The sequence below is a fragment of the Scyliorhinus torazame genome, chromosome 16, assembly GCF_047496885.1.
Source record: "Scyliorhinus torazame isolate Kashiwa2021f chromosome 16, sScyTor2.1, whole genome shotgun sequence".
In the NCBI taxonomy this organism is placed as follows: Eukaryota; Metazoa; Chordata; class Chondrichthyes; order Carcharhiniformes; family Scyliorhinidae; genus Scyliorhinus; species Scyliorhinus torazame.
The window spans coordinates 145,136,851-145,208,939 of record NC_092722.1 but is presented as its reverse complement, the minus strand read 5'-3'; the positions used below and the strand labels follow the sequence as shown (position 1 = coordinate 145,208,939).

The 72,089-nt window shown below is 47.6% G+C and overlaps 1 long non-coding RNA gene across 1 annotated transcript; it reads left to right on the top strand.

Moving 5' to 3' along the window:
- Window positions 1–32,239: 32,239 nt before the first annotated feature.
- Window positions 32,240–58,714, top strand: LOC140392430 (uncharacterized). Its single transcript, XR_011935348.1, has 3 exons — window positions 32,240–32,612; window positions 55,448–55,511; window positions 56,918–58,714. It is a non-coding gene; the product is annotated as an uncharacterized lncRNA (long non-coding RNA).
- Window positions 58,715–72,089: the final 13,375 nt, after the last annotated feature.

Here is a 72,089-nt window from a genome sequence, read left to right as displayed (position 1 = left end):
GGCTTACCACCACCTTTTCATGTGCAATTAGTGATGGCAATAAATTTTGCTCTTGCCAGTGATGCTCACATCCCATGAATGAATATTTAAAAAATTGTCCACTTTATTCGCAACAATATGACAGAACCAGATCATTTTGATTTTATCCGTTGGTTGTGGGAGCACTTAACACTGTATTTGACATACTATTTCTGCTCTTTAACAGACTTGTAGTGAGGCAATCAAAAAAACTGCAAGGGGTAATCAAGATAACTCCAGGAGATGATGGTTACCAATGATCTATGACCAGCTGAACTTATCTAACCTACACAATCTCAATAAATAATCTGCTTAAGCCAGCATTGTAAGGAAGAGATATGGGGCAGGATTTTCTGTTTAGGAGATATGGCGTGTTTCTGAGACTATGTGTTGATGCCACGCAGGATCCATGGACTTTCACGACAGCAAAACTGGCACCAAACATCGATTAATTCAGCAACTATGGAGGGGCTAGTACCGGTACCACGTGGAACACAATCAATTCCAATGAAAACGGTGAAGGATTCGCCAGGTCCGTGATCGACACTCAAGAAGCTGACAAGCTGCAGCCGCAAATGCACACTTCACTCCCCTCACACACCATCCCAGCCAACAAGATGGCACTGGTTGTGCTGGAGCACCCCCATACAGCTGATGGGTCGGCTGGGGCCAGGGAGCACCTAGGGGGGGGTGTCCTGGGGGGGCCACCTATACGACCCTTGGTCCTAAGTTTACCGTGGGCAGTCAGCGGCGTGCGCAGCTGCATGGCTGCCTTGCCAGCGGCGGCAATGGTATTCCCTGCCCATCCACCCCAACCCCACAGCCCGCCTCCTGGTCACCCCCCCCACTACTACCCTTGGCCCTGGCAGAAGCCCCCAGCCAGCGGCACAACTGTCAACAAACTATGTCAACAAATAACTCACTGGATGTTGGACACCTTCAGTACGCCCTCTCTCTCCCTCAGCAGCCACGATGTCGGTTTCACGAGTGAACCACGCCGTCGGGAACTTGGCCCATCGGAGGCGGAGCATCGCGGAGGCCCCAGAGAATACCGGGTTGGGTCCGCTAATGGCATGCAAACGGAATTCACTGTATGTGCGTTCTGGACCGCATTGACGCTCCTGTCGAAGTGACGGAGAATCGCGATTTGACGTCAAATCGGTGCCCACTGCGATTTTGGCGTTGGAACCTATTCCCCGCCCAATCGCATTCCGCGATTTCGGCGTCACTAACGGAGAATCCCTCCCTATGTTCTCTTGCCACACCTGAAACGCACCTGATTTGCGCTCATGCTGGGAGCACAAATCAGGACGTGAGCTTCGATCCTGCATCAAGGACCTGCAGGCTGCCTCCACCTCTGATGTGCATCCTCAGGACACACCTTGATGTAGCACCAGGCCACAGAAGATCAAGATTAAGATGCAGGAATGAGGGCAGCAGGGTGGCATTGCTGCCCACGGCACTGAGGACTAGGGTTCGAATCCCAGCCCTGGGTCACTGTTCGTGTGGAATTTGCACATTCCCCCCATGTCTACGTGGGTTTCGCCCCCACAAACCCAAAGATGTGCAGGGTAAGTGGATTGGCCACACTAAATTGCCCCTTAATTGGAAAAAACAATTGGGTACTCTAAATTTTAAATAAAAGATGCAGGAATGGGAGGATGACTGTGATATGCCACAGGTTCCCACTCGAGCTCTTGAATGGCCCGCTGGCGTAAAGGTTTAGGGGCTGCAGTAACCTTCATGGCCACCGGGACTGAGTGTCCTCCCCCTCCATGGGTTGCCATGTCCGCGAGGACATGGCACAGGTGCCGCACTGTCTCCCTGTTGAGACGCAGTTTTCTGCGGCATATGGTGTCTGTCATCTCAATGAATGACAAATGACCCCTGTACCCCAGGGATGATCGTTGGTCTCCCCTTTGTGTTGCTCCTCAGCCTGATAGGCGGCTGGTCTTCAGGGTTTGCAGTGGTCACCTGCACATGGGGTACCGCCTCCGGCCTGCGTTGTTGCTGGTGTCTGCCCGCCTTGGCTGCCACAAGCAACGCATGGGCAGCCTCCAAGGGATCAACTCCAGCAAAGATTGTTACATCTGGAAGGAATTGGAGAAGGAAACAGACCGACAATCAGTTAGGGCTTCCATCCCAGGACTCGCAAATCCCCGAAGCTTCCCCCATAATTACCATGACTGTCCCGCCTTCTCTCACGGTGCCATCCAGTGCTGGCAAACCTTGACCTGCACACGCATCTTTGGCCATATCAGGAGCTCCCAGACCCCACGCCCATGGCCCCTGCTGGGAACATTAGGGAGATGTGCTCAGCTGCCCTCCGCTCATTCACATACACCTAACATTTGTCTGTGAGAGAATCCTCAATGGTGAAGCCCTGCTCTTTACCGTTTAATTGTTGGCTGTTGCCTCTATAGTGCTAGAGTTCAGGCACGCTGTTCAGGCATCAAGGATTGCTGAACATGCAGTGCGCTAATCATCCTCTGAGACATGGCACCTGTGCCTTCGAGGAGGCACTTGAGAGTTGAGGATCGTGAAGTGCTCTCACAACTAACAAGGCTAATTCCTCATTTGAAATAGACTTTGCTGTGAAGCGAGAGGCTGCTCACAGTCAAATGCGGTGAAATTGACCTTCATGAGTTAAGCTGCAGCATGGCTCTGTCCTGGGAGAGTTTGGTAGGACAGACAAGCTGAGGTGTGGCTGCTCCTGGTATGGATCTCCACAATATTTAAAGATGGCTTGAAGGCCTCACCACCCCACCCACCCCGCAACCCAACCCCCAACCTGGACCCCACAAGTCCCAGAGCAATCCCAACCCCCTCTGAAGATCTGCACAACCTCTGAGCACAGGAGCAGCAGCTCCGGTGCCCTTGAATCGCATGCCAGTAAGTGAAAAGGGCTACTCACCTCCTCACTTTCCATCAGTAGCCATTGCGCCAGCTTCACAGTTTTGAAAAGGAGCACTAAATGACGCCCGCATGACTTCCTGTTGGGCAATCCGGTGACTCCCAGGAATCCGCTGCATTCGACTTCGATCTCATTATTGAGATTAAAACCAATGCAAATTAAGCTGAATGATAATCTTGCCATTTTTAGGTGATTTCCGTAATTCACAATCGGGAGCGGGCCAGGTGAATCGCAAAATTATTCGCACCTGACCCGAACCTTGATTTTGCCCTCTCCAGCTATTCAGTCGGTGCGCCCGAATCTGCGCTGGGCGCAACGCGGTGGCAGAATGGCGCCCTGGATCTTTTTCCAGAACTTCAGAATCCGCTGCCATAAGTGGTGATTAATGGAGACGGTAGTTCACGTGGAATAATACTTATATAACAAAATATAAGCTCTAATTTGTGCGCTTGGTTATCTCCAGCCATACTTTGGAGAACGATGAAAAAGAACAAAATACTGAGGATGCTGAATCTGAAATTAAAACTGAAATTCAGGAAACATTCAGCTGGTCAGGTAACATCAGTCAACCGAGTAACCAAATTTACATTTCAGTTCATGCCCTGAAGCAGTGACCCCGATATTTATGGGGAGATGGGAATGTGCGGGTGAGGCCTAACAAAGTTGACAAGCCTGACAAAAAATGCTTTGTAGCTCCTTCTGTCACCCACCAGTTGACAGGACGGACTGATGGCCGGTAGGCGGGAAGGAATACTGGCGACAGGAAGTCACAGCTAAGACCCTTGAGGGTTATGCCCATAAACCAGGATGGGGAGGGCCCCATAAATTGGAGCGGGTAAAGGCCTGCAAGATCACCAAACGGGGCTGGGCAGAGGGTGGCATTTGGGACTGGCCGAGAAGCTTGCAATCGGGGCTGGCTGATGTGTGTGCATGGTGAGTTAGGGTTATTTTGCCCCTATTTCAAATTTTTAAACCCCACCCCTCCCAACCTTCATGGATAAAGGTTAATATTTTCATTGATGCTGCCTGAGTGCAACAGTCTTTCCAACATTTTCTGTATTTATTACTTTGAAGAAGCCTATTTGTTTTCACCATAACTCTCTTGTGTTAACTGTAAACCTCCAGCAACTGATCAATGAATATCCCAAGACCCTTTTCAGTTCTGTTACCAATGTTCTGAAGGGTGAAGCAGGTGTTATAAAGCCATCACAATAGAAAATCAATGTAAGGCCATTATTAGGATTCTCTCGAAGAAGGCATTGGGATTGAAGAAATGTGTGATGGTGAGAAATGAGATTGAGCATGAATGAACATAATCTACAATATATGGATGATGTCATATATATTATATATGTGCCCATTGATGACAATCAATAAAAATTACTGGTATCAATTGACTTTGGTTTATTTCAGTGCATTTTACCCAAATTAATAAATTATGGCTGGCACAGCATAGTAACAACACCACGTGGTCTGCAGCAGTTCAAGAAGGCAGTTCATCACCACCTTTTCAGAGATGGGCAATAAATGCTTGTCTAGCCTGTAATAGTGGTTAGCACTGTGGCTTCACAGCGCCAGGTTCCCAGGTTCGATTCCCGGCTTGGGTCACTGTGCGGAGTCTGCACGTTCTGCCCGTGTCTGCGTGGGTTTCCTCCGGGTACTCTGGTTTCCTCCCACAAGTCCCGAAAGACGTGCTATTAGGTAATTTGGAGATTCTGAATTCTCCCTCCGTGTACCCGAACAGGCGCCGGAATGTGGCGACCAGGGGCTTTTCACAGTAACTTCATTGCAGTGTTAATGTAAGCCTACTTGTGACAATAAAGATTATTATTATTATTATTATAATGCTCTCATCACACAAATGAATATTGAAAAAAATATAGCCTCTACAAGTGGATTCCTCCACAAGTGGAAAACAACTTCCCAACTCTGTCAAATATTTCAATTGTTCTAAAGTCTTTACAGCCTTCTCATTTCTGGAGGAGAGATGGCCAACCTACTTAGTTTTTCCTGATTATATAAACTTTGATTTCTGGTATTATCCTTGTAAATCTTTATTGTACTTCAAATCATTTCCCTTCACCACTTGTGCACCATTTTGCACAAAATGCATCAGGGCATTTTGCCAAGGACGCTTTGGCAGCATCTCCCAAACCCCTGACTTCTTCTTTGAGGGCAGTAGATGCATGGGAATGCCATTACCTCCAAGTTTCCTTCCAAATCACACGTCATTCTGATTTATACATATTCCTTAACCGTTCCATCATCATCACTGGGTCAAAGGCCTGAGACTCCCTACTAGCACTGTGTAAGTACATGCACCTCACAGACTACAGCTCACCACCTCCTCCTCAAAGATAATCAGAGATGGGCAATAAATGCTGACTTTGGCAGTGATGCCCACATCCATGAATGAGTTAGAAGTGAAGTGCCAACAATGAGAACTACCTGTCTGTTACTGTGCTTTGAGCTACATATTCTGCTGGAAATGTATGCCATTCATCTGTCCCCACTTTCTAAAGTTTCCTTGAAACTCACCTATATAATCTCATCTTCCATCTCCCTTCACTCTTCTCTCAAGTCCTATTCCGTTCCCACCCCTTTGTGTATATTCCTGGGATAGTTTACTACATTACAGATGCTATATAAATGTATATTGTTGTTATGTTGTGTCAGCCATAATTTGTTCTATCAATTTGGATAAAATGCACTGTAATAAAATAAAGTCAATTGATACCAGTAACTTTTATTGATTGTCATCAATGAATGTTAATGGTGGTGGATGGGGTACCAATCAAGTGGACTGTTTTGTCCTGAATGGTGTGAAGCTCCTTGTTGTGATTGGGGCTGCACCTATCCAGGAAAGTATTGAGAAATCTATCACACTCTTGACTTCTGCCTTGTAGGCGGGAGAATGTCTTGGGGCAGTTGGAAGGTGAGTGACCCACCACAGGATACCCAATTTCTGACCTTTTGTAACTATAACTATAACATTCATGTGGTTGGTCGAGTTAAGTTCTGGTCAATGATAATCCACCGAGATATTGATAGCAAGGGGCTCAACAATGTTGCTGGTATTAAATGTGATGGTTAGACTTGCCTGCAGCTATACCTCATCAAATGGCTGGAGAACCTCTGATAGCTAGTGTCCTCCACAAATGACCTCAGGGCTGTTGTGTAGTTGCCAGTTTTATGTATATCATTAATGCTTGAATGATCTCAGAGCAATGCAGAGATGACATCAGTTCTTAATCTAAAAATTTTATTTACAGATATCTCAATAAGTACAGGAATTTCTACATGCACAATCCCAGCTCTTTCCGGAAATTTCTGTATAGTGTCAGTTACTTAATGCTCAAGCTCCGCCCACAAGCTTAAGCAACCAAGTAGAGTCAGCATATATCAAAGATAACTATCTTAATGAAACATAGATCAATCAAATCATTGAACACTAGACAGACCAGCAAGCCTTTCCTCTGTTGTGAGTAACACAGAGGAATACATTACTAAGGAGGCACACAGTTTTGGACTACACTGCACAGTTCTAGTTTTTGTTTTAATGGAAGGATATATACTTGTGGGAGGAAACCGGAGCACCCGGAGGAAACTCACGCAGACACTGACTCCGCAAGGACAGTGACCCAAGCCGGGAATCAAACCCAGGTCCCTGGCGCTGTGAAGCAACGGTGCTAACCACTGTGCTACCATGCCGCCCAGATTACATAGTCACTAATAAATCCTGTTGCGAATTCAGGACAAACTTATTTTTCCAGAGTGTAATAGTGAATGCAAATAGCAGAAATGCATTTAAGGGGAAGCTAGTCAAGAACATGATGGAGAAAATATTAAAAGTGTATGCTGGTAAGGTGAGATAAAGAGTTTGGGAGGAAGCTTCTGAGGAGTAGGCATGGTCTAATAAGGCTAAATAGATTGTTTCTGTGCTCCAATGACTTAATACAAGTCAACAATGAGCCATCTACATAGGCGTGATACAAGAGCATTAGCATGGAACTTGGGGATGGAGTGGAGGGTTGAGGGGTGTGGTCTTGCTGAACCTATTTCCTGGAGTTCACTATTGAAATGACAGTGAAGGAATTCTACTTGAGCCCAAAACACACACAGAGTCAGAAAAACAACTGTTCCTTGTGTTATGGTCTGTGATTCACTTAAAGGCTGTCAGCAAGCTGCAGGTGCCAAGTGGATGTCCCACTGCAACTCACCAATTGAGGATTGTCAGAATCAGCCAGTTATCATGGGGAGCCAGTATATGAACTTGATTTTCATATTTAAATAACCTGAAGCCTATTTCAAGCAGTCAACCTCAGCAACTAAAAGGCACGGAAGCCAATAATTGTGCCCACCATTTCTCTTCAGACCGATGAGGCACAACAGATCATGTGGCGCATTTTGGAGGCCTAAGGGCCATTTAAGTGTGCAAAATGAATGACATAAATGGAATAGGAAGCAAGTTTCTAAAGTGGCCTCTGCATTAGTAGAACAGGAGAAGGCAAAAGATGGTCATAAATGGAGCAACATTGACACGGAAGGGGTCACTGGGGAAGTACAACGGTGATCAGTGCTGGACCCAGTCCTATTTACAGCTTTGAGCTAAGGGCAGGAACAAAGCTGTTTATGTTTGTGAAGGTTGCCAAATTATGGAGGAGCGTTCAAACAACAGAAAACTGTCAAATGAAATGCATAGAGATCTGGATAGGTTGGAAAGGTAAGCTGATGAGTGGCAGATGGCATTTAATTTCAACAAATGCAAGTTAATGAGACTAGGGAAGGGGGAAAAAAGTGGTAATATAAACTAAATGGATCAGGCTAAAGGACACAACACAGGAGGCGGATGTGTTTTTTTGTGAATAGCTCACTGAAATCAACAGAGCAATGTGCAGCAGCAAAAGTTAACTGGATCTTGAAAGGTATAATCAGACGCAGAGAGCACAAATCCCAGAATGTGGTAATTATACAAGACACTGGCATGACCACAGCTGGAATATTGCCTACAATTCTGGTCACTGTTCTACCACAATGATATCCAGTCATTGGAGGCAATGCAAAAAAAGGCAATCAAATTGATACCTAGATTAAGTACTTTTTTTCTGGAGGCTTGTTTTATGTTTTATTGCAATTTTTGCAATAACCATTCCTAAGTAGTATTAGTTTTTTATTAAGCAATAAGAAATATATGGTGGCATGCTGAGAGCAATTTTATATCCATCCGATTATGTAAAATGGGTGAGATTGAATTGATTACTCCGTATGCCCCTGCCTGACCTTTACTTCAATTGACATCAGTGGAAAATAAATTTGGGGACAGTGTAAAATAGGATGCTAATTCCACATCACCCATTTTACAACATTGCTCTATTAAAATGACCCCTGTTATGTTTTAATTGATAATAATAGTAAAGCTAGACATAAGAATATGGGAAGTACAGGATCAAATAAGAATCCACGATCCATTTGTCAGAAAAAAACCTCTTCAAGATAAAGTTGAAGAGTCTGGGATTTACTTGCAGAACAAAAAGGGCTCGGAGATATTATTCCAGTGTTCAAGCATCTTAAACGAGCATACACATTGAAACCCAATAAAAAGTTCAAGAGAGGTGGTGCAAAGCCAAATGGAGTAGTAATAGAACAAGTAAATAAAGAAAAGATCTGTACTTCCTCGATTTCCTTTTCTTCACTTTTGGATGGTAACTATTTGGATGGTTCTGCAGTTTGCACCAACCTGAGACATAACTGTTCCTTTAGATTTAAGTATTTTACACAAAATGTGCTGAATGTGTGGAACAGATTGTCTGGGAAGGCAATGTAACAAAATACTATCAAAGTTGAAGGGAGAGCTGGATAGATTTTTGAGGGAATGTGTAATTGAGAAGTTTTAGATTTTGTGATTGCCCAGTTGGACTGTAGGTCCTCTCCAGTCCTATTCCCTTTGCTTTGCTGTGCATCTTTGCTGCACTTTTAACGATAGATATAACATATCACTTCAAACTTTCAAAATCACAATTTGAATAGGTAACCTGGATCAGTTTTGTCTGCTGGTAAAGTCTTGCCGAAAAGTTTAATAAAAGGTACCAATCCCACCTAAATGATAATTTGTTAATAGCAGTCACATTTCCCGAGCTGGTTCATTTGCATGGCTATTCACAAGGCTATGTTCAGGCCAAGGGAAAGCACACACTCTCTTGCCAACACCATGGGCAGCACAGTAGCATTGTGGATAGCACAATTGCTTCACAGCTCCAGGGTCCCAGGTTCGATTCCGGCTTGGGTCACTGTCTGTGCGGAGTCTGCACATCCTCCCCGTGTGTGCATTGGTTTCCTCTGGGTGCTCCGGTTTCTTCCCACAGTCCAAAGATGTGCAGGTTAGGTGGATTGGCCATGATAAATTGCCCTTAGTGTCCAAAATTGCCCTTAGTGTTGGGTGGGGTTACTGGGTTATGGGGATAGGGTGTAGGTGTTGACCTTGGGTAGGGTGCTCTTTCCAAGAGCTGGTGCAGACTTGATGGGCCGAATGGCCTCCTTCTGCACTGTAAATTCTATGATAACCACTGTGGGTGTATCTACACCACATAGACGGCAGTGGTTCAAGAACACACCTCACCACCACCTTCCCCAATTAGGGATGGCCAATAAATGCTGGCCTTGCCAGTGACACCCACATCCCGTAAACAAATAAAGGAGAAAAGCTACCACGAGAGTAGAAAATGACGTTCTCATGAAGTTTACAATAATTGTGAAAAAGGACAGTGTCACGATGGGAAGTCAAAAATTCTGAAACCTTTCAGAAAAGCTCAATAATGCATCCAAATCATTAGCAGCTTTGCCAAGGCTGAAGAACAGTAGATTATGAAGCACCGCATAAAACTGAAAGAAAGGAATGCTTCTGTGCAGCCTCGGGCTCCAGCAGACCGATTCTGTCACTTGCTTTGCCAGCCCTATGGTGCATGCCAGCAGGTGCCATTATAGCAGATGGCACAACTCTGCATCTGACTCACTGCTGACCCTGGACTCTGTGAAGACATTTACCCATAGCTATTGCCAGGTAGATGCAACATGCCAGGTAGGTGCACATATGGTGGGTGATATCTTGGCAGGTTCTGCTAGTCATACCAATGATCTCCTTTTATGCACTATCAGTTTTTCTTTCATTTGTTCATGGAACTTGGGCATTACTCAAAATGTATTATCATCCCTTGAGAAGGTAGTAGCGAGCCACCTTCTTGAATTACTGTAGCCCTTGTAATGAAATTACTCCTACAGTGCTGTTATGGAGGGAGTATCCAGTTTTTTGACCTGGCATCAATGAAGGAACTATGATATATTTAAAGTCAGGGTGATGTGTGACTTGAAGGGGGGAACTTGCAGGTGGTGATGTTGCCATTCTCCTGCTGCCCTTGTCCTTCCAGCTGGTAGAGGTCACGGATCAGGAAACCGCTGCATAAGAAGCATTGGCAAGTTGCTGTGGTGCATAATACTGGACAGGATTTGCTTCATGTGGGCAATCGGTTGCTTCATTATCTGAGTGAAAAAGCAAACACAGGAAATACTCGGGCGGGGCTTGCAGCAACAGCAGAGAGAGAAAGGTGTAGCCTGTACCCTTTCTGCAGAACTGGGTGAAGTTAAAAATATAATAAGTTCTGAGCAAGTAAAATGGGTAGGGGGTTGGAGGGAAGGGGGGGGACGGGGGGAGTGAGAAAAAAACCGAAAGGTGACAGGGTGGTCGGCCGGAGAGGTGAAAGTTTTCATGGTGCATAACCAAAGCACAAGTAAATAATGGGTCAAATAAATAAAAGATATGTTTAGAGGAGGTGTGAATGGCAGGTTCATGAATAGCTGTCATCGGAAAAAAATAGAGAAGGTGCACATTCTTTGTTTATTTCCACCCACTTTAGCCTTGCACCATGAAAACGTTTTTCATTTAATCTCTCACCACAGATGTTACCAGACCTGCTGAGTAGTTTCAGCATTTCTTGTTTTTCTTATGGGTTTCCAGCATCCATAGTATTTTACATTTGTCGTTACCTGAGCAATTGTGAATGATGCTGACAATTTCCAATGAATAGTGAATATTCTCATTTCCAGCAGTATGGCTGAAAGATATTTGGGCCTCGTATGCCACCCTAAGGAACTGCAGCGGAGGTGCCTAGGGCTAAGCATGACTGGTCTCCATCAACCACATTCATCTTTCTTTGTGTCATGTGTTACTCCAGCCACGAGAGACATTTCCTCCTGTTTCCCATTGAGTTCAGTTTTACTGCCGTTCAGTCAAATTCAAGAGCATTCAAGATCTTGACAAGGGCACTCATTCACACCTCAGCTCTGGAACTCAGCTCCAGTGTCCATTTTTGGACCAAGGATATAATGAAATGTGAAGCAAAGTAGAATCATAGAATTTACAGTGCAGAAGGAGGCCATTCGGCCCATCAGGTCTGCATCGGCCCTTGGAAAGAACACCCAACTTAAGCCCACACCTCCACCCTATCGCCATAACCCCACCAAAACGTTTTGACACTAAGGGCAATTTAGCATGGCCAATCCACCTAACCTGCGCACCTTTGGACTGTGGGAGGAAACCAAACCATCCAGAGGAAACATACACAGACGCAGAGAGAACGTGCAGACTTTGCACAGACAGTGATTCAAGCCAGGAATCGAACCTGGGACCCTGGAGCTGTGAAGCAACAGTGCTAACCACTATGCTACCATGCCGCTCACTGTGCAGTTCTGGCTGTAACCATATTGAGTACTGGTGAGCAGGCTATTGGTGAGTAAGTGCCACTTTATAGCATTGTTGACTCCTTCCATCAATTAAGAGTAGGCTAATAAGGTGGTAATGGCAAGTGTTAGATTTGTCCTCATTTTGTTGATAGTACATACCTGGGCAAGTTTCCACATGGCCCAGTAGATGTCAGTGTTGCAGCTGTACTTGTAACAACCTGGCATGGAGTGCGGCTAGTTTTGGAGCACAGGTGTTCAGTACTACAGCAGGGATGGTATTGGGGTCTCTAGCCTTTGCTGTCTGCAGTGCACTCAACTGTTTCTTCACATCATGTGGAGTGAATCGAATTGGCTGAAGACTGGCATCTGTGGTGATGGCGAACTCTGGAGGCCAAGATGGATCATCCACTCAGCAATTCTGGCTGAAGTTAATTGTCTTTATTTTTTGCACTCATGTGCATCATGGCAGCTTTGTGCGCCTGTGGTACTGAGGTGTGGGCTAAGGTTTCTGGCATTGCACTGTAGCTGGGAATTCATTGAATGAAAACTTTTCCTATTTATAACATTGAGGGGGTAACACATGGGGAATTTCAGTGGCATATGCATTCCATCAATTGCTCCTTGAACTTTTGAGAATCTTGCTAATCTGCAGGCCATCAGAGATCTTGCTGTTTTATTTGTATGCATCATTTGGGAAGGGTAGGAACTGTACATTTATCCCGAATAGAAATGTATCTCTCCCGTTGTACATATTGGTGCTAACGACATAGGCAGGAAGGGGCATGAGGTCCTGCAGCAGGAGTTCAGGGAGCTAGGCAGAAAGTTAAAAGACAGGACCTCTAGGGTTGTAATCTCGGGATTACTCCCTGTGCCACGTGCCAGTGAGGCTAGAAATAGGAGGATAGAACAGCTAAATACGTGGCTAAACAGCTGGTGTAGGAGGGAGGGTTTCCGTTATCTGGACCACTGGGAGCTCTTCCGGGGCAGGTGTGACCTATATAAGAAGGACGGGTTGCATCTAAACTGGAGAGGCATAAATATCCTGGCCGCGAGGTTCGCTAGTGTCACACGGGAGGGTTTAAACTAGTATGGCAGGGGGGTGGGCATGGGAGCAATAGGTCAGAAGGTGAGAGCATTGAGGGAGAACTAGGGAATAGAGACAGGGTGGCTCTGAGGCAGAGCAGACAGGGAGAAGTTGCTGAACACAGCGGGTCTGGTGCCCTGAAGTGCATATGTTTTAATGCAAGAAGTATTACGGGTAAGGCAGATGAATTTAGAGCTTGGATTAGTACTTGGAACTATGATGTTGTTGCCATTACAGAGACCTGGTTGAGGGAAGGGCAGGATTGGCAGCTAAACGTTCCAGGATTTAGATGTTTCAGGCGGGATAGAGGGGGATGTAAAAGGGGTGGCGGAGTTGCGCTACTGGTTAGGGAGAATATCACAGCTGTATTACGGTTGGACACTTCAGAGGGCAGTGAGGCTATATGGGTAGAGATCAGGAATAAGAAGGGTGCAGTCACAATGTTGGGGGTTTACTACTGGCCTTCCAACAGCCAGCGGGAGATAGTGGAGCAGATAGGTAGACAGATTTTGGAAAAGAGTAAAAACAACAGGGTTGTGGTGATGGGAGACTTCAACTTCCCCAATATTGACTGGGACTCACTTAGTGCCAGGTGCTTAGACGGGGCAGAGTTTGTAAGGAGCATCCAGGAGGGCTTCTTAAAACAATATGTAGACAGTCCAACTAGGGAAGGGGCGGTACTGGACCTGGTATTGGGGAATGAGCCCGGCCAGGTGGTAGAAGTTTCAGTAGGGGAGCATTTCGGGAACAGTGACCACAATTCAGTAAGTTTTAAAGTGCTGGTGGACAAGGATAAGAGTGATCCTAGGATGAATGTGCTAAATTGGGGGAAGGCTAATTATAACAAAATTAGGCGGGAACTGAAGAACCTAGATTGGGGGCAGATGTTTGAGGGCAAATTAACATCTGACATGTGGGAGGCTTTCAAGTGTCAGTTGAAAGGAATTCAGGACCGGCATGTTCCTGTGAGGAAGAAGGATAAATACGGCAATTTTCGGGAACCTTGGATAACGAGAGATATTGTAGGCCTCGTCAAAAAGAAAAAGGAGGCATTTGTCAGCGCTAAGAGGCTGGGAACAGACGAAGCCTGTGTGGATTATAAGGAAAGTAGGAAGGAACTTAAGCAAGGAGTCAGGAGGGCTAGAAGGGGTCACGAAAAGTCATTGGCAAATAGGGTTAAGGAAAATCCCAAGGCTTTTTACACATACATAAAAAGCAACAGGGTAGCCAGGGAAAGGGTTGGCCCACTGAAGGATAGGCAAGGGAATATGTGGAGACAGAGGAAATGGGCGAGGTACTAAATGAATACTTTGCATCAGTATTCACCAAAGAGAAGGAATTGGTAGATGTTGAGCCTGAAGAAGGGTGGGTAGATAGCCTGGGTCACATTGAGAACCAAAAAGACGAGGTGTTGGGCGTCTTGAAAAATATTAAGGTAGATAAGTCCCCAGGGCCTGATGGGATCTACCCCAGAATACTGAAGGAGGCTGGAGAGGAAATTGCTGAGGCCTTGACAGAAATCTTTGGATCCTCACTGTCTTCAGGTGATGTCCCGGAGGACTGGAGAATAGCCAATGTTGTTCCTCTGTTTAAGAAGGGTAGCAAGGATAATCCAGGGAACTACAGGCCGGTGAGCCTTACTTCAGTGGTAGGGAAATTACTGGAGAGAATTCGTCGAGACAGGATCTACTCCCATTTGGAAGCAAATGGACGTATTAGTGAGAGGCAGCATGGTTTTGTGAAGGGGAGGTCGTGTCTCACTAACTTGATAGAGTTTTTCGAGGACCTCACAAAGGTGATTGATGCAGGTAGGGCAGTGGATGTTGTCTATATGGACTTCAGTAAAGCCTTTGACAAGGTCCCTCATGGTAGACTAGTACAAAAGGTGAAGTCACACAGGATCAGGGGTGAGCTGGCAAGGTGGATACAGAACTGGCTAGGTCATAGAAGGCAGAGAGTAGCAATGGAAGGATGCTTTTCTAACTGGAGGGCTGTGACCAGTGGTGTTCCACAGGGATCAGTGCTGGGACCTTTGCTGTTTGTAGTATATATAAATGATTTGGAGGAAAATGTAACTGGTCTGATTAGTAAGTTTGCAGAAGACACAAAGGTTAGTGGAATTGCGGATAGCGATGAGGACTGTCAGAGGATACAGCAGGATTTAGATTGTTTGGAGACTTGGGCGGAGAGATGGCAGATGGAGTTTAATCCGGACAAATGTGAGGTAATGCATTTTGGAAGGTCTAATGCAGGTAGGGAATATACAGTGAATGGTATACCCCTCGAGTATTGAAAGTCAGAGAGATCTAGGAGTACAGGTCCACCGGTCACTGAAAGGGGCAACACAGGTGGAGAAGGTAGTCAAGAAGGCATACGGCATGCTTGCCTTCATTGGCCAGGGCATTGAGTATAAGAATTGGCATGTTGCAGCTGTATAGAACCTTAGTTAGGCCACACTTGGAGTATAGTGTTCAATTCTGGTCGCCACACTACCAGAAGGATGTGGAGGCTTTAGAGAGGGTGTAGAAGAGATTTACCAGAATGTTGCCTGGTATGGAGGGCATTAGCTATGAGGAGCGGTTGAATAAACTTGGTTTGTTCTCACTGGAACGAAGGAGGTTGAGGGGCGACCTGATAGAGGTCTACAAAATTATGAGGGGCATAGACAGAGTGGCTAGTCAGAGGCTTTTCCCCGTGGTAGAGGGGTCAATTACTAGAGGGCATAGGTTTAAGGTGAGAGGGGCAAGGATTAGAGTAGATGTACGAGGCAAGTTTTTTACACAGAGGGTAGTGGGTGCCTGGAACTCGCTACCGGAGGAAGGAGGTGGTGGAAGCAGGAACGATAGTGACAATTAAGGGGCATCTTGACAAATACATGAATAGGATGGGAATGGAGGGATACGGACCCAGGAAGTGTAGAAGATTGTAGTTTAGTCGGGCAACATGGTCGGCACGGGCTTGGAGGGCCGAAGGGCCTGTTCCTGTGCTGTACATTTCTTTGTTCTTTGTTCTTTGAATAGAGTAAAAGTTACTTTTTGATGCAGCGGTGACTATCTACCTGACTATTGTGGCAAAGTCATCTGCTGTTGCCTGGAAGGATCCGGACGCAACATAATTTAAGGCAGTAGTGATATTGACTGATGTTGTTCTCTCGGAGGAAGTGGGCTGCAGATCTTCTGTCAGTAATTGATAGACTTCCATAATAATCTCTGCAAAGAATCGGGAGAGACTTATAAGTCAAAGTGATAATTTCTTGGTCAGTCGACCTTTGGTGAGTTGTTAGAATAGAAAAAGCTATCTACTGTGGGACTGATTTTAAAACCTCTACCCAGCCTATTCATGTCCTCCATGATAGAAGCTAAATGTCTTTCCATTGGGAAATTCATGCTAACAATGGCAGACAGCACTTTGAGAACCTTTTGAATGAAACGAGAAGTAAACGTTCTGACTTGAAATCATAATTCAGGATAAAATAAACAGTCACTTGTACAGGCGTGGATTAATTAAGGAAAGCCAGCCTGGATTTCTTAAAGGAAAATTGTGTTTGACTAACTTGATTGAGATTGTTTTTGAATGAGGTAATACAGAGGGTTGGTGAAGATTATGTGGTATACATAGGCTTCCAAAGGAAAATTGATAAAGTGTCGCATAAATGGTTTGCAAGCAAAGCTGAAGCTTCAGGAATGGGGCATGGATGCTTCGTGAAGGGAAATGAAGAAGAGTGGCAAATGGCTATTTTTTGGACCCGAGGAGATATACAGTGGGCTTCCCTAGAGGTGGTACTAGGTCTACTGCTTTTCTTAGAACAAAGAGCAGTACAGCACAGGAACAGGCCCTTCGCCCCTCCAAGCTTGCGCCAATCCCTTATCCTATCAAGATCAACCGCCTGTATCTTTCTATACCTCGTCTGTTCATGTGTCTATCTAGATAAGTCTTAAAGGCCGCTAACGTATCTGTCTCGACCACCTCACTTGGCAGTGCATTCCAGGCCTCTGTGGAAAATATATGTCTCCCCCCCCCCCCCCCCACCTCCACTGAACCTATCCCCTCTGACTTTGAACTTGTGTCCCCTTGTAATTGTCATTTCTGCCCTGGGAAAAAGCCTCCAACTGTTTACCCTATCTATGCCCCTCACAATTTTATAAACTTCTACCAGGTTGCCCCTCGGCCTCCGTCTTTTTAGGGAGAACAATTCTAGTTTATTCAATCTCTCCTCATAGCTAATATCCTCCATACCAGTGAACATCCTTTTCTGTACTCTCTCCAAAGCCTACCTGTCCTTCTGATAGTGTGGTGACCAGAATTGGACACAGTATTCCAAATGTGGCCTAACCAACGTTTTATATAACTGTAACATGATTTGTGAACTTTTATTCTTGATGCCCCATCCGATGAAGGCAAGCATGCTATATGCTTTCTTTACCACCATTTCTACCTGTGCTGCCATTTTTAAGGATCTATTGACCTGCACGCCCAGATCTCTCTGTGTCTCTATGCTCGTGATAGTTCTCCCATTTATTTTATAGCTCCCATCTGAATTGGCTCTACCAAAATGCATCACATCGCATTTCTCCACCCAATTTTGGAGCGTATCTATATCCTGCTGTATTCCCTGACAATCTTCATCACTATCCACCAATTTGCAGATCAGACCAGCTACGTTTTCTTCCAAGTCATTAATATATATCACAAACAGCAGAGGTCCCAGTGCTAATCCCTGCGGAACATCACTAGTTACAGATCTCCATTTGGAAAAACACCCTTCCACTGCTACTCTCTGTCTTCTATGGCCGAGCCAGTTCTGAATCCATCTAGCTAGTTCACCCCTGACCACGTCTGATTTAATCTTTTGCACCAGCCTGCCATGAGGGACCTTTCAAATGCTTTACTAAAATCCATGTAGACAACATCTACAGCCTTTCCCTCATCATCCGCTTTTATCACCTCCTCAAAAAACTCAATTTAGTTAGTGAGACATGACGTCCCTCGTACAAAACCATGCTGTCTGTTGCTAATAAGCCCATTCACTTCCAAATGTGCATAGATCCTTGCCGGGTTTCTCTGATCCCGCGGTCAAGTTCTGACGCAGGAGTCAAAAGCGGCGCGAGCCGCTCCGGCGTCAACGGGCCTCCAGGCCCAGGTATTCACCCCTTCCCAGGGGCTAGTACGGCACCAGAGTGGTGTCCGTTGCTCCAGCCAGCGGGCTCGGCCGACGCGGGTCCGCGCATGCGTGCTACGTCCGGCGTGAGTTCGCGCATGCGCGCCACGGCCGGCACAAGTTCGCGCATGCGCATGGGCAATATGGTGGAGTCCTACAGGGGCCCAGCGCGGAGGAACATAGGCCCCACCCCAGTAATAGCCCACCCGCCGATCGGTAGGCCCCGCTTGCGGGCCAGTCCACTGTGGGCCCCCCCCACTCCGGAGTCGGATCCCCCCGCCCCCACACCAGGACATCCCCCGCAGCCAGAACTCCGAGGTCCCGCCGGGTAGGACCATAGGTATCCTCCACCGGCGGGCCTCGGCCGAACTCTCCGGGCACTCGGCCCATCGAGGCGTGGAGAATTGCCGGGGTCAGAGGCGCTTTCAACGGCCCCCGACCGTCGCAGCGGCGGTGCCTGAGAATCGGGGCCGGAGAATCGGCGGGCCGGCATCGGAGCGGCGTGGTGCGATTCTCCGACCCGGCGGGGGATCGGAAGATCCCGGACAGTCTCTGAGAATCCTTTCCAACAATTTCACTATCACTGACGTCAAGCTCACTGGCCTATAAATACCTGGGTTATCCTTGCTACCCTTCTTAAATAATGGGACAACATTGGCTATCCTCCAATCCCATGTGGCCAACGAGGAAACAAAGATTTCTGTTAGAGGCCCAGCGGTGTCATCTCTTGTCTCCCTCAGTAATCTGGGATAGATGTCATCTGGCCTTGGGGATTTGTCTACCTTATGCTTTTCAACACACCTAACACTTCCTCCCTGACTTGTCCTAAAGTGTTTACATATCCCTCTGAGACACCACCAATCAACGTGTCCCTCTCCTTTGTGAATACCCATGCAAAGTACTCATTAAGGATCTCACCCATTTCCTTTGGTTCTACACATAATTTCCCTCCTTTGTCCTTGAGTGGACCAACTCTTTCTCTAGTTACCCTCTTGTTCCTAATATACGTATAAAATGCGTTGGGATTCTCGTTAATCCTGTCTGCCAAGGTCATTTTGTGACTCCTTTTTGCGTTCCTAACACCCTGTTTGAGCTCTTTTCTACTTTCCCTGTATTCTTAAAGAGGCAGTAACTCTGACTCAAGCCCATCCTCACCAGCCCTCCATGAAAATGCAGTGGGCAGGCACTATTGGGTAGGAGGCAGGATCATAATGTCAGGCAATCTCTCGACTTCCACTTCGCGCTTCCAAGGGAAAAATTGCCCCAGGGCTTTTTTGGGAGGACTATTCACATACAGATTTTCTGAAGCAAATTTGTGGTGATAACCACCTTTGATTCTGTTTACCACCTCAAATCCACCAACAGTGGCGAAAAGTCCTCCTCAGATGGTGGAGAAGGCAAGGATCATTGAGTATTTTTAAGGCAAAGGTGGATAGATTCTTGATTGGCAAGGGAATCAAAGGTTTCGGGGGGAGATGGGAATGTAGAACTTGAAACACAGCACAGCAGCCATGATCTTATTGAATGGTGGAGCAGGCTCAAAGGGGCAACTGGCCTACTTCTGCTCCTATTTCCTACGTTTGTGTGCTCATATGACGCTTTGTGAAAATAACAAATCACAATCCTTTAAAAAAATGCGCTAATAGAGAAAGTGATCAAGTTATTTTTCATGCTGTTTTTCTGACCTTGAGATAACCTGCGGAAGTTGTTGAGATAACAAGGGGTGGAACCAAACAGCTGACAATCTACAGAAACTTATAACAACAACAACGATTAGTCTCTAATGGATCTATTTAGACCATTTCTCTGTAGGGAATACATGAGCAGCAGTCTTAAAGAGATAGGGGAAGGTGAGCAGCTGAACCTAATAACCATGCTCCAGTTTAACTGTGAACAACACCACAGGAGGTCTGCCGCATTACATAAAAATATATTTTTCATTCCTTAGATAAAAGCAGTGTTCTAAAACAGCATATCATCCAACACAGTGTGAACAATGACCGAGTGGGGCTTTTAGTACCTAATAGATTCTGTATTTGCCGTGTGCATTTTCACAATAAAAGACCACAGATTTGACAGATTATTGTTCAATTATAAATAGAATAAATAAATTTGCTGCCATGAATGCACGCACTTTCTTCAATTGTAAACAGGTTGTTGTGTTAGTAACTGGTTTAAATTGAGAAAACAAATTGTGATTAAAAATGTAATTAAAGGCCAGCAATGATGCAGGGCTGAACTTTTCACTAGCTGTTGCTTTCCTGTTATGGCACTGCCATTTAAATAATGGGTTTGCCAATCCAGAATGGCACCAAAATAGAGCTGACACTCATTTTCTGTAAGGCCTTAATATCATTCTTTTTCCACTGGGTATGTTTCTCAAGAAAACCTGAAAACAAATATTGCCATAGCTGCAAAAAACATTTATTTTGTATTTACCCAACAGAAAGCAATACCAGGAAAATTAGTTACGCAAGAGTAGATGAGATCTGGTACCTCAAAAGAAGATGAAAATCAGAATAAATAGCAAGAGTGACAGATAAACCAAGATTAACTTGTCGGTGGAATATATCATAAATAACATGCACAGTGAGGGAAAATGGGATGAAAGATTACAATTTATTTTTACAACATGTATATCAATTGTATTTTATGGTTAATTGGTGTCTATATTGAATAAAATCTGATGACTTATCTGCAGTCATTAAAACATTAAAACCAAGTAGTATTCTCTTTCATACAGAAGTTTTGATCTTTCTACCAGCTATATAACACTCATTGGATATGATTTTTTTTTCACCACACTGCAATACTGCCACACCAATTATGAAAATTACTGCCATGAGACTCATTAAAACCTGATGTGCCACACTGCCTCTTCTAGCCTCTACCATGGCAACAGAAAAATATCTAATCAACTACTACACCCAATGGGTAACTATGCTTTAAGACAATACAGCACTGCAGAAATAACTACTGCTGTAAAGAGAAAGGTCTAGCTCGAAGAGTTATGGCTGCGAACTATTGTATCTTGAAGGAGCCTGCGGCCGCTTACTAAAATAACCCCAAGGCCCTTCTTGGCTGAAGATGGAGGAATGTTTTTTTAAAAACTCTGCTCTTAAGGGAGCCATTTGTCAGCATAACAAAAGTAACTGATCCCCTCCAGGGTTGATTATCTATGTCTGGAATATTTCTGGGGTCCTTTTAAGAGCCTTGATGGAACTTCCACCAGCTCTCAGCTGATGGGAATTCTGTTGAGGTCTTATATGGCTGTATTGAGCTGGAGTCTACTTGCCCCTTTGAGAGAGGGTATCCAATTAGGGTACAATTATCATGTCAGCAACAAAGGAAGGAGTTCACACCTAATTGCAAGGTTAAACACGAGGTTTATTTCATAGTACAGCAGAGTTCCAGCAAGTGCTACCCAACCGAGTGAGTACTGGCCGCTTCTGAGCAAGCCGGCGGCATGGCGGCACAGTGGTTAGCACTGCTGCCTCAGAGCTCCAGGGTCCCGGGTTCAATTCCACCCTCAGGTGACTGTGTGGAGTTTGCACTTTGTTCCCGTGTCTGCATGGGTTTCTACCGGGTGCTCCGGTTCTCTCCCACAGTCCAAAGATGTACAGGTTAGGTGGGTTGGCCTTGCTAAATTGCTCCTTAGTGTCCGAAAGGTTAGGTGGGGTTGCTGGGTTGCAGGCTGGGGTGGATGTGTGGGCTTAAGTGGAGTGTTCTTTCCAAGGACCAGTGCAGATTCAATGGGCCGAATGGCCTCCTTCTGCACTGTAAATTCTATCATTCGAGGCAGCACAGTGGCGCAGTGGCTAGCACTGGGACTGCAGCGCTGGGGACCCAGGATCGAATCCCGGTCTGGGTTACTGTCTGTGTGGAGTTTGCACATTTTCCCATGGCTGCGTGGGTTTCACCCCCACAACCCAAAGATGTGCAGGGTAGGTGGATTGGACACACTAAATTTCCCCTTAATTGGAAAAATAATAATTGGGTATTCTAAATTTATTTTTAAAAATTCTATGATTCTATGATACCGGAAATGCGAGGAAGTTCTGCCCCTTTTTAGCGAGGGGCGCATTCCCCGAGGGCTTCTGGGAGGACCAGCTCCCCGATGCCGTAGGTTTCGGCAGAGCCTAGGATATGACACCCCTCCCTCCCCCCAAAGTCCGAAGGACCGCCCACCAGTCATCGACAAGAAGGAGGAGGAGAGACCGAGGGAGAGGAGAGCTGATGAACCCTCTTTGATGTAGGAGGAACATCAGGCAGTGGCTACAGGGGAGTGGAGTGTACCTTGCTGGAGAACGCCTTTTCCGACTGCAATGTTGTGGTAGAACAGTCTGCTGTACTATGAAATAAACCTCGTGATTAACCTTGCAATTAGGTGTGAACTCCTTCCTTTGTTGCGGACATGATAATTGTGCCCTAATCGGATACCCTCTCTCAAAGGGGCAACTAGACTCCAGCTCAATACAGCCATATAAGACCTCAACAGAATTCAGCTGAGAGCTGGTGGAAGTCCCATCAAGTCTCTTAGGAGGACCCCAGAAATATTCCAAAATACGCCCCAGGACGTTGTCTCAGATTTGGAAGAAACCATCGCTCGCGGGCAGTCCATTGAGCGAGCGTGCGGTGGTCCAATAGACCTTCTGGTCCTGGGCCCCGGATCTTCCAAAATGGAATGCGCAGCCGGTTGCAGAAACAAAGGTAGCCGGCATGCCTGTCGGTGTTGCAAATGCTGCCGTAACTTCTGATTTCCAACCTGAACCCGATAGGACACCAGACCAGTCTGCCGAAGTGTAGTCCTGAAGAGCCAACGGATACTGAGGATGAAATTTTGAACAAAGACCTCTTCCCCCGGGGCAAAATGACGGGGTGGGTGGACAATGTGGAGCAGGGCCGTGTGCCTGCTGATTGTGGGCACAGCACACTTTTGCTCCAATATGCGAAGTAACAACCCTAAATGAGTGCGGAGTCGTCGGCCCATGAGCAGCTCCACTAGAGCCACCCCTGTTATGGTATGCGGCATAGTTCAGTACGTAACAAACATCTGGCCAAGCGCCTGTCCAAGGCGCCCATTGTCTGCTTCTGAAGGCCCTGCTTAAAGATCTAGATGGCCCCCTCGGCCAACCCGGTGGCTACCCAACTGAGTGAGTGCTGGCCGGTTCTTTACATCTGAGGTCAAAGGAAGCTCCACCCCCTTTTAGCAGAAGAGCACATAAACCCATAGGGCTTCTGGGAAGACCAGCTCCCCAACGTTGTAGGTTATGGCAGGGCCTAAGATATGACATTCCTCTTCCCTCCCCACCCCGGGTGATAGGGTACCGTTCTCACATGCCGGATGCCATTGTTCTTACGATTGCCACAATGTCCACACACATGAGGAAGCCCCATTCTCCGTTACAAGGACCTCAGGGACCACAAAGTCCACACACATGAGGAAGCCCCATTATCCATTACAAGGACCTCAGGGATGTCATGAGGAGAGAAGGAGAGACGCATCTTCTCCACCGTCGCATTAGAGGTTATGGTTGTCATCCGATGACCCTCCAACCATTTGGAATGGGTGTCTACTTACAGCTTCCCGGGCACTTCCGGTGACGGCGGGCGGGAGGCGGCCGCACAATGGAGAGCCCCCGCTCGGGAACGGCAATTTCGGGGCTTTAAGCCCGGTCCCAGGGTCCGCGGAGGCGGCAGAAGAAGGGAGAAGGCACGGAGGAGGCACTGAGAAGACACAGGAGGGAAAAAACCCCAAAGAAAAATGTCGAGGGTGAGCAGAAAAACGGCCGAAAAAAACCCAGCTGTAGGTCCGTCGGGGAGTGGAAAGGTCATCGCAGGGTCACCAGGAAAAATGGAGGCTGGAGCACCAGGGAAGGCCGCACTGCTTACGGCTGAAGAAGTAACCAAGGTGATGGCTGCGGAATTTGTAAAGCAGTTGGCGCAGATTGTGAAATGCATGGAGACGGTGAGGAAGGAGATGAGGGAGGCTTTGAGTGTGCTGGTGGAGGAGGCGGTTTCCCCGGTGAGGACGGAGGTGGCGAGCGCAGTGGCGGAGGTGCGAGAGCAAGGGGAGGCGCTGAAGGAAGTGGAGGAGACGTTATTGCAGCACGGTGATCAACTTGCCTCGATGGGGAAAGAGATGCGGAAGGTGATGGATACTAACAAGGATCTGCGAGGAAAAATGGAAGACCTGGAAAATAGATCCAGGCGACAGAACTTGAGGATTGTGGGGCTGCCCGAAGGAGTTGAAGTACCGAAGCCGACTGAGTATTTTGCCGCGATGCTGGCAAAACTACTGGGGGAGGGGGAGGACCCCTCCCGATATGAACTGGATCGGGCTCATCGGTCGTGGAGGCCTGTACCAAAGGCGAGTGAGCCGCCAAGGGCAGTGACTCTGTGCTTCCGTAGGTACAGGGTGAAGGAGAAGGTCCTGAGCTGGGCCAAGCAGAAGCGGGTGGTGCAGTGGGCTGGAGCTGGTATCCGTGTATACCAGGACTTTACAGTGGAGCTGGCAAGGAGGCGGGCTGCCTTCAACCGGGTGAAGAGGGCACTGTACATTAGCAAGGTGCGGTGCGGCATTGTATATCCAGCGAAGCTGAGGGTGACTTACAAGCTCAGGGACGTTTATTTTGGAACGGCGGAAGCAGCGGAGGAGTTTGCGAAAGCAGAAGGACTGTGGCAGAACTGACAAATTGAGGAATGGCCATGTGCCGATGTAACCTCATGACTGTATTTTCTTCTTTTTTGTATCACTGCGCGCGGGTGTAGAGATTAAAGGAGCCAAGGTGGTACATATTTGGACGAGGGAAGGGACGGGACTTTCACTCAAAATGAGAGTTCTTTGGGGTGTAGGTGGGTATGCGGGGTGTGTGTGCTAAAAGGGGATCTTTGGGCTTTCCTGGGGCCGGGCAAGTGGGAAAGGGACCCGGGCGGGGGCCTCCACGCTGGCCGGTGTGTGCCGGCCAGTGAACGGGAGTGAGGTGGGGGAGGGGCTGCGGCCATCGGAGCCTGGCAGAACAGGGTCCGAGTGGTCTAGCCGGGGTGGAAAGTTGGGGGGGGAAGGAACCGAGGGTAGGGGAGGAGTTTTACAAGAGGCAGTGGACGGGAGGAGCTGGAGACCTGGGGTGGGGGGGTGGGAGCTGTGTAAGATTAAGGGTGACTACGGGTAATCCCTGATTTATTTTTGTCATTTGTTTATGTAAACATGCGGGTTGAGGTTTGGGGGTTGGTGGGTAGATGGGATCGTTGTTGTTATTATGGGGACTGACATATCTTGCTGATTATTGTTTATCGTTGATGGATTTAAATGTGGGAGAAAATGTGAAAATGGAGGAGAATTTAAAAACATTTTTTTTTTTTAAAACAGCTTCCCGGGCAACTGTCGATGCTGACCACCTGTGAGGATGAGGTATCCCACCGTTGTCACCAGTATTATGTATGCCACAAAGGAAGGAGACCACACTGAGTTGCAAGGTTGAGCTTGAGGTTTATTTCGTAGTACAGCAGAGTTCCAGCAAGTACTATCTAACCGAGTGAGTGCTGGCGGGTTCTGAGCCGGTCAGTTTTATACCTGAAGTCCTAGGACGCTCCCCCCCTTTTAGCGGGAGAGCGTATATTCCCCTTGGAGTTCTGGGAAGACCAGATTCCCGATGCCATAGGTATCGCCAGGGCCTACAATATGACAGCAGTCAAAATGTTGTACCTACAGTCATTTATTATTTTATCTACTCAAGGAATTGGACAAAATATTTTCTATGCCATTTATCTATCATATCACCTCTATTAGATTATTTGTTTGTTATTTGTTGCTGTAGGGCATGAACCAATTTTGGAAAATTACCTGAAATAGACATGAGACCCCAGATTTGCAAAGGCAGTGTGCCTATTTTTACGTGTTTCAGCTGGATGCCCTGGACACTGTCCGAACCAATTTCACCCGTGGTGCAAATCCACTATGGAAAGAAATTGCACATGCTACAGGCTCTATCAGATACTTCAGCAGCCATTTTCATCTGAAAATCTAATACTGTACCATCCAAGTTTTCAACCAAGGTGTCCTGTTCACTACCAAAAATGTTTTGAGATCTCATGACAAGCACAGACAGTACCAAAAAGTGTGTGAAGTTGGGACTCACTATCAGAGTAACTTGAGACACAAAAGCTGAAATAATAAAAGATAAGATTTAAAGCATAAGAATATTATAGTCCATTGTTGACCAAGACGGCCTTTCATGCTGATTCGCAAGTTCCATTGAGGATTTAATTTGGTTGTTAAAGAAAAGACTTGCATTGATACAGTGCCTTTCATGACCTCAGAACATACCAGTTGGCTTTACTATTGTAGTTATTGTTGTAATATATAAAGACAATTTTTGCACAGAAAAGAGGACCAGTGAAGGAGAGTGGTAGTACAAGGGGGCTGGGAGCTGGAGTGCAGCAAGGTGGGGGTTGGGAAGAGATGGGAGGAGGGCAGTGGGTAGAGCCAGATCTTGGCATGGGAACTCTGACCAGAGAAACAGGCCTGTGAAGAAAGCACCACACCCTCCTCTCCTGTCTGAGACCCAGGCAGGCTTACCTGCTGGGCTTCCTACCGATCGATGACCTCTTCCTGTTTGCTGCAAAATTGTGGCTGGGTGGAAAGTGGCCATTCAAGGACTTCAATTGGCGTGAAGGCAAGCGGGAAAGGCATCCATGGGGCAGAAATTCACTGACCCACTAGGGTTGATGTGAGTTCCCTTCCTGCCTACCCGCCTACCCCTGACTTGGCCACGATTGAATTGATGAGGGGCAAGGCTTCAGGTGATCTGCTTGCCCTTGTATTAATTGAGGCCCTTAAGTAGCAAATTAATGGCCACTTAACAGGCCAGTTCCCTCCTGGCTGGGGGGGTGGGGGGGGTGGGGGGTGGGGAGGAGGAGGTTGGCAACATGTGGTCCTCTCTCCCTGCCCTCTGGGCCTCATCTTACCTGTCATCGGACGTCTCTCCCCACAACTTGCCTGTCATCCAACTCCTGGCTTTCTTCAGTGGGGCTGGATGCAGTCCCAGAAGTGACCACAGCTCCCGATGCACTACTGGGACCAGACAGCTGGTGGCCATTTTATTGGCTGCCAACTCTTGAGGTAGGACCTTCTCCCCAGATGGGGGTGGAATTAGCCACTTAATTGTCCTCTGACTGCTGAACAACAAGGCTGCCCACCAAAGCCAAGGAAGGTTTCAAGGCAACTTTAACAGTTGCAGGATGATAAATACCACAACACACAAAATCCTGCCCACAGAAATTTACAGGCAGTCCTCGCCTGCCCCAGAACGTTATCTAAAGAAACCAGGAAGTTACCAGAGTCAACCTCTGGTCTGTGTTAAACTTGTTCATTTCAGTTGATGCAACAGTGGGAGTACAATAATTAGGACTGGGTTAGAGAAATGAATATGCCACCCTTTCAATGGCACTCATTCCTGGTCAGTTGTCTAGCAAGTCCATATTGTCAGTATTGATTTACAGTAAAAGGGAGTTTGGACCACAAAGTCAGAGTTACATGTAATAGCTCTCTCTTCCTTCAACCGTGGCTTCCTGCCGAGATGGTAGGTCACTAAATTCATCATTTGGAGATCATGGAATCATAGACTGGTTAAAGCATAGAACAACAGCATTTGGGCCATTGTGTTCATGGTAGAATATGACCATGATTGAAATGATGCAACATAACCACCACAATCATAATTTTTATTTGGCCTGGCTAAGTGCATAATTTGACAGATAAAATCCATATTATAACACATACTAAAATATAATAATATTATTATATTACAGGTGGTGGTTTAGAGCAGTTCTTGCTTCAAGCATTTTCAAACCAGCAGTTTTAATTTATAGATTGATTCTGTCACTACCTCTTCAAGTACAAAATTCGTAAACGCATTTGTATAAAATCTCAAAATCAGTGTCCACCTCTCAATTCCCTTCATTGAGTTCCTTCTTTTTTTTTCATTTAAGAGCTCACCGTGCTCCAATAACAAGCTGTAACATTTTGTGTACATTTCTGGACCTGTTCTTTCCTAATTGAATGATTCATTAAGAGGATTGCCACACCTGCATTGCCTAAGCAACCGTTTCATTGTTATTCTTTTACATTTGGAAAATGTCTCTGATCTTCAACAATTGAAATTCTGATAATTTAGTCAATATTCAAACTTATAATTTTATTCATTTAGATGAGTCAGTACCAACAATTCATACTCTCAAAGAACCAATAAGGATTCCTGTACAAATCCGAATTCAAATATCTTACATAACTCCCACTATTGTTTGTTCGATATTTGACAATTCCATTGATATATTTGCCTTCAGTTTGCTACAATACCCAAACTTCATCTCCTGCTGAGAACCTAGTATATCAGATCATCCTGGCATCTTGTGGTTTGTGAATAAGTTTGAAATATCTAAAGTTACATCTTGTAGTTACACTGTGGTGTATTTGCCCCCAAACAACACTTTTTTTTTCCCCCTTTTTCGAATCCACACTCCTTTTTCCATGATTGCAGATAAGACATTGTTAAACCTTTTGTCAAAATATAACGTTACTAATGATTTATTATTATATTCACAACGTATCCAGATTTGGCACCAAATTGGTATTATAACAATCGGAGCCTTCTCGAATTGATAGCCCTATTTTGCTTCCTGTCAGAGCCTCCATAAATAAGGGTTTACATAAGTGTTCAGATTCTGAACAGCAACACAATCTGAATGAAATCAATCCATAAAATCATAAAGTGTACAGCGCATGAGGAGACCATTTATCCTCTTATGTCTGTGTTGGCTCTTTGAAAGCGCGGTTGTGTTTCGTCTCTCACAACCCTGCTTTTTGACTATAACCCTGTAAGTTCCTTATCCGGAAAGCCCTGTCCAATTCCCTTTTGAAATTATTTACGGAATCAGCTTCCAACACCTTTTCAGGTAGAGCATTCCAGATCCCGACAACTCTGAGTGGAAAAAAAATCTCCTCATCTCCCTTCTAGCTCTTACGCCAATGATTTGGAATCTGCGACCTCAAGTTATTGATCACTCGCCTGAGGGAATAATTTTTCTCCACCTCCTCTATCAATATGTCTCACTGTCTTGAAAAGCTCGATTAGGTCACCTCTTAACCTTCTTGATTCTAAAGAGCCAGAACTTTTACAACATTTCCTCATTTCTGGTAAAAAGCTGGTTAAATCTCCTCTATCACCTTTTTAAGGTTCCTGAAGAATGGTGGCCAGAATTATCCACAATACTCCAGTTGGGATCTAACCAACTTTATAAATTTCATCATGGGTGCGATTTAACCACCGTATTGCACCTGGCACAGATCTGAACACATTGTATAAATGACCCTTTGATGGATGCAACATAACCACCACAATCATAATTTTTATTTGGCCTGGCTAAGTGCATAATTTGACAGATAAAATCAATATTATAACTCATACCAAAATATAATTATATTATTATATTGCAGGTGATGGCTTAGAGCAGTTCCTGCTTCAAGCATTTTCAAACCAGCAGTTTTAATTTATATGATTGGTTCTGCCACGACCTCTTCAAGTACAAAATTCAAAACGCATTTGTATAAAATCTCTTAAGTCAGTAGCCACCTCTCAATTCTCTACATTTTAAGAGCTCACCGTGCTCCAATAACAAGCTGTAACATTTTGTGTACATTTCTGGACCTGTTCTTTCCTAATTGAATGATTCATTAAGAGGATTGCCACACCTGCATTGCCTAAGCAACCGTGATGTTTCATTGTTATTCTTTTACATTTGGAAAATGTCTCTGATCTTCAACAATTGAAATTCTGATAATTTAGTCAATATTCAAACTTATAATTTTATTCATTTAGATGAGTCAGTACCAACAAGTGACACTCTCAAATTGGGATTGGGGGAAATGTATTGAGGTGGATAGAAAACTGGTTGGCAGAGAGGAAACAAAAGTAGGAATTAATGGGTCCTATTCAAATTGACAGGCAGTAACTAGTGGGGTGCCACAGGGATCAGTGCTGGGACACAAGCTATTCACAATATATATTAATGATTTGGATAAGGGAACAAAATGTACCATCTCAAAAGTTGCAGATGATGCCAAGTTAGGTGGAAGGGTCAACTGTGACGATGATGCAGGGATCCTACAGCATGATCTAGACAGGTTGGGCGAGTGGGCAAATCAATGGCAGACACAGTATAATTTGGATAAGTGTGAGGTTATTCACTTTGGAAGCAAAAACAGGAAGGCAGATTACTACCTGAATGGTTTTAGTGTGCAGCGGGACCCGGGTGTCCTTGTACACCAGTCGCTGAAGGTAATCATGCAGATGTAGCAAACGGTAAAGAAGGCTAATGATATGTTTGCCTTCATTGCAAGAGGTTTTGAGTATAGAAGCAGGGATGTGTTGCTGCAATTACACAGGGCCTAGGTGAGGCCACACCTGGAGTACTGTGTGCAGTTTTGGTCTCCTTCTCTGAGGAAGGATGTTATTGCTCTCGAAGGAGTTCAGTGAAGGTTTACCAGACTGATTCCAGGGATGGCGGGACTGTTATATGATGAGAGATTGACTAAGTTGGGATTGTTCTCACTGGAGTTCAGAAGAATGAGGGGGGATCTCATAGAGACTTCTAAAATTCTAATAGGACTAGACTGGGTAGATACAGGGAAGATGTTACAAATGATGGGTGTGTCCAGAACCAGGGTCACAGTCTGAGGATTCAGAGTAAACCATTTCGGACAGAGATATGGGGCGGGATTCTCCGACCCCCCCCGCCGGGTTGGAGAATCGCCGGGGGCTGGCGTGAATCCCGGCACCGGAGATTTGGTGGGGGCGGGAATCGCCCCACGCCGGTTGGCGGGCCCCCCCCCCGGCGATTCTCCGGCCCGGAGGGCCAAGTCCCGCTGCTGGAATGCCTGTCCTACCGGCGTGGATTAAACCACCTCTCTTACCGGCGGGACAAGGCGGCGCGGGCAGGCTCCGGAGTCCTGGGGGGGGGCGCGGGGCGATCAGGGCCCACCAATCCGCGGGCGGACCTGTGCCGTGGGGGCACTCTTTTCCTTCCTCCTTCGCCATGGTCTCCACCGTGGCGGAGGCAGAAGAGACCCCCTCCACTGCGCATGCGCGGGGATGCTGTGAGCGGCCGCTGACACTCCCGCGCATGCGCCGCTCGGCAATGTCATTTCCGCGCAAGCTGGCGGGGCACCAAAGGCCTTTCCCACCAGCTGGCGGGGCGGAAATCAGTCCAGCGCAGGCCTAGCCCCTCAAGGTGAGGGCTCGGCTGCTCAAGATGGGGAGGATTCCGCACCTTTGGGGCGGCGTGATGCCGGACTGATTTGCGCCGTTTTTGGTGCCGGTCGGCGGACATAGCGCCGATTACGGAGAATTTCGCCCAAGGAGACATTTCTTCACACAAAGAGCGGTGAGCCTGTGGAATTTATTACCAAAGGAAATAGTTGATGCTAAATCATTGAATATATTCAAGAGGCGGCTAGATAGAGCACTTGGGGAGAATAGGATCAAAGCCTATGGGGAGAAAGCAGGATTAAGCTATTGAGTTGAATGATCAGCCATGATCGTGGTGAATGGCGGAGCAGGCTCGAAATGCCAAAAGGTCTCCTCCTGCTCCTATCTTCTATGTAACTATGTGTCAAAGAACCAACGGGAAAGGCCAAAATCGAGATTTGTGCCGGGCACAAACAGTTTGCTACGTAACCGGCCCATTCCCGATGCCAAGTTCTGGATCCCGGGAATTATGGCGAGCATATCAATAATCCTCACTTGCCTTAATTTCCATCTCGTTGGCAAGATTGAAGTCGAAGGTAGGGAATTAACCGGCTCCCGAGCAAGAGGTCACGTGGGCATCGCTTAGCAGTCCTTTTTAAAAATGTGAAGCTGGCGCAGTGGCTGCTGAGGGGGACTGGGGAGGTGAGTAGCCATTCCCATCTTCCATCATGTAGCTGAAGGGTATTGGAGATGCTGCCCAGCTCAGCCGGGGTGGGGGGGGGGGCGATGCTGGAGGAACCCTCATGGGAGCTAGACTTGGTCAGTGGGTGTCACCCTGGGCTGGGAGCAGGGTGAGGGGCATTTCGTGTGTGAGGCCTTCAAGCTATCTTTAAATATTGTGGATACCCATAACAGGGGAAACTACAGTTGCTGCCTGTCTGTCCTACCAAACACTTGCAGGATTGAGCCCTGTTCTTGGTTACATGCTGAAAGTCACTTTAACTCCCTTTGACTGTGTACAGCCTCTAGCTTCACAGCTGAAGGCTATTGCTAATAAGGAATTGGCCTTGTTAGTTGTGAGAGCACTTTCCAGCTGCAGGTTGTGTTTGCTGCTTGCTCCTGTCGATGGTTGCAGATTCCTGGAGGTTGCTGTAGCCGAGAGTTTGTTTGTTTGCTGCCAATTCACTTCCTTTTCTATGATTGCTGCTTTGGGGAGAGGAAAGGAAAAGGAAAAGGGAAGGAGAGGGCTGAGTCCGCAAATGAGGCCTTGGGACTGGGTTTAGATCTGCCTGATTGTTCACAAGTGCCTGCTGACTGCAATACTAAGGGAGGAGGCAGAGGCTGGGACTGTCAATTACCACCTACAGAGCCCGAGGGCATGCAGACTTGAGGCTTCCCTGCCTGTGGAAAGAGAGTGAAGCAGGAGGGCTTGGACTTCAGCAACTCCACGAGGAGAGGAAGGTTGGTGACTTTATTTCTCTGGGCCCCTCCTGAGCTGAAGACCCTGCCTGACCCCTTCCGCCCAATAATTGGTTCTCACTCCTTTCTTTCGTCTCTTCCCATGCGCGCCCATGGGTGAGAACGGGACTTGGAGGACTGGACTGCATTTGCTAAGCTACTCCTGCTGAAGAGTTTGCTTCCCTATCCTCTCACTCTCCAACTACACAGGAGTTTCTGTTCCACTGGCACCAGCCCACTCATGCTGCTCCACCCTCCTGTGCCCCTTCCTCTGCCTGCTCCCTCTACATTCCTCAGTCCCTTTTCTCATTCCCCCACACCTCAGCTAGGGGTCAAGTGTTATGCCCACCCCTATATAATCCATCGAGGCATGCCTGTGCGCAATAGGCGGGATAGCAGGCCCCTCGGCTCATGTGGCCGCCTCCCGAATGCACTGGAAGACCTTGGCCGGGATTCTCCCTTTTCGGGATTCTCCCTTTTGTGGACTAAGTCCCCATGCCTGCCGGAAAACAGGCTAGAATCACTCTGGACTTTTTCCTAGAAAGTCTGGGGTGATTCTCCATTCTCCATGGGGCTAGCACAACCCCGGCGTGCATCACACAGCTCTGGCTGCCGGCGAGGCTTCCGCAAGCGTGTCTGCGCATGTGTGCGGCATCCAACTTCGGCACGGGCGGCGCTGACATAGCGGATGGTGACGGTGGGCTGCGCGGAGGAAGGTAGGACCTCCTCCGATCGCGATGGCCTGCCGATCGGTGGCCCCCGATCACAGGCCTGCCCACCGCAGAGGCCCCCCCAGAGGCAGGTTCTCTTTTCCCTCCCCCCCCCTTCCCCCCCAGGACTGCCACCATAGCTGCGAGTCCGAGCTCCCGCCGGGTGGTATTAGATTAGAACCACGCCGGCGGGACTCGTCGGAGTTCGGCCCATCGAGCGGCGGAGAATCGCCGCTGGGGTCATTTTCAGCGGCCCCCGACCGCCGCCGCAGGATTCTCGCGCCACCCCGGCGCGGGCTCGGAGAATCCTGGCCCTTGTTTCTCCTCCCAGCCGAGCGAGAGGGCCATCTAGTCCTGGAAAAGGTGGGCAAGACCCATGTGGCACTGGAGGCCACCGAGGGGTGAGTCATCTTGCCTAATGTCCCACCCTCCCCTCCTCCTTACTCACCTCTATCTGTTGGGGAATGTTAAGTCTGGGGTGGCACTTAGGTTCGGCCTCAAGGACGCCCCCCCCCGAGGCATGTCTACTCCTCCCGGCACCAGATTTTTTTCTACCTGGCGTGGGAGGAGTAGACATGTGATTGGGCCAGGGGTGCCCTGTGAGGGTGTTTGGAAGGGGTGCTGGGGACCCCCCCACAGTGCAATCAGGCTTGCTTCGGGGGGCCTGGAGATTTGGACGCCATTTAAAAATGACGTCCCAATCTCTCACTACACTAGGGAGTTCTTGCGAGCAGCGCTCTGTGTACAGTACAAAACTATGTGCGGCTTCAGCCATGCGTCCCCTGCTGAGTTGCGTTGTACAGCCATGCGTCCCCTGCTGAGTTGCGTTGTACAGCCATGCGTTCCCTGCTGAGTTGCGTTGTACAGCCATGCGTTCTCTGCTGAGTTGCATTGTACAGCCATGCGTTCCCTGCTGAGTTGCATTGTACAGCCATGCGTTCCCTGCTGAGTTGCGTTATACAGCCATGTATTCCCTGCTGAGTTGCGTTGTACAGCCATGCGTTCCCTGCTGAGTTGCATTGTACAGCCATGCGTTCCCTGCTGAGTTGCATTGTACAGCAATGCGTTCCCTGCTGAGTTGCATTGTACAGCCATGCGTCCCCTGCTGAGTTGCGTTGTCCAGCCATGCGTTCCCTGCTGAGTTGCGTTGTACAGCAATGCGTTCCCTGCTGAGTTGCGTTGTACAGCCATGCGTTCCCTGCTGAGTTGCGTTGTACAGCCATGCGTTCCCTGCTGAGTTGCGTTGTAGAGCCACGCGTTCCCTGCTGAGTTGCGTTGTACAGCAATGCGTTCCCTGCTGAGTTGCGTTGTACAGCAATGCGTTCCCTGCTGAGTTGCATTGTACAGCCATGCGTTCCCTGCTGAGTTGCGTTGTACAGCCATGCGTTCCCTGCTGAGTTGCGTTGTACAGCCATGCGTTCCCTGCTGAGTTGCGTTGTACAGCCATGCGTTCCCTGCTGAGTTGCGTTGTACAGCCATGTGTTTCCCGGCATTCGCAAAACGCTCGCTGTGTCACTTTGTTCTCAATTCGTTGAATCAAGCTCTTAGTCTCTGAACCAGAGATTCCCACACTTACTGTCATTCATGGTATATCCAAAAGCTGACCAGACTTTCTTCATCCTCGTCCATGGAGAGAAATGGCATCCAATTTGCTTCAAACATTTGTGCAAATGTTTCAGTCTGATTTTCCAATGATAAAATATTTACTCTGATTAGTTGATGAGTCAGTCTAATTTTATTTAATCTCTAAAGGACATATTATGGAAAACTCCAAAAACAGGGGTCGCAATATCAGCTCTGAATGTTGTTAAATTCCGGTTGAACTCACTGACCAAGGTGTGAAGCAATACTTCCTCATATCAAGGTTCCAATGAATTCTAGTTGTCAAGGTAGCTGGGTTGGGCGCTGATCTGTTAAATATCCTTTTTGCAACTGGCTGATACTGGTGGCCTTCAGTGGAATTACATTATCACTTTGTCAGAATAGCTGTCAGATACTTTTAGTATCTAAATTCAAATAGTCATTTACCTCTGCATTCATTGTGGGGGGGGAAAGAGTTAGCATAAATGTTTTATCAGATAAATTATTTCTTGTAGAACACAATGATGATTTATCAGGCATTCTATGGCCATACTCATTCTAAACGGAGCACATCTATTTCAGTAGGTAAGTACTGTATATTGATTGTTGTGAAATAATTCTACATTTTTAATGTTTTACGATTACAGTAAATATTATTGACTTAACTGTAACATTTGCGATGGTAGCTTAGATTTTGCTTTCGATCTGCCTCAAATCGCAATGAACTTCCACTGATCGTGTCTGGAGCCCCCGCAGATCACATCCTGCCCCCACCAGATAATATTGAACCCCCAAACCATATCAATCCCTGCCAGATCACATCCAGAGTCGCACACCCCTGATCATGCTCTGAGCCCACCATTTCTTGTGACCAGGGATAACATCCAGAGTCCTTGGGTCTCTGGACCATTTCCAGAGACCGCTTAACCACCTCCCTCCCACTCAATCATGCCTGAAGAAAACGGAAGTGAGATCTAACTAAAATATACTGAACCTTCACATTCTCTGAATCTTCAGTTCGCCATCTGTTTTCAAGCTCACAACTTTACACCTTTAAAATCAGCTTCTGTATCTTTGCACATTCCATTTACCATCCTGTTTATTTTATTTCCCATGATTAAGGTGCTGCACATCAAACAAATGCTGATCAGAAAATCATGGTTTCATTACCGATTACTTTTCATTATGTACTCGGAGCCTGAGGCATCTGAAAATTTACCGTTCTATTTCACATGTTGCAAATTTGGGGTATGATGTCAGTTACTCTCATAAATGGTCTGAGTATCTGGCATCTGTGGAAGTTGACTTACCTGGGCCTTTATCTGTCTTTGCAATAGCTTGACCAGCAGAAATCAACTTGTATTTATATATATTGCCTTTAATATAGAAAAGGCAATTCAGGGTGTTTCACAGAAGTGTAAGCAGACAAAAATGGATATTAAAATAATGAAGGGAATGTTAGGCCTGGGGACCAAGATGTCCAAATTTGGGGAGAGGCACGTTTTAACGGAGGAGTTGGATCATTACTATGGCTGACAATTGCGAGTGCAGTGAGAGAAAGCATGAGGGCTAACACGAAAAGGACACCAGATGGTGGCAGAATGTAAAGACATAGAACATAGAACAGTACAACACAGAACAGGCCCTTCGGCCCTCGATGTTGTGCCCAGCTTTGTCCGAAACCAAGATCAAGCTATCCCACTCCCTGTCATTCTGGTGTGCTCCATGTGCCTATCCAGTAACCGCTTGAAAGTTCCTAAAGTGTCCGACTCCACTATCACAGCAGGCAGTCCATTCCACACTCTAACCACTCTCTGAGTAAAGAACCTACCTCGGACATCCCTCCTAAAGCTCCCACCCCGAACCCTATAGTTATGCCCCCTTGTAACAGCTACATCCACCCGAGGAAATAGTCTCTGAACGTCCACTCTATCTATCCCCCTCATCATCTTATAAACCTCTATTAAGTCGCCTCTCATCCTCCTTCGCTCCAATGAGAAAAGCCCTAGCTCTCTCAACCTTTCCTCATAAGACCTACCCTTCAATCCAGGCAGCATCCTGGTAAATCTCCTTTGCACCCATTCCAATGCTTCCACATCCTTCCTATAATGAGGTGACCAGAACTGCGCACAATACTCCAGATGTGGTCTCACCAGGGTCCTGTACAGTTGCAGCATAACCCCACGGCTCTTAAACTCAAGCCCCCTGTTAATAAATGCTAACACACTATAGGCCTTCTTCACGGCTCTATCCACTTGAGTGGCAACCTTCAGAGATCTGTGGACATGAACCCCAAGATCTCTCTGTTCCTCCACATTCCTCAGAACCCTGCCGTTGACCCTGTAATCTGCATTCAAATTTGTCCTACCAAAATGAATCACCTCGCACTTATCAGGGTTGAACTCCATCTGCCATTCTTCGGCCCAGGTCTGCATCCTATCAATGTCTCTTTGCAGCCTACAACAGCCCTCCACCTCATCCACTACTCCACCAATCTTGGTGTCATCAGCAAATTTACTGACCCACCCTTCAGCCCTCTCCTCCAAGTCATTTATAAAAATCACAAATAGCAGAGGACCCAGCACTGATCCCTGTGATACACCGCTGGTAACTGGTCTCCAGTCTGAAAATTTTCCATCCACCACCACCCTCTGTCTTCTATGTGATAGCCAGTTACTTATCCATTTGGCCAAATTTCCCTCTATCCTACACCTCTTTACTTCATGAGCCGACCATGGAGAACCTTATCAAATGCCTTGCTGAAATCCATGTATACGACATCAACTGCTCTACCTTCATCTACACACTTAATTACCTCCTCAAAGAATTCAATCAAATTTGTGAGGCAAGATTTACCCTTCACAAATCCGTGTTGACTATCCCGGATTAAGCTGCATCTTTCCAAATGGTCATTAACCCTACCCCTCAGGACCCTTTCCATTAACTTACCGACCACCGAAGTAAGACTAATCGGCCTATAATTACTAGAGTCATTCCTATTAACTTTCTTGAACCGAGGAACAGCATTCGCCTCTATCCAGTCCTCTGGCACATTCCCCGGGGACAGTGAGGATCCAAAGATCAAAGCCAAAGCCTCTGCAATCTCATCCCTTGCCTCCCAAAGAATCCTAGGATATATCCCATGTGGTCCAGGGACATGTCGACCCTCAGGTTTTTCAAAATTGCTAATACATCTTCCATCAGAACACCTACCTCCTCCAGCCTACCCGCCTGTATCACACTCTCATCCTCAAAAACATAGCCCCTCTCCTTGGTGAACACTGAAGAAAAGTATTCATTCAATGCCTCTCCCATCTCTTCTGACTCCATGCACAAGTTCCCACTACTGTCCTTGACTGGCCCTAACCTCACCCTGGTCATTCTTTTATTTCTCACATAAGAGTAAAAGGCCTTGGGGTTTTCCTTGATCCGACCCACCAAGGACTTCTCATGCCCCTCCTAGCTCTGCTAAGCCCTTTTTTAGCTCATTCCTCACTACCTTGTAACCCTCAAGCGACCCAACTGAACCTTGTTTTCTCATCCTTACATACGCTTCCTTTTTCCTCTTGACAAGACATTCAACCTCTTTTGTGAACCATGGTTCCCTCACACAGCCATTTCCTCCCTGCCTGACAGGGACATACCTATCAAGGACTCGCAGTATTTGTCCCTTGAACAAGCTCCACTTTTCATTTGTGCCTTTCCCTGACAGTTTCTGTTCCCATCTTCTGCTACCTAATTCTTGCCTAATCGCATCATAATTACCCCTCCCCCAATTATAAACCTTGCCCTGCCGTATGGCCCTATCCCTCTCCATTGCAATAGCGAAAGACACCGAATTGTGGTCACTATCTCCAAAGTGCTCTCCCACAAACAAATCTAACACTTGGCCCGGTTCATTACCCAGTACCAAATCCAATGTGGCCCCACCTCTTGTCGGCCTATCCACATATTGTGTCAGGAAACCCTCCTGCACACACTGTACAAAAACTGCCCCATCTGAACTGTTCGACCTATAGAGATTCCAATCAATATTTGGAAAGTTAAAGTCACCCATGACAACTACCCTGAGACCTCCACACCTATCCATAATCTGCTTTGCAATTTCATCCTCCACATCTCTATTACTATTTGGAGGCCTATAGAAAACCCCTTACAACGTGACCGCTCCTTTCCTATTTCTAACTTCAGTCCATAGGAAAGGACAGAGAGAGAGAGCAAAAGATAGACTCATAGAATCCCTCCAGTGCAGAAGAAGGCCATTCCGCTCATCGAGTCTGCACCGATCGTCCCTAAGAGTACACTACCTAGGCCAAGGCCCCCACCCCATCCCAGTAACCCCACCTAACCCTCTAGACTCTAAGGGTCAATTTAGCGTGGTCAGTCCACCTAACTTGAACATCTTTGGATTGTGGGAGGAAATCGCGGGCTGGATTCTCCGTTTCAGCGGCTAAGTGCCGGCAGCAGCAGAGCGTGTGGTCTTTTCCGATCAAAAAATTGGTGCCGATCCCTCACTGATTCTGGGACCGGTGAGGGGCTAGCACCAGCGCCGGGTGAAGCACCTGCCTCTCGCGCCAAGAATGGCTATGCTCCGGGAGGCCACGCATGCGAATGGCTGACGACCAGTAGCTGTCGCGCTGTACAACATGGTGCTGGCCGTGCGTGGGCCCCATCTGCCATCCCCTGGCCACCCTCCACAAGTCCCCCCAGCCCTGGTGGAAGCCCCCCCCTCTCCACGGCCAGCGGCACGGATCCCGGCCAAGTGTGGCAGTGCTGGACACATTCCGCAGCCACCAATGACGGGTTCCCGCATGACTGAGACCACACATTTTCTGCACTGTCGGGAACACGGCCCATCGCGGGTGGCAACACGATTATGCCATTTCCGAGAGGGCGGAGCATGGCTGGCCAGTGTCAAACCAGTGCTGGCCCCGATTTCGGCATTGGAGCCCAATCTCCGCCTGATTGCCGAACATGATTTTGGCGTTGGGCAAACGGAAAATCCCACCCCGGAGCACCCGGAGGAAACCCACGTAGACACTGGGAGAAAGTACAAACTCGACACAGACAGTTACCAAGGCTGGAATTGAACCCGGGTCCCTGGCGCTGTGAGGGAGCAGTGCTAACCAATGTGTCACCATGCCACCCTTAATGATGGCTCTGCTACAGAAGGGGCAGATTGATGGATCACTGATAATAATAATAATCATCGCTTATTGTCGCAAGTAGGCTTCAATGAAGTTATTGTGAAAAGCCCCTAGTCGCCACATTCCGGCGCCTGTTCGGGGAGGCTGTTACGGGAATTGAACCCACGCTGCTGGCCTTGTTCTGCATTACAAGCCAGCTGTTTAGTCCACTGTGCTAGAGGAGGGAAGAGGGTGCGGGGTGAGGGAGGGGAGGGGAAGTGTTAGCTTTTTGGTTTGTTTTAATGAATTCTCATTTTTCACTGTTTAAATATGTTTCATGTTTTAGATTTCTCGGTAAAATGTCCAAAGCTTTCACTCTTTTAGAATCTCATTCCTACAGAGTTTTATAGGTCAGTGTCTTGGGCATCAGGGGCTGGAATCTCCGCACCCCAAACGGCGAAATCGCGTTTTCCAACACTAAATCGGAACCGGCATAGGTTCCGCTATTCTCCACCCCCCTCCAAAGCGGTGTATTTGGGCTGCCACAGTCGGGGGAGGGCCGCTCGCCTGACCCAGGCTCCCGCGCACACAGCCCCCAGTACCGAACGAGACCCTCCTGGCCCTCCGATCAGCCCTTCCCAGACTGTGGCGGCCACAGACTGAGTCCGCAGCCACCTCGCGAGTTTCCCAAATGGCAGGATCACATTAGAAACACTCCATCGGGAATTCGGCCAGCCGGAGATGGAGAATAGTGGGGCGGGCCTCAGGCAATGGCCTGAGATGGTGGATACTTGGCCTCATTATGGACTATGGGCTATCCAGGTCCGCGGGCTGAGTCCGCCATGGAGCACGGCACGGCCGCTGAAGGCCATCGCTTCTGACCTGGAATTGCGGGGGGCGGGGGCTGTATCGGCAGCTGGAGCTGTGAGCTCCACGACAGCTGCCTCCTAGCCCTCTGCAAGACAGTGAATCTGTGGCCGTTTGCCGCCAATTTTCCTGGCATAAAATATCACAGTTTTAACAACGGCATGGGGACATAGATCCTGAAATAGGAACTAGTTCCAGCATAGTTCCAGCTGCGGATTTTTGGAATTCAGCATCAAATATTTTAATGGGTAGAGTCTCAGTAATTTAAAGGCCAGTGAATTGACACCACTATTATTATTAGTGTGAGACTAACTGTCTTGCTCTAATATGCAGATTTGCCAAAAAGTGACCCCGCCCACAATGGGAGGGATTTACATCGCAACGTCTCATGATACCCCGTTGGACCAAGTGAGGCATTGCGAGCCAGGTAGATCCCGGGAGCGGGTCTACCGGCTATTATCAGCCATGCTGCGCTACAGCGAGCTGCTTTTCGGGTGCAGCATGGCTGTTGGATCATGCTCTAAGTGCTCCCGTCAGTGGAGAATCGGAACATTTTCGCGTTGCCGCTAGGAGTGCTGGGAAGGCACAATTCCATCCATGCAAATAGGCCAACACACTGCCCACATGCATCCCACCTGAGTCCCAATTCCCCAGGCGAGTGATTCGCTGCGGTCGGGAATCACATTGAGAAGCTGACCAGCTGGAGCGCCTTTAAAACGCTCCACTCGCCTCAGACTCTCATTCCAGCCAATAAGATGGCTGCAAGAGGATCTGCGCCACACTTCCTTGATGCGAACATCCACAGGATGTTGGACGCCATTGATGAGAGGAGGGACGCCCTCTTTCCCAGGTTAGGGTGGAGACATAAACCAGCTGTAATGAATCAAGCCTGGGATGGGTTGGCAGATACAGTGAGTGCTGGTAATCTCACCAAGAGGACCGGCATGCAATGCAGGAAGAAGATTCTGGAGCGAAGCACTGCACAGGGTCAACTCTACCTCTACATGCGTGAGGCTCAACCTAACGCAACTAAAAGTGGTGCACAGAGCCCGCTTGACCAGAACCTGAATGAGCAGGTTCTTCCTGGAGGTGGAGGATAGATGTGAACGGTGCCAAGGAGGCCCGGTCAATCACGCCCACATGTTCTGGTCTTGCCCCAGACTGGCGAGGTACTGGACAGCTTTCTTTGAGGCATTGTCCAAGGTGGGAATGAGGGTGGAAACATGCCCGAAATTGGGGGTTTCGGAGCATCAGACCAGCCAGATCTCTTGTGGGGAGGAGGGCGAACACCCTTGCCTTTGCCTCCCTGACCCCCCCCCCCCCTGCGTAGAATCCTGCTCGGCTGGCAGTCAGCAGCACCATCAAAATCTGTAAAATGTACCATTAAACACTTTTCCACCAACAGTCTGACCTGTCTCTCACTGTTGTCCCACAGTTGGGAAGAATGGGCTGGGGCTGGGTCTTGGGTTGTGACGGGAAGTTGTGGGGTTAAGGTGCATCAGACCTTTGAACGTCCCACAGGCCTCCACCCTCACCGAGAAGTGACAGGCCATGGGAGCCACAGTTTGAGTCTACGTAGCATGACAGCATCCCCAGTTTATGACCCCAAAGGTTGCTCCATCTCACCCCCCCCCACAAAAAAAAAATATGGCCCATAAGAAGGAGTCCCCATCGCGCAACCATGGATTTTCCGGTTGGACAGTGGTATGTATCTAAAAGACAGGAGTCCGACTTTGTCAGAAAACAAGGAGCATCAAAGCTCTTCTCACCGCGAGTTGTCATCATCCTCCGTCCCGTAGCCAAGACTCACTGATACTGCAAACCCAGGCCCAACACTCTGATGTTGTTATGACCCTCAGAGGGGGGTGGGGCAGCTCTGGGAAGTTGGGGTGAAAGGCGAAGGGGAAGGTGGGGGGGGGGGGGGGGAGGGCTATGGGCAGAAGGGTCAGAGGGCAAAGTGAGTGGGAGGGCGGTAATGGTGATGGAGCTGCTGAACATTTGGCCTCCTGGTCAGTGAATTGAATGTTGATCAGGTTCTCCCTGGTACTATAGCCCTGAAGGACTTGACCTGTGGCCTGTCGAGCTACACCCGAGTCCTCGCCTGTCTCATCCTGGACACCGCCCTCATCCTCTTCATCTGATAAGGCCTGCCATTCTTCCTCCTCATCCAACATGTTGCTCCGCTGCTGCACAATGTTGTAAAGGTCGCAATAGGCCACCATGATGTGTGAGCCATTATGTGGGCTATATTGGATAGCTCCAGCAGGGTGGAGGAAGCGTACTTTTAGGAGCTCAATGCACCGCTCAAAGATGCTCCTGGTTGCTGATTGACCATTGTTAGTGTGGGACCTCTGCACAGCATCATCAGCCATGACCTCAGTGGGTAGGCCTTGTCACCTACTAGTCAACCCCTCGCCCGAGGGAGCACCTCAAAAGGTGCCGTGAACCTCTGTGAGTGCCAGGATGTAAGTGTTGTGCTCACCGCCTGAACATCATGCGCAGATGTGAATGATGTTCAGCTGGTGATCGCGCACCAACTGCACTTCAGGGCTGGAACTCATTCTTGTTAATGAAGGACACCCACTCTCGAGCAGGTGCTCTGAGGGCGATATGCATGCCATCCATAACTCCCTGGGGCATGCCAGAGATCGGAGCAAATCAGCAGCCCAGGCATCATGGTGAGCCTGGTCCAGGTTAAAGTGGATGTAGCTAGCTGCCCGGGCACACACGGCATCTGTGACATCTCGGATGCACGTGCGTGGACAATTGCGAAATCCCACTCAAGCCCTGGAACAAACCAGAGGCATAAAGGTTGAAGACAGCCATTAACTTGGCAGCCACCAGAGGAGGTGTCCTCCTCCTATCCCTCAAGGTGCCAGGCTCGGCACCATCTGGCACAGGTGGTTCGCAGTCTCCTTGGTGAGGTGGTGTCGGCAACGGCACTTCCGACCCAGCAGCTCCTCGAAGGACTCGTGCCGACGGTAAAACTGCGGTCAGATGTGGCATTGCCTTCAGTACTCCTTCTCCTCGGCCTGATGGGTGACTGGCACTTGAGGATCACTGGTTGGCCTCTGCTGTTCTGGGGTAGACTCTTGCCATGCAGGGTCTTCCCTGAGCTGGCCCTGCCACTCTCGCCACTATGCATCGGCGACGGCAGGAGCGGCTAGGTAAATAGCTAGCATAAAGGCATATTATTGTGAACGCTGGAATCCGAAACAAAAACAGAAAATGCTGGACAATCTCAGCAGGTCTGACAGCATCTGTGGAGAGAGAACAGAACTAACTTTTTTGAGTCTGGATGACTGTCAAAGCTTTGAGAAAAAGTCACCTGGACTCGAAACGTTATCTCTGTTCTCTCCCCACAGATGCTGTCAGAACTGCTGAGATTGTCCAGCATTTCCTATTGTGAATAGCTAGCAGGCTGAGTTCCAACTTCCATTTCTGTGTGGGGGAGGGGCAGTAACGGAAACTGTCAGCAAGATGATGCCTCTCTTGACCATTCAAGCTCTCCGAATTACATGGTTATACTGAGTTTGACTGCAAACCCCACCTCCCCATGCCCCTTCTAGATCATGTACTTGACACTGCAGCCCTGGTCCTAACAGTGAATTCACCCAGCCCTTGATATGCAAAGCCTCTATCCCCACACAAACCATCCCTGCCAAATGGGTACCAGTGCTGCCAAAACAGGTGCAAACTAGGTGCTCTGTGGGCCCTGTCCTGACTCCCAGTGGGGTCTACTATAGGTGTCCTCATTGAATGAGCCTTGCGTTGTCCTGCCAGAATGGCCAGAACGGTGGTAGCTGGGTGTGTGGCGATATGTTAAGAGACTGGTGTGCGGGCACATCCTACCGATGGGGGTCACTGAGGGATTTGTGCCTTTTCCGGGAGTTTGGCTGCAGTGTGCTGTGGAGCCTGAGTTTAACACAAGAGTTGTGACAGGGAGATGTTCAGGTTTCCTTGATGGGTTCATCTAAGGGATTGCATCTAAGGAGTACAATGAGGAGTCCCAATACCTGGTAGTCCAGCGATTGAGCATGGCCACGTCCATCCCCTTGATTATACCACAGCTAGATGGGCAGGGTAGATGATATCTACATGAGAAGGAGACCTCCAAGCATTTCAAGGATACTGGTAGCAGTCAACAGTTTAACCAGTCAGGAGCCTGTAAGTAGCACCTAAGGGTTGAGTTGCTAGTCTCTTACAGCAGCAATGGGAGATTCAGCCAGGGTACCCCGATCCCAAAGGGGACACCCGGGCCTAAACCCTTGCACCAAGTTGGTCCCCACCATTCCCACAGCTCCAGGCGTATGCCACCCCACCCTAGCAAGCCCGAAGACAATGAAAAAATGTACTTACCTCCTTGCTCCACCTCAAAGGCCATGACCCTGTTTGTAAATACTTGCACCAAATCACACCTGCGTGACTTATCATAGAATTTACAGTGCAGAAGGAGGCCATTCGGCCCATCGAGTCTGCACCGGCTCTTGGAAAGAGCACCCTACCCAAGGTCAACACCTCCACCCTATTCCCATAACCCACTAACCCCACCCAACACTAACGGCAATTTTGGACACTAAGGGCAATTTATCACGGCCAATCCACCTAACCTGTACAACTTTGGACTGTGGGAGGAAACCGGAGCACCCGGAGGAAACCCACGCACACACGGGGAGGACGTGCAGACTCCACACAGACAGTGACCCAAGCCGGAATCGAACCTGGGACCCTGGAGCTGTGAAGCAATTGTGCTATCCACAATGCTACCGTGCTACCCCTTCTGGCTGGGAGGGGTGGAGCATAACAAAGGGGATGGAGATTTGGGATTTCAGCCCATTAATCGCATTCAAATGAATATATATGAGCTGTTTGCATGTTCCCGCTAGTGAGGGGCAGGAAGCCTGCTGTGGCCGGCGGGGCGGGACTGGAGACTGGTCTGCAGTCCAGCGCCGATCCCGTTTTTGGGCGAACGTGGGATTCCCTGCCCTATCAGGATTCCCGATCTTAGCGCCAGGGGGCGGAGAGTTCTGCCCTACATCTTTAGTATAACTAGGGGTCATAGTTCTGTTTTTTAAGGTATCAAGCACGCGAAGATCCAGACAACAGACAGAACCTAAATCTTGTTGAACATAATTATCAACATCCTGCTTTGGAAGAGGTTATCATGCCCTGAGATGGTGGATACTTGGCCTCATTATGGACTACGGGCTATGTGTGCTGGAGGGGGAGAGGGGGAAAGAGGAGGAGATGAGCAGGAGCACCATAGTTCAAGTCCCATTTTCTCCACGATGCTGGATTCTCTGCCTCATCTCTACTCCACTGCCGGTGACGCGAGGTGGCAAATCCATCCCAATAAATCATTAGTGGTGACTGAATAATGAAAGGACATTCGTGTGGTAGGTTAGCATGTGAATACAATGTTCACAACCCAGGCTAGGTCAAACACGAGAAGCTTTTCATCATACTTATGATGGAAGAGAGGCAGATGCTGGGCAGAACACAAAATCTATTATTGCAAGTGTTTTCTTCAAGCTGACAAATATACAGAAAATATGGGCTGTTTGCGACTGGGTTGCAACATCCACATGAACATACATATGGACATACGGGTAAAGAGCCTGCTCCACCATTCAATGAGTTTTGGCTGATCTAATTTTAACTTCAACTCCACATTTTCACCTCCCACCGATAACCTTTCAACCCCTGTTTATCAAGAATCGATCTAGTCTCCAGGGCGCAGTCTCGGAGGGCGGAGCATCGGAGCGGTGAGTACATGAAATAACTTACCTCAGGGATTTGCGGCCTAGTCTCCAGGGAGCAGTCTTGGAGGGTAGATAGAGCATTGGAGCGGTGAGTATATCAAGTAACTTGCCTCAGGGATTCACGGCCTGGTCTCCAGGGAGCAGTCTCGGAGGGCGGAGCATCGGAGCGGTGATTATCGGGCATTTCACTGAAGCGAAAAAAACCTGATGGCACAGGAAGGCTGTGACCTGATTGGCTGGTAGGGAGTTTGTGCTAAATTTTTTAAAAACACGGCAAAATGAATTTACTAAATAGAGATGGCTGGGCAGGCGATGTGCTGTAGCTGCATGCTATGGGAGCTGGCAGATCACACTAAGAGCTGCAGTGACCAATCTGCAGCAAATGTTTGCTGCTCGAGGAACTCCGGTTCAGAATTGCTGAGTTGGAGTCTGAGCTTCAGACATTGCGGCATATCTGGGAGGAGGAGTTAGTTACCTGAGCACTTTGTTTCAGGAGACGGTCACACTCCACAGATTAAGTACTTCAAATGCGGCCAGTGGTCAGGGACAGCAGGATGTGACTGTGAGTGAGACAAATAGAGGGATCCTGAATTCAGAAATAAAGAAGTCTCAGCTCTTGACTTTGTCCAAAAGGTACGAGGTACTTTCTCCGTGTGGATGAGGAAAAGGGCTGCAGGGAGGATGAGCAAGCCGACCACTGCCCAGTGGTACAGGAGGCCATTCAAGCGGGGGGGGGGAGCAAAAGGACAAGTGGTAGTTGTCGGGGGTTCTATAATTGGGGGAACTGATGGTCTCCTTTGCTAGCATGACCGAGAGTCCCGCACAGTTTGTTGCCTGCCCGGTGCTTGGGTCAGTGAAATCTCTAACCGGCTTGAAAGGATATTGCAGAAGGAGGGGGAGGATCCAAATGTTGTCTACAATGGGACAAACAACATAGGCAAGACTAGAAAAGAGGACCTGTTTGGGGATTGATGTGTTGGGTGTTCTGGATCACAAACAGGTCACCAACACTGGAAGTGGTGTAACTCTATTTTATTATAAGGTTAACTATATTAACATACTTGAACTGTGGGTAAATGCAATAGCAGCTTTAACTGTTGACCCTTGCCTAGTCCTAACCAGGTGATGCACTCAGCATATGGTGAATGTCTGTGTTGCAGGCTGTGAGTTCTGTGCTCCGAGCTGTCTGCTACTAGAATGAGCGGGAACTCTCCTGTCCCCTGTCTTTATAGTGCGTGTGCTCTCACTGGTGATTGGCTGCGGTGTTGTGTATGCTGATTGGTCCCACTGCATGTCCATCAGTGTGTGTATGTGTGTCTGCACCATAATATACTGGTGTATATTACGACAACCCCCTTATATATAAAGAACATGTGCCTGCGTGACAATAAATATTGTGTAGTCAATGTACCTGACTATGTGTGTGCGTGTTATTTACATGACTATGTAAATGAGGCTAATCTATTTACACGGGAAGGTGCCTGGTGCCGAGAAATAGGGTGTCACACCAACAACGAAATGAACATTATATACAAACTACTGGAACGATGAAACAGGATAACAGAACAGATCAAAGAGTCCAACATTGTAAAACTCATAAGTCAAGTCTCTGAGGTGGGCGGCGAATTCTGGTTGACCGCCTCAAGGGTGGGTCAGGAGCCACCGGCTGAGGAACGGGCTGGGCCACGGCAGAGTGAGGAGGATGCAGAGTATTCGGAATCGCCACATAGTCCAGGTTGGGGACAACAGGAGGGCGTGGTACCGTGGAGGATCACGTAGCGAGCGTGGAACGAGACGAAGGGCACGCGCGGCAAATGGAACCATCTGGCAGACGAACCAGGAATGAGCGGGGAGACACCTGCCGAAGAACCACAGCAGTTGCAGACCAGCCACCCTCCGGAAGATGGATGCGGACATTGTCATCCAGCGCCAGAGCAGGGAGATCAGTCACCCGAGCGTCATGCGCCGCCTTGTGTTGTGCACGAGACTGTTGCATCCGCTGAAGGACCGGAACGTGGTTGAGGTCTGGGACGTGAATGGACAGCACTGTGGTCCTGAGGGTGCAACCCATGAGCAGCTGGGCTGGCGACAGGCCCGTGGAGAGTGGGGCAGAGCAATCTTCCTGGTGTCCGCGGCGTTCTCCCTGTCCGTGGCTTCGAGGAAGAGCTGGAAGTGCTGTTTAAAAATCTTCCAATTGACCCTGAGATTGCCGGTGATGCGGAGCGGAGGCGGCGGGTTGATGTTCTCCATACTTCAGGATGCCGGAATGCTGACTAGTTGCAGGTGGGTCTCAGAAGTGCTAGTATGCAACCACTCCTTGTACCATGCTGTGTTGGGTGTTCTGGATCACAAACAGGTCACCAACACTGGAAGTGGTGCAACTCTATTTTATTATGAGGTTAACTATATTAACATACTTGAACTGTGGATAAATGCAATACCAGCTTTAACTGTTGACCCGTGCCTAGTCCTAATCAGGTGATGCACTTAGCACATGGTGACTGTCTGTGTTGCAGGCTGTGAGCTCTGTGCTCCGAGCTGGCTGCTACTAGAATGAGCGTGAACTCGCCTGTTCCCTGTCTTTATAGTGCGTGTGCTCTCACTGGTGATTGGCTGCGGTGTTGTGTATTCTGATTGGTCCCACTGCATGTCCATCAGTGTGTGTGTGTGTGTGTCTGCAGCATAATATACTGGTGTATATTATGACAGGGATTATCAGGCACGAGGAACTAAATTAAAGAACAGGTCCTCAAGGGTTATAATCCCTGGATTACTACCCGAGCCACATGCAAATTGACGTAGGGATGAGAAAATTAGGGAAGTAAACACATGGCTAAAGGGGTGGTGTGGGAAACAGCGGTTCCATTTCATGGGGCAGTAGCATCAGTATTGAAACAGGACAGATCTTTACCGGTGGGACGGTCTCCACCTGAACTGATCTAGGACTAGTGTTCTCGCGGACAGGATAAATAGGGTGGTCATAAGGACTTTAAACTAGCAAATGGGGGGAAAGGAGAGGGTAAAATTACAAGACATAGAATGGTTAATGGGAACCAAAGCAGCAGGTCAGCATGTGAGGAGAGGTAGAGATTAATAGCTTGAACAAAAAGGGCCAGTCCAATGACTACGGAGGGGAAAGGAAACTTAAAATCTAAATTTACGGTGATGGTGAGGATGAGGCGGTGTTATCAGAGATTAATAAAGAAAGTCAGAATGTGTAAAAAGCTTGGTGCACAAGAAAATCCTCCAACGGAATGACAAATCAGTAGGACATATTTAAAAGCTACCTAAATGCACACAATATTCGCGATAAGGTCAATGAGCTGAAGGCACAAATGGAGACAAATGGGTATGATATGGGGGGGATTACTGAAACATGGTTGCAGGAGGACCGAGACTGGGAGTTGAATGTCCTAGGTTCTCAGTATTCTGAAAGGATAGACAGGATGGAACAGGGGGTGGTGTTGCTTTATTGGTTAAAGGTGACATCAAGGCTATATTAAGAAATGATATTGGCACAAAGGGTCACAATGTTGAATTGATCTGGGTGGAAATAATAAACAAGGGAAATCTCCTTGGTAGGAGTAATTTAGAAGCCTCTGAGCAATACTTCCAGAGTGGGGCACAGTTTAAACCAAAAAATAACGAGGGCTTGTTGAGAAGTGCACAAAGGTAACCATGGGTGATTTTAACATGCATATTGACTGGATTAATCAAATTGGCAAGGGTAGTCGTGAGGAAGATTTCATACAGTGTATAAGGGATTGTTTTTTGGGGCAATGTTATGGAACCAACCAGGCAGCAGGCTATTTTAGATTTAGTATCATGTAACAAAGAAGGGTTGATAAATAATCTTGTCGTTAAGGATCCTCTTGGAAGGAGTGATCACAGCATGCTAGAATTTTATATTCCGATTGAGCAAGAGAAGACAGAGTGCCATACTTTAGTGTTGGGCAAAGGTAATTATACAGGCCGGAGGAAAGAGTTGGCCCAAATAGATTGGGTACAAGTAATTGATGGCCAATGGCGGATGTTCAGGGAAATATTAAATACCTCTTAATTAAAGTATATTCCTGAGAGGAAGAGGAATTGTAAAAGGAAGAAAAACATTCTGTGGCTAAGCAAAGAAGTCAAGGAAGACATAAAGGTAAAGACTAGACATGCCATACTGCAAAAGCAGTATGTAAGCTGGAGGATTTGGAGAACTTTAAGGTTCAGCGAAAGGCTACTAAGAATAAAATCAATGGAGCTATGATGAACTACGAAAGGAAACTAACAGAAAACATAAACACTGATACCAAAAGCTTCTATAAGTATTTAAAGAGGAAGAGAATAGCTAAAGTCATTGTTGGCCCATTAGAAGGCGCTACTAGTAAGATAATAATGGGAGCACCGAGATGGCGCAGGCACTGGACCCATATTCTGCCACTGTCGTCACAGTAGAGGATAATAACTTTTCAAAAAACTGCAGTTAATGCAGAAGAACTTAGTGCAATGACCATCACTGGGGAGACGGTATTGAATAAATTAATGGGATTAAAGGCAAATCTCCGGGACCTGATGGCCTGCACCCTAGAGCAGCAGAGAAAATGGGGAACCTGTGGATGTGGTGAATCCAGAAGGCATTTTCAAGGTGCCGCATAAAAGTCGGGTGCAGAAGGTGAGACCGCAGGGGATTGGTGTAGAGTACTATATTGGATTGAGGATTGGCTGACTGACAGAAACTAGAGAGTCGGGATAAATGGGTCCTTCTCTGGCTGGCGAACTGTAACTAGCGGGGTCAGTCCTCGGACTTCAACTGTTTACAAACTATATAAATTATCTGCAAGCAGGGATGGAGTGTAACATAGCAAAATTTGCGGATGATACTAAAATAGGTGGGAAAGCAGGCAGTGAAGAGGAGATAAAGATTTTACAGACAGATATAGATATGCTGGGATGGGCCTACATCTTAATTCCTATATTCCTATCTAGCTCTGCCTTAAAAACATTCAAAGACTCTACTTCCACCATCTTTTGAGGAAGAGCATTCCAAAGACTCATGACCTTTTGACAAAGATAATTTCATCTCAGCTCTGTCTGAAATGGGCAACACCTGCTGCTGGATTCTCCCAAAATGGGGCTATGTCCCCACGTTGGCATAAAAACGCTGGCGTTGCACTGCCCAGTATCTTGGGAAAAATAAAAGTCGATTCAGTTACCTGTAGGGGCTGGCAGGGACCCAGGGACCCAGCTTTGGCTGCGGATACGGGCCCCCACACATCCGGTTCGGGGTCGGCGCACGCGCACGGCTGTGGGCTCCACCGGTCGCACCGAGCTCCATGGTGGACTCGGACCACGGAAGCAGCTCTGTAATATAGGTCCTCCCCCCATCGGCCGCACGCCCCTTCATCGGACTGGCCCGAATTGTGACCCGGCCGCCCATAAGGCCCTCCCCCAATCAGGGTGGCCGCGGACTGAGTCCGCAGACGCCATGCGATAGTCCCGATTGGCCAGATCATGTTAGTTCCATGCCGTCGGGAACTCGGCCGATCGGAAGTGGAGGATCGCCGGGAGGGCCTCTGGCAATGGCCCCTCAGCTGTACGACGTAATTCACAGACACGCAGATATTCGGGGCTCGGAGAATCGCCGGAGCGGCGCCGGGTCCGATTTCGTCAGGAAAGTCGATTCTCTGCCCCCGCGCCAAACTCGATTTCGGCGTGGGGTTGCGGAGAATCCTGCGCGTTATTTTTACAATGTGACCCTTAGTTCTAGATTCTTCCACAAAGGAAACATCCTCTACACATCCAACCTGTCAAGACCCCACACGATCTTATAACTTTGCCTCTTGATCTTCAAATCTTCAGTGGATACAAGCCAAGCCTATTTAACCTTTCAACCTAAAACAGCCCACCTATAAAAGTTCAGGAGGCCCAAGAAGGTAAGTTTAAAAAGTATTTAATAAACCAACACACAGTAAAGGCCATAACATCGCTCACAGTCTCAAAGGTCCCAACCGGGACGACCGATCACGCTTGTCCGTGGCCGGGCAGCTTTGATAAGGCAGATTTGGGTAGATTATAAGACAGGTGGGGTTATTGGGTTTGGGGGATAGGGCGGAGGCGTGGGCTTAAGTAGGGTGCTCTTCACAGGGGTCAGTGCAGACTCGATGGGCCAAATAGCCTCCTTCTGCACTGTAAATTCTATGATATATGAGCCCCAGCTGGGCGGGCAATAGTCAGATATTGCAGGAGCTCATATTCCACGAGTCCCATGGGGAGAACAATTAAGGTGCCCCCTTAGGTCTCATGATAGCTATTACATCCCTCTGCCCCCAAATCCAAGGATTCCCCAGCATTGGTTTGTGGGGGGGGGGTCCTTCACCATTTCAACCATGGCTGTGCTTCTAGCAGCTGTAAGGCTCATTGGCGGGGGCATATATCGTGATGGAAAGTGCCTTTTTCTCGCAGAACGCTCAGAACGCTGAAAGAGCCCTGTCGGAGGCCTGTCTCTGATTGCAAAGTCCTCCGAAGCACTGAAGATCCTGTGTCCATATCTGATGCCGAATCATACACATCCTGCTGGCCCAGGCATCAGTCCCTGGTGGAAAGTGCTTCCTGGCTAAAGGATGTGCAGGTGGTGGTCCCACACCAATTGCATGTTAACTCCTTTCTGTTGATGAAGGGCACCCTTTGCTGAATCGGTACTCGGACGGTGACATGTGAACCATCGATCACGCCCTGGACCTGGGGTATGCCAGCGATGATGACAAATCCTGCATAATCTTGGTCCTAATCCATGTTGAAGGTGATATAGTCTGATGCCCAGGCGCATAGGGAATCCGTAACAGCCCGCTTACACCTGTGTGTGGATGTTTGTGAAATCCCACACAGGTCCCCGCTGGAGCCCTAGAACGGGCCAGAGTGATAAACGTTCAGAGCGGCCGTCACCTTGATGGCCAGTAAAAGCAGGTGTCTTCCTCCAAACCCCTGCAGTGCTAGGTGCACCACCATCTGGCACAAATGGTGCTCAGTCCCACTGGTGAGTCAAAGGCATCGGCGGCACACGTGGTGTGACAGGTCCTCAAAGAATAGGTGCCGATGGCGTACACATGGCCTGATGTGGCACCTCCTTTACATCTTCTCGGACTGTTGGACAGCTAGCACCCGAGTCTCACCGGCTGGCCCCTGTTCTTCTGGGGCAGACTCCTCTTGTGCAGGATCCTACCTGAGCTGGCCTGGCACTCTAGCCTCCATGCATCTGCAACCTCAGCTCTGGCCAGGTAGATAGCAAGTATTGCTGACTGTAATCCAATATCCATGTATCTGCGGGTGGAGGGGGAAGAGACATATAATGGTGCAATATCAGGATTTCCTCCAGCATCCAAAGCCACCATGGTACATGGTCCCCCAGAGTTGTACTGCTGCCCCACCCTCAACATGCCCCCTCTTTCCACTCCCACCCTCCACAAGTCCCTTCGGCATTATGTCATCCACACTGCAGCCCTGTCCCCATCAGTATGTGGCACCCGGCCTTGATGTAGGGATCTTCGATCCTCACCACCTGTTCCTGCCAAAAGGGGTATCAGCGGCAGTGAAGGAATGGTGATATATTTCCAAATCAGAATGGTGAGTGGCCAGGGGGGGTATTTCCAGGTGATGGTAGATACGAAATGGCAAACATTTAAAGAACTAAGTCATAGCTCTCAATGAACATACATGGACTTGAGCAATAATAATACCACTGAAAAAAGTAATATAGCCAGGGCTAACTAGAAAGTTAAAGATAGTATTAGATTAAAATAAAAGGCTTATAAGTTGCCAAGGGAAAGAAAATGGAATAAGAGACTAAACTAACAAGAAATATGGAAAACCATGGATGAAACTTAATGGGGAGGAGAGTCCGTCGCCTTCCTGAATTTCCAAACTGAGTCCAGGGTGGGGGGAGTTGAAAGCAGCCTTCTCACCTGGATGCCAATTAAGGCCCTTAAGTGACCGCAAGATTCTTGCCGCATGTGTGCTCATCAGATCTGTTCCCTGCTTTGGAATCAACTGAATCAACTAACAGCAAAATTCCTTCATATAGATTCACACAATGTTTCCACCGATAGCAGTTTTCCAACGAAAGCAGCAATGTAAATTACTGGAAAAGAGTGTCATTGAAAAATTGGCAAAGAAAAGCTATCTAGTACCTGCATTAATGTGTTGTTGGGAGACTTTCTCCACAGTCATGGAGTCAAGCGGAGCAGTGGAGAGGTAAACCTGCATGTCATCAGCCTACATGTGGAAACTGACTGCTATGCTTATGGATAATGTCACCAATGTGTAATATGTTCATGAGTAACATAAGGGGGCAAAGAATGAGCCAAATGTGACTGAGTCAGGTGAGAGGAGAGTTAGCCTATATGGTGCATAATGGAGGAGTGGTAGACTTCTGATCAGGATTCTAATTCTCCCACTGCTCGGAGTCCATTTTACCAACATAAATTACCTGAGATATTTTGTACATTAAAGTCACTGCATATAAGCATAAGCTATTGCTTTTTTTCTCTGCCGTCACACTGTAAGGTCTTGTTTGCCTCCTTCACTGGTGGTGTGCACAGCAGGGGCAATTTTAATGAGCTTTCCCCTGTACCTCCAGATCCCTCCCCTGTGTTTTGGTTCACATTTCTGAATGGACTTTACAGCCCATTAATGAACACATGCAACATCCAAGAAGAGGTAGCCAGCTGCAAATAATTCCAGATTTGCAATATCTCAGCTGCTCAAATGAAAAGCTTGATTCATAGACTGTTCTCTGTTTCAATTTGCAGATGTGGCCCTGAAGAGGAAAAGGGCCCTTTTGAGCTCAGCAGGTGCTCACACTAACAGAATCAGGTACCATTTTGCCGAGTTGCAAGAGGTCATTCGTCTGATTCCAGATGAGGTCGGCGGAAAGTTAATGTACAAAGATTACTCAATACTAATATCTAAATGAGGGGGTCAAAGGACCAACGTGAATTGTGAAACTATCTCTGTAAAGTTACTTTCAGTGTAAAAGCTCTGTCAATATCACAAATGATGTAAAATATGGAGTGACATGTGATATTTATGAGCCCATGGGCTAAAAGCAAAACAACCACCCCCACAGTGGGGAAACTCAATCTGGCTGTTATTGTGGGCTGTATTTGTAAGCAAAGCAAAGATTGCCCAATAAAACATCGGAACGGGAAGAAACAATTATATGGGTTAAGAAGTATCAAGACCCAATCTAATTCTTCTTTCATGCAGAAATAGTTTGAACAAAATAACATTCCCTATGCACGATGTGAATGACACACGTCCTATAATTTGGAAATGCTACTCCCCATCTTTTTTGTCGTCTTCATTTGTTAAAACTGAATATCAATCTTCTTATAGGCCATGATACCTAATTATACCAGGGCCAAATATGGCACCAGAATGGCATCAATCCATCATTTGTACTTAGAAGCGTAGTTGGAATCCCTACAGTCAAAATGGAGGCCATTCAGCCCTTTGAATCTGCACCAACCCTCTGAAAGCGCACCCTACGTGGCCCGCCCTGTCCTACCCACCTGGACACGAAGGGGCAATTTTAGCATGGCCAATCCATCTAACCTGCACATCTTTGGGCTGCGGAGGAAACTGGAGCACCCTGAGGACACCCACGTAGACCTGGGGAGTGCATGCAAATTCCACACAGACAGTCACCCAAGGTCATAATCAAATCCGGGTCCCTGGAACTGTGAGGCAGCAGTGCTGTAGTTAGGGCATAAGTGGAGGGCGATTTTAACCCTATCTATCCAGTGAAATTCAGGCAGAGCGGAAATTAAAATCTCAACATATTATTTCCACCTCCCTGGAGCTGAATAATCATAATGTAATCTGTTCAATCGAGCAGGCAGTAAAGGTGCGACAATCAATGAAATAAGTTTAAAGCAGCAGATTTTTCTGTTCAAAGCAAAAGCTTCCAGGGTTCTCGTGTCTTCATGGCTGCCTGTCTCTCCAACCTGCTGCTAGTATTGGACTGCTACAGCGGCAACCATTTCCTGCAGATGCCAGCCCTTGAGTAATGAGCTCCCAATACCAAGCAGGAGGCTGCTGGAAGAAAATAAATAAGTAACCCTAGAAACTTTGCCAGAATCAGTGCCAATGAATCAGAAAACCAGAAATATCCCCTCACTCCACATAAAAATTTGAGCCACAATACCTTGACATGTTATCTGCAGTAAAAACCATTTCACATTATAAATGTTGTACATATTTCTCTCCTTCGTCTACAGAGTCTTCATAAAACAAGGAATCACGTTCTTGAGCAAGATCCCACTGCTTCTTGTATATCGGAGAGACCAAACACAGACTGGGTGATCGCTTTGCTGAGCATCTTTGATCTTTGCGCATTCAGGACCCTGACCTTCCCGTTGCTTGCCATTTTAACAAAAGACCCTGCTCCCATGCCCACATGTCTGTCCTTGGCCTGCTGCAATGTTCCAGTGAAGTCCAACACAAACTGGAGGAACAACATGTCATCTTCCGGTTAGGCACGCTACAGCCTGCCGGCCTCAACATCGAATTCAACAACTTCAGATGATTAGCTCTACCCCACCATGACCCATTTGTTTTCATCCCATTTCATTTTAATTGTCTTTTACCATTTCTTGTCTTTCGTAATATATATTTAACCCCCCTCTCCCAATCTTATCCACCTTTCCTTAACCTTTGTCCTCTTTGCTTCTCCCTTCCCCTCCCCCCACATCTACAGTTCACCCTCTGATGTTAGTTTCTCTGCTGTTTGGCCTTTCACATCTTTTGTTCTCTCTGGGGACTGCCATTAGCACTCTTTCCCCTTGGATTCTGTGGCCATTAGCACCCGGTTTCCCTGGGTTTCTGTGGCTATGACTCATCTTTCATTCTCACTCCACAGTATAAATATTTCCCACTTTCTCTGTCTGTTAGCTTTGACAAAGAGTCATCTGACTCAAAACGTTAGCTCTTTTCTCTCCCTACAGATGCTGCCAAACCTGCTGAGATTTTCCAGCATTTTCTCTTTCATTTCAGATTCCAGCATCCGCATTAATTTGCTTTTTTCACACCTGCTTCCTAATAACCAGACATCGGCACCAGCTCAGAGATACCCCATCGGGAACATGTATAGAGAAGATCAAGGAAAAGAACCAAGTTCATGTACACATGAGGAAGAGGATAGGGAGATTACAATGAGGAAATCCAAACTAACTGGTTGGAGGACCAGTTGACAGGTCTTTAAACTAAATGGTTAGGTGGAGAGGTTAGGTTGGTGTGTGGTGGGCAACTGGTCAGTCATGTTCACAATTGTAGCGAGACGTTTTTATTTCTGCACTCCAATCGTCTTGCAATAAAGGCCAATATGCAATTGCTTTCCTAATTTCTTGCCATACCTGCATGCTAAAATATTGTGTTCCTTGTACAAGTAGGCCCAAGGTGCTCGAAACACCACCATTTAAAAGTTTGTGCCCCTTAAAAAATATTCTGTTTCTCTATTCTTGTGACCAAACTGAATAACCTCACGCTTCCCCGCGTTATACTCCATCTGCTACCTCGGGGTCAAGTTACTTTAACATTATGCACCTAACAGCTTGCACTCACCCCCTAGGTTGTGCCACAAGCAAATTTAGATACAGTCCTCTCTGTCTGTTCACCTAAGCCATTAATATAGATTCTAAAAAGCTGAGGCTGCAGTTGCATTCTACTAGTCACAACCTACCAACTTGAAAATGCCCCATTCATCTCTACTTTCTGCTTCCTGTCCATTAATCAATCCACCATCCATGCCCATGTATTATCCCAACTCCATGAGCCAATACCTTATATATTAACTTTTTGTGCGATACCTTTTTGTGGTGGTATGTATTAGGGGTAGTACGGTACCTGTGATGCCGAGAGGCTATTGGTAGACAGACACTGGGTCCTGATGGGACCTGCCGCCTGCTGGCTCCACCCAGTAAGGCGGAGTATAAGAACCCGGGTTCTCCCAGCAGCCGCATTCTGTAACTGAGCTGCTGGGGAACAAATCTGCTTAATAAAGCCTTTGATTGACTTCATCTCTTCTCGCCTCGTGAGTAATTGATTCTGCTACAATTTATTAAGCAGACTTAAAAAAGACTATGGAGCTCCGGATCGCCCCGGAGTGTCTGCGAATCAGCCCCCATGCAGCAAAATCAGCGGCCGTATTTAAACACTGGCTAGGGTGCTTCGAGGGATACCTCCGAACGGCCCCCGGCCGGATCACAGAAGACCAGAAAATGCAGGTCTTGCATTCCAAAGTGAGCCCGGAGATCTACACGCTCATCGAAGACGCGGAGGATTTCCCGACAGTGCTCACCATGCTGAAAGGAGTCTACATTTGGTCCGTAACCCAAGTCTACGCATGCCACCAACTCGCGATGAGACGGCAAATCCCCGGAGAATCGCTGGGCGAGTTCTACAGCGCGCTGCTAATATTGGGAAGGAACTGCAACTGCCCATCGGTGAGCGCAAACGAACATACGGAGCTCCTAATCAGGGATGCTTTTGTGGCAGGTATGACCTCATCCCAAATCCGCCAGCACCTGCTGGAGAAAGGCTCACGGAGGCACGGGCCCTTGCGGCCTCCCTCGATGTGGCCTCACAAAATGCCCGCGCTTACGGCCCCGACCGCGCGGCAGCCCCTTGGGCTCCATGGACCCCCGCTGCGACCGACTCCCCGGCACCCCCCATCCCCCATCTGGCCTGCGTGGCCAGAGCACCAGACCACCCGGGGGGGCCCCGCTGCTATTTTTGCGGGCAGTCGGAACACCCCCAGCAGCGCTGCCCGGCCCGCTCGGCCATCTGTAAAAGTTGCGGCAAGATGGGGCACTATTCGGCGGTGTGCCAGTCCCGGGGGGTCGCCGCAATCTCCGGGGGAGAACGGGGACAGCAGACTCAACCCCCCCAACGCTCCATGTGCGGCCAACGGGCGCCGCCATTTTGGGTCCCGGACTCCATGCGGGGAGGAGGGGCGCCGCCATCTTGTGACCCTCCGGACACGTGCGATCCATGGGCGCGGCCATTTTGTCCGCCCCCGACCGCGTGCGATCCATGGACGCTGCTATCTTGGCTAATAGCCAAGGACCCCAGCATGGACGGCTCCACGGGGTCTGAAGAAAACTCCCCGATGCAGCAACCACGACTGGCTTCGGTGACCCTGGACCAGTCGTGGTCCCGGACGCTTCAAACGGCAACAACGACGGTGCTGGTTAATGGGCACGAAACGCCATGCCTGATCGATTCTGGGAGCACGGAAAGTTTTATCCATCCGGATACGTTAAGACGCTGTTTTCTTTCAATCCATCCGAGTACCCAAAAGATTTTCCTGGCAGCGGGATCCCATTCCGCAGAAATCAAAGGGTTCTGCATCGCGAACCTAACAGTGCAAGGGAGAGAGTTTAAGAATTATCGGCTTTATGTCCTCCCCCACCTCTGCGCTCCCACTCTCCTAGGGTTAGATTTCCAATGTAACCTCCAGAGCTTAACGTTCCAATTCGGCGGCCCTATACCCCCCACTCACTATCTGCAGCCTCGCGACCCTCGAGGTTGAACCGCCTTCCTTGTTTGTGAACCTCACCCCGGATTGCAAACCTGTCGCTACTAGGAGCAGACGGTACAGTGCCCAGGACCGAACCTTTATCCGGTCTGAAGTCCAGCGGCTGCTGAAGGAAGGCATAATCCAGGCCAGCAATAGTCCCTGGAGAGCCCAGGTGATCATTGTAAAGACCGGGGAGAAGCAGAGGATGGTGGTCAAACCATCAATAGGTACACGCAGCTAGATGCGTACCCTCTCCCCCGTATATCCGACATGGTCAATCGGATTGCACAATACAAGGTCTTTTCCACCGTGGACCTTAAGTCCGCATACCATCAGCTCCCCATCCGCCCGAGCGACCGCAAGTACACGGCCTTCGAGGCAGACGGGCGGCTGTACCACTTTTTATGGGTCCCATTTGGCGTCACTAACGGAGTCTCGGCCTTCCAACGGGAGATGGACCGAATGGTTAACCAGCACGGTTTGCGGGCCACGTTCCCATACCTCAACAATGTAACCATCTGTGGCCGTGACCAGCAGGACCACGACGCCAACCTCCGCAAATTCCTCCAGACCGCTAACGCACTGAACCTCACCTATAACCAGGAAAAATGTGTGTTTGCCACCGACCGTCTAGCCATCCTTGGCTACGTGGTGCGTAATGGAGTGATAGGCCCCGACCCTGAATGCATGCGCCCCCTTATGGAGTTCCCCCTCCACCACTGCTCCAAAGCCCTGAAACACTGTCTGGGCTTCTTCTCTTATTACGCCCAGTGGGACCCCCACTACGCGGACAAGGCCCGCCCGTTAATTCAGTCCACCACCTTCCCCCTGTCGACAGAAGCCCGCCAGGCCTTCAGCCGAATCAAAGCGGATATCGCAAAGGCCACGATGCACGCAATCGACGAGTCCCTCCCCTTCAAAGTCGAGAGCGACGCATCCGACGTAGCTCTGGCGGCCACTCTCAACCAAGCGGGCAGACCTGTGGCCTTTTTCTCCCGTACCCTCCACGCTTCAGAAATCTGCCACTCCTCAGTGGAAAAGGAAGCCCAAGCCATAGTGGAAGCTGTGCGACATTGGAGGCATTACCTGGCCGGCAGGAGATTCACTCTCCTCACTGACCAACGGTCGGTAGCCTTTATGTTCGATAATGCACAGCGGGGCAAAATCAAGAACAACAAGATCTTGAGGTGGAGGATCGAGCTCTCCGCCTATAACTATGAGACCTTGTACCGTCCCGGAAAGCTGAACGAGCTGTCCGATGCCCTATCCCGCGGCACATGTGCCAACGCACAAGTAGACCGCCTCCAAGCCCTCCACGAGGACCTCTGCCACCCGGGGGTCACTCGGTTCTACCATTTTGTGAAGACCCGCAACCTCCACTACTCTGTTGAGGAGGTCCGAACAGCCACCAGGAACTGCCAAACCTGCGCAGAGTGCAAGCCGCACTTTTTCAGGCCCGATAGAGCGCCCCTGATAAAGGCTTCCCGACCCTTTGAGCGCCTCAGTCTGGATTTCAAAGGCCCCCTCCCCTCCACCGACCGCAACACGTACTTCCTAAACGTGGTGGACGAATACTCCCATTTCCCTTTCGCCATCCCCTGTCCCGACATGACCGCGGCCACGGTCATTAAAGCCCTCTGCACCATCTTTACACTGTTCGATTTCCCCGCATACATCCATAGCGATAGGGGGGTCCTCCTTCATGAGCGCCGAACTGCGTCAATTCCTGCTCAGCAAGGGCATTGCCTCGAGCAGGATCACCAGTTACAACCCCCGGGGAAACGGTCAAGTAGAGAGGGAGAACGGTACGGTCTGGAAGACCGTCCTACTGGCCCTACGGTCCAGAGGTCTCCCAGTTTCCCGTTGGCAGGAAGTCCTCCCGGATGCCCTCCACTCCATCTGGTCACTGCTGTGTACCACAACTAATCAAACGCCTCACGAGCGCCTCCTTGTCTTCCCTAGGAAGTCCTCCTCCGGAACGTCGCTGCTGACCTGGCTGGCAGCCCCAGGACCCATCTTGCTCCGAAAACATGTGCGGGTGCACAAATCGGACCCGTTGGTCGAGAGTGTTCACCTTCTCCATGCAAACCCCCAATACGCCTACGTGGCATACCCCGGTGGCCGACAGGGCACGGTCTCCCTGCGGGACCTCGTGCCCGCCGGAACTACACCCCCTCCCTCCCGCCGGCGCACCCCACGGCCGCTCCCTTCCCGAGTGGATCGGTCCTCCTCCCGTGCCCGCCCAGGTGTAGTGAAACAGGAACAAACAGCGCAACGCTCCCAGAGACGACAGTGCCCGAGCCAGAACCTGCACCACCACTGGGGCTGAGACGATCAACAAGGACGACCAGGGCACCCACTCGACTCGTGGAATCCGCGTGACAAAGCAAAACCTGTAAATAATTCTATAGCCCAGTAAAGCGGCAGTGTAAATAGTTCACCATTGAGATCGATGCATAGCACTGTGTTAAGATAATTCCAGTACCAGCTTTGTAAACCCCTACCACCATGCAACCCACCACCCCGCCGGGTTCTTTTTTAACAAGGGGTGAATGTGGTGGTATGTATTAGAGGTAGTACGGTACCTGTGATGCCGAGAGGCTATTGGTAGACAGACACTGGGTCCTGATTGGATCTGCCGCCTGCTGGCTCCACCCAGTAAGGCGGAGTATAAGAACGCGGGTTGTCCCAGCAGCCCCATTCTGTAACTGAGTTGCTGGGGAACAAGTCTGCTTAATGAAGCCTTTGATTGACTTCATCTCTTCTCGTCTCGTGAGTAATTGATTGTGCTACACTTATCAAATGGCTTTTGGCATATGAGAGTGGTAAGGTCCCTGAGTCTGTACTCATTGGAGTTTTGAAGGATGAGGGGGGGATTTTATTGAAACTTACAGGATACTGAGAGGCCTAGATAGAGTGGATGTGGAGAGGATGTTTCCACTAGTAGAAATACCTAGAACCCGAGGGCACAGCCTCAGACTGACGGGACGATGCATTAAAAATGAGATGAGGAATTTCTTCAGTCAGAGGGTGGCGAATCGATGGAACCTTTTGCCGCAGAAGGCTGTGGAAGCCAAGTCACTGAGTGTCTTTAAGACAGAGATAGATAGGTACTAGATTATTCGGGGGATCTGGGGTTCTGGAGAGAAGGCAGGAGAATGGGGATGGAAAACATATCAGTCATGATTGAATAGTGGAGGAGACTTGATGGGCCGAATGCCTAAATCTAGTCCTATGTTTTGGACATTTGGAAATCCAAGGGAAACCAATAGATGTAGGCCGGGATTCTCCAATCCCACGGCCAAGTTCTGACGCTGGCGTGAAAAGCGGCGCCAACCACTCCGGCGTGGACGGTCCCCAATATTGAGGAATGCTCCCCCTCCTAGTGGGCTAGGTCGGCGCCGGAGTGGTCCCCGCAGCTCCAGCCAGTGCAGAACGGCCGGAGTGAGTTCGCGCTTGCACGGAATGGCTGGCGTGATTCCGTGCTTGCGGAATGGCCGGCGTGATTCCGCGCATGCGTGTGGGTTCCCGCCTCTGCACCGGCCCCCGGGCAATATGGCGGAGCCCTACAGGGACCCGACAGCGAGGAACATAGGCCCCCACGGAACCAGCCCACCTGCCTATCGGTAGGTCCCAATCGCGGGCCAGGCCACTGTGGGGGCCCCCACCCGGGGTCGGATCCCCCACCTTCCAGGACGGACCCCGCAGACGCACCGCCCAGGTCCCACCGTGTGGGACCTGAGTAACCCACGCCTGCGGGACTTGGCCGAACTCGGCGGCCACTCGGCCGTCGGGGCCGGGAGAATCGCCGGGGGTCCGCTTTCAAAGGCCCCCAACCGCCGTGGCGGCGATCCTGTCGGTGCCCGAGAATTGGTGCCGGAGAATAGGTAAGCCAGCGGCGGGGCGCGATTCTCGCGGGGTCAGAGAATCCCGGCCGTAGTGTACTTCAATTTCCAAAGTGCATTTGCTAAGTTGCAACATAAAATACACAAGATAAAGCTTTGGTTTTGCGGTTGACATATTAGCACAGCTAGAGGATTGGATAACTAACAGAAAACAAAAAAGGCAGGAATAAATGAATAATTTTCAGGTTAGAAAATTGTAATGAATGTAGTGCCGAAGGGATCAGTGCTGGAGCCTCAACTACTTATGATTTATAATAATGATTTGAATGAAGGTGCGGAATGTACTGCAGCCAAATTTACTGATGATACAAAAGTTAGGTAAGAAACAAGTTATGAGGAGGAGACAAAGAGTCTGCAAAGGGGATAGATAAATTAATTGAACAGACAAAAAAAATGATAGATGAACTATAATGTGCGATAAATGTGAGGTTGTCAACTATGTCAGGAAGAAGAGAACAGAAGAATAGTATTTAAATGGGGAGAGACTGTAGAAGGCTGCTGTACCAAGGGATCTGGGTATCCTTGTGCATGAATCACAAAAGATTAGCAATCAACTACAGCAAGTCATTCGGAAGACAATGGAATGTTGGTATTTATTGCAAGGGGGATGGTGTATAAAAGTAGTGAAGTTTTGTCCCAATTGTACAGGGCATATGTGAGGCTTTGTTTTGGTCTCCTGACATAAGGGAAAATATATTTGCATTCGAGGCAATTCAGAAAAGGTTCACTTGGCTGATTTATGGAATGAAAGGTTCTCTTATGAGGGACGTAGAGTAGGTTGGCCTATACTTATTGGAGTTTGGAACAATTAGAGGTGACCTTGTTGAAACATATAAGATCCTGAGGGGATTGATCATGTAGATACTGAAAGGATCATTTAATCCAGCCTGGTGTGGCAATAAACGTGGTGGCTCGGTCCACTTGAACATGGACGTGATCCCCTGTCAGTCTCCTGGTGGTGGCAAAATGTTCCCTGATACGGAAGGCAGAAGGGGATGACACACAATTCCCAGCCTCCAGCAGCAGGATGTCAGTTCGGCTCATTAATGAGCCAACAGACACTCTTGCAATTTAGTGGTGTCTCAGAAATTAAATGGGAGCCGCTTATCTTTCCCGTGTCATACAAAAGCTGCTCCGCATACCCTGTTGGGTTTGCTAGTGGGTATTCACACGTAGCCTGATCAAAGTACCCAGTATCGGGAAGGGGAGGGCCACTGAAACCCATCCCTGTCTTGTTTCCGACTACATCCCCAACTCAATTGATGTTTTCCCTCCGGGGAGTCTAGAATTGGACAGCACCATTCCAAAATAAGGGATTTCCCATTTAAGACAGCGATGAGGAGACATTTCTTCTCGCAGCTGGTCATTGTCTTCCACAGAGAATCATGGAGGCTGGGTCATTGAATATATTCAAGGCTGAGTGAGACAGATTTGTGATCTACAAGAGAGACGAGGATAATGAGGGTTAAGGCAGGAAAGTGGAGTTGTGGCCACAATCAGACTTGCCATTATATTATTGAATGTCAGGACAGGCTCAACAAGCTAGATGATATGCTCCTGCTCCTATTTCTTAGAATCTTGATCAGTCCCAGATACTCCTCAGCTGCAAGAACCATGGATACTCAATTCACAGATCAGTCAATGTATTTTTTTCAGTTCTTCTTTGAGATTGTTCGCAGCAGCCTCCAGAATTGTCAGACAATAGTCAGGTGTGTGTGCCTGAATACTATTACACTGGTTTTAGATGGGTTCACAGCCCTGCAGGTCACTGTCGGGCATATGGCTACGCTACGGCCTTCTGCAGTGAAGACCATTGGGCAGAGATCCAGAAAAGGGTTTCAACCCCAACAGTGCAACACATTCTCCGGATGGCGTTCAAATCTGTGGTGGGACTTGAACAAAGTCTTCTCACTTTGGACATTTTGTTATGGGTGCAGCTGACCCTTATTTTCAAATTAACACCACCATTGAAGTATCATAGAATCATAGAATTTACAGTGCAGAAGGAGGCCATTCAGCCCATCAAGTGTGCACTGGCCCTTGGAAAGCGCACCCTACTTAAGTCCACACCTCCATCCTATCCCCATAACCCAGTAGTCCCACCTAACCTTTTGGACACTCAGAGGCAATTTATCATGGCCAGTCCACCTAACCTGCACATCTTTGGACTGTGGGAGGAAACCGGAGCACCCGGAGGCACCCCATGCAGAGACGGGCAGAAAGTCCAAACTCCACACAGTCACCCGAGGCTGGAGTTAAACCCGGGACCCTGGAGCTGTGAGGGAGCAGTGCTAACCACTGTGCCACCGTGCCGCCCAAATGATGTAAATGGATATATCCAGCTGGCTGACTTTGGCTCCTGTCTCAAACTAATGGAAGATGGAACAGTTCAGTCTTCCACTGCAGTGGGGAACCCTGATTAAATTTCCCCTGAAGCTCTGCAGGCCATGAAAGTAGCACCACCGGTTTCTATCTCCTAAATGATCCATTTTTATCAATTACTTCATTAGCCATTATCAAGTAGAATAGAGATCCATTATTATGTCGTTATGTTATTAAATATGAATCCCTGCACCCAAAATAACACTTATTGAGATTAAATAGGCAGTTGGCGTGGGATTCTGGATGCATAAAAGGCCTGAAAAAGTAAAATGAAGATTTATTTTGAATTTAGTGGCAACCTAAATTCTTGGTGATGATTCTTTGGGATGCACTGAAAAGCTCCCTGACAAAAGGTTAATTTCTTTCTTAAGAAAGGTTCTCACTTATTAATGTTTCTTGAATTGGGGATTTTAACAATCCGAACCAAGTTACTGCTCTTTTACCAAACTTAATTGAGCTTCCGCAAAAGTAGCATTTGTATAATTCGTTAGTCTTTGATATATCCCGAATCACTTGAGTGAGACCAAAGCCAAACTTACTTCAATGTATGGAATAAAGGATGTAATGAATTTGATGTAAGGTAATGACGGGCTTTCAAAGGATTTTTAAAAATTCAACTATGTTTATTGTAATTCTTCTAATTTAGTTTTACACTAATTTAGTTAAGCTGAAAAAAGGTAATTTTTTCATTGTCTGTGTACAGTCCTTATTCCTCTGAAGCTGAAAAATATGGCAATCGTATGCTCGAAATTAAGACCTGTTTTTATTTTTTTTTAATTCTAATGTTTTATAACTTGCTCTGGTGAATTGGGTTACATGAGTGCAAATTTGATCACTTTTCACCAGCTTCGCTTTAGGGTGGGTAATTATTGATTCCGGAACTGGGTCACTGTCCGTGTGGAGTTTGCACATTCTCCCCGTGTCTGAGTGGGTCTCACCCCCACAAAACGCAAAGATGTGCAGGATAATTAGATTGGTCACGCTAAATTTCCCCTTAATTGGAAAAAAAAAGAATTGGGTACTCTACATTTTGAAAAAAAGGATGGGTAATTATGATGTTGGTGTTTTGAGGTGTTTCAGGATATTGGTGCCCATGAGGTGCCATCTTCTTCAATACCAACTGTGCTTTTGACAGAGATGAGTGACCTTATCTGTTTGAGATGTGAAAAGAATTGAACTTTTGGGACAATTCTTTCTGATGGTTTGAGAGGCGGTGTTGTCTTCACAGTGCTTCTTCACTTCATGTGACAGAGCTGGCCCAACTCCCATTATATTGTTTTTTTTTTAATCTTTGGAGTCTTTAGTTGCTGCCAATGCAGCTAAATCAGATGTCAAAGCAACTCCCAGGTTCATAGATTCCCTGTCCACTGATGTCATTCTGTTGTTCCATGTTTTTCCATTGGGATCAGCGGAAATGTTGAATCTTTTCTGTACAAGTAAAAGTTCCAGCAACGTATTTGACTGTAAGATTCGTCAAAATTATGATTTATTTTATCGCTTTCAATGTTATTTTGCCAATATAATATTTCTTGTTCTGTGGATATTTTAAAATTTGGGGGTCTCCTGGCATCTGAATTGCATTTGATACTATTTTCCAAAAAACTAAAATCGGGATCGGTTAGATGGAAATTTGCTTCTCTTATGTCTGTAGAATAAACAAAACTATCTCCCTGAAAAACTCTCCTGAGTATGGTTCCAATTCATATTTCACTCTTTTTTTTTTTTAATCAATTATTTGTTTTGAATTGAATATAATTTTATGTGCTGTTCAACGGTAGTATTAGCAGAGGATAATTGCCAATGAGAGAAAGCTGGATTTGTTTGAAGGCATCAAAAGGTGATACCTGCTGTATATAATTCTTGTTCTCGTTCTTTTGTGGTTCTTTTTGGTTGCTTTAAACTAGACGAACTTGAAGGGAACATTTTTTTCCTGTTTGCACCTTGTGACAAAATCAGAAACTCGTGTATAAAGAATCCATTTGTGATTTTGCTACATGGCAATGAAAAAAATCTGCCTCCTTGTTACTTATTCATGAAGAAATGACTGGCTAGTTAATATATTTTCAATATTTTACAAAATGACCCTTGTTTCATATAATAATTCAGTTTCTGAAACAGATAATTGGGCATTTATAATGACTTATAGATTGGCTGAGAGTTTGTCTTTCATTTGGGAATCTCTCTTGGCTGATTGGGAGGGAGAAAGGATATTAATTGGATCGAATGGGACTACGGGCTATACTTCAACTTATCTAAACGTGCAGCCAGATGGAAGTGTCCACTGTTCAAAGAAGCTTCCGGATAATTTTCACCATCATACAATTTCTGTATGTTAAGCAAATTAAAGCAATGTTAGAAACACATTATGAAGGATCACTCATTCACACCATGCTGCCCTTATCGACAAATGTTACTGAACAAGCTAAGGTTCATTGCTGAGACTTTCTTTTAAGAATATCTTTATCCGGTGCAAGAATCTAATATTTCACGTTCTTTGAAAAAATAGCACATCATCTTAGGACTGTGTCCTACCGAAAAGCTATGTTTTTGAAATAAATTATCAAATGCTAAACTTGGCTGGAGGCAGTGGGCACCTCCCAATCACACATTTTAAGAACTTGAACTTTTGCTCCCTACTACCAACTTGGCCTCTGACGTTTTCCCTCCCTGACTTCTAATCTGACCAATCACAGTTGCTTGAAGGCAAACCAGTTTGGTAGTAGTGGCCTCAATCAGGTAATTTGTGTATGTAAAGGATCAAAGGGCTGCTTTAGGGATTGACACTTTGTGACGTTTCTTTGGTTCCTTTCCCAATAAGGATGATGCTGTTGGCAACAATGGGGCCTAACAATGTTTACAAACTTCCTGCCAGATATATCTAGGGCTTAGTTTGAAAGGTACTTTCACTGCCTTGACAGCTTGGATTTTGGCAGTATATACAAGTATATATCGGACTTTACAAGCACTCTGGGGAAGGTCTGCATGGAGGGAATGATGGTAAAATGGTGACGGAGGACGAGGGGAGGGAAATCATACATTTTCCTGCTGCCATCACACGTACTAAAAAGAAACATGTTTTGAGGACTGAGGTCTGTGTATGATTGTGCTGCCTAGACATTTGTGGTCAATATTTATTTTTCACAAGTCAACAGCTCCCTGGGACAGCTCCACGGCGGCCTTACCCCTGAGAGAGCACATTGGAAATGTCCACCCTCCCTGGCAGTGCTCAGATTGCAAAGCTTGAAAATGCACTCCAGGGCTGATCGCAAACGGGAACATGTTTTGCATCCGCTTCCAGGACCGCCGAGTGTGTGCACCCAAAGGTAGAAAAAGTTAGGCCTGTGGCTGCTGAGCCTGCAGAACTGAGTCATCTGATTGGACCAGCAGCTCTGAGAATCGGACCACTGTCCTTAATTGCATGGATGAACATAATGTTAGAACTAGGCAATTCAGCCCCTCAAGCCCACTCCACCATTTAATACAATCATGGCTGATCTCCTCTCGGCCTCAACTCTACTTTCCTGTCAAATTCTCCATTACCCTCCAACCCATTACTAACTTGAAAATCTGTCTATCTCCTCCCAGAATCCACAGCACTCTGGGGTAGTGAATTCCAACCCTTAGAGAGAAGTAATTTCTCCTGGCTGTCCTAATAGGCAAGGCTCCATTACAGTAGGATCTCTCTTATGTCTAGGTAAATATTTATCTTATTTTGTTTGTTGAGAAATTTTCCATTTGTGCCCAATATTCATTTGACCATCAAGAACGCTGGTGAGATCTATTTAACCCAATCTTCCCTGAGTTCCAAATCGCGATGAAAAATAAAATCCCAAAAGACAAATAGAGAATCCTTCTGGAAGCCTAATTTTTTTTTTTTAACTTCTCTAATGTTCCTGCTGATGTTCTCCTTTTGCCCTTCTGACCTTGCACAATTGGCCGTTGAGTGCAGTTCAACTGGTTGCAATATTTCATCCAACAACTTCATTCCGGAGGCATGAACTAATATTCAGCTAACAAGAGTTCTATCGGGGCAGTTTGAGAAATTAAATTTGGGAATACACATCTATCTGGTTGTTTTTTAAAAAACTGGCATTAGTAAAACTGACCATGAAGCTGGCATATTTCTATCAGTGATGAGGAGATGCCGGCGTTGGATGCCGGCTATTTCTATCAGAACTGACTTGTTCACTAACATTCTTCAGGGAAGGCAAGAACAATAACCACACAAATTCTGAAATCTGAAACAAATTAATTCTACCTTCTTTGCATCTCTAGCATTGATCTCATTCACAATCTAACAATGTCATTTTTATTAATGCCCTTTATATGCCCACACTTCAATCATACTCATACATATGGCAGTGTTTTGTAGAACAATGGTCATGTTATTCGATCAGCTGGACAAGTAATCTAAGCCGTAGCAGTTTGAAAATTTGAATTAATATTGTTTAAATGTGGAAATAAAAAGCTGGTGTCAGTAAAGGTTACCACAAAACAGTCAGATTGTTGTAAAACTCAATTGATTCACTAATATCCTTCAGGGGAGAAAGCCTAATCCTTTCTAGGCTTGGCCGACGTGTACCAATATCGTTCATCTGTTAACTGTCCACTGAAAAGACCTAGTAAGCCCATTTTGTGGAGGGTACCATAGTGATAATATTACTGGATGATGAACTCAAAGATCCAGACTAATAGTCAGGAGAAACAAATTCAAATCCCACCATGGCACATGCTGGGATTTAAATTCAAAGAGCTGACAGACATGGATTAAAAAGCTAGTCTCAGTAACGGTGACCATGTGACTAGTGAATTGTTGTGAAAACCCACCTGGTTCTTCAATGTTCTTTTAAGAAGGAAATTTTGACCCGGTTCTGCCTATTTGACAATAATGCGACCAATTCTTAACTGACTTTTGAAATTGCCACTCAGTTGCACAGAAAGTGGCTGCACCTACAGCAATGGATTGCAGCAGTTCAAGAAAGCAACTCACCATCATCTTCCCATGGGCAGCTAGGGATGGGCAACAAATGCTGGCCTTGCCAATGATGCTCACATCCATGGATGACTAATTTAAAGAAGTATTAAATCCTTACGAAGGATTACAAGGTGAAAGAGGCCCAACACCGCCCCATCAGGGAAACTATTGATGGGCCCTAATTTCCATCATTGCCAGAAATGCCCACATCTCAAAAGTTTATTTGAAAAGAACATACTTTATGCCAAAATCACTGCCAATTCTCTCATACCTTCCCATATATGATTTCCTAATTCAATTTGAAATTTGTCCTTCAGTGGCAGTACGGTAGCATAGTGGTTAGCACAGTTGCTTCACAGCTCCAGGATCCCAGGTTCGATTCCCGGCTTGGGTCACAGTCTGTGCGGAGTCTGCACATTCTCCCTGTGTCTGCATGGGTTTCCTCCGGGTATTCCGGTTTCCTCCCACAGTCACAAAGATGTACAGGTTAGGTGGATTGGCTATGCTAAATTGCCCTTAGTGTCCAAAAAAGGTTAGGTGGGGTTACTGGGTTACGGGGGCTAGGTTGGAAGTGTGGGCTTAAGTGGGGTGCCCCTTCCAAGGGTCGGTGC